Here is a 71,462-nt window from a genome sequence, read left to right on the forward strand (position 1 = left end):
AAACCCTAGCCAGCCTTCCCCAACAGCTGAGGTATTGCTTTTGAGAACCCCCCATTTAGGATGGCTCTGAACATTTGCAAGAGTCAAGACAAACCTTAGCTTAAGGCACCATCTACTGCAACAACAACAAAAAAAGGCAGTAATCCAGGATTATGGGAACTCATGGTAACTGCAAAGAACCTTTAAACAAACAAACCCTAGAAAAGCCCAAAATAAGCCAGACAGAGAAGACTGGAATAAATGAGAAGACAGGAATAAATGACTACTCCTTCAGTGTGAAGCCATAGATATATATTTACAAGAAACAATAGGAAAAAAGGAAACGTAACCTTCCCAAATGGACAAAGCAAGAAGCCAGTGACTGACCCTAACAAGACAACGATGTGTGCATTCTTAGATCAAAAATTCAAAATAACATTTCTAAGGAGACTGAACAAACTCCAAGATAACACAGAAGAGCAATTAAGAAATTTGTCAGAGAAATTTAACAAAGAGACTTATTTATTTATTTAAGAGTTAGAGTTTGTTATTTGGAGTCTTACTGAGGATTACAACCTGGGAGAGTCTTTCCGAGAGTTTGAGCCAAAAATTTTGTATTCTGCTAAACTGAGCTTTTTAAATGAAGGAAAAATAGAATACTTTCCAGACAAGCAAACCCTAAGGAAATTCACTACCACTTGACCAGCCCTACAAGAAATGCTCAAAGGAGTTCTAAATATGGAAATGAAAAGGTAATACTCTCCATCATAAAAGTACACAAAAGTATAAAACTCACAGATCCTATAAAACAATTACATAATTGAAAATACAAAGCAACTAGGTAACAATTAACATTATCACAGAAACAAATCCTCACATATCAATATTAACCTTGCGCATAATGATTTAAATGCTCCATTTAAAATATATAGACTGGCAGAATGTATTTAAAAAAAAAAAAAACACAAGATCTAACCATATGCTGCTTAAAAGAAGCCCACTTAACAAGTAAAGACATTTACAGACTCAAAATAAAGGGGTGGAAAGAGATACTTCACACAAATAGAAGCCAAAGGCAAGCAATGTGACTATACTTATATCAAGTAAAACAGACTTTAGATCACCAAAGGTAAAAAAAGGTAAAGAAAGTCATTATATAATAATAAAGAAATCAATTCGACAAGAAGATGTAACAATCCTAAATACATATATGCACCCAACACTGGAGTACCCAGATTCATAAAACAAATACTATGACCTAGAAAATAAGATAGGCAGCAACAACACAATAATGCAGGGGACTTCAACACCCCATTGACAGCACATAGATCACTGAGGCAGAAAATCAATTAAAAAAAAAACCTCTGCACTTAAACTAACCTCTAGATCAAATGGACCTAATAGACATATACAGAACATTCTACCCAAAAAATTGCAGAATATACATTTTTCTCATTGGCACATGGAAGATTCTCCAAAAGAGATCATAAGCTTGGCCATAAAGCAAGTCTCAAATACAAAAAAAAATAAAAATCATATTAAGTATCTTCTTGGACCACAATGGAATAAAACTAGAAATCAATACCAAGGAACTCTCAAAACTACACAAATACATAGAAATCAAACAGTCCACCCCTGAATGATTTTGGGGTAAATAATGAAATTAAGACAAAAATTTAAATTTTTGTTTGTTTGTTTGAGATGGATTTTTGCTCTTGTTGCCCAGGCTAGAGTGCAATGGCACAGTCTTGGCTCACTGCAACCTCTGACTCACGGGTTCAAGCGATTCTCCTGCCTTAGCCTCCCTAGCAGCTGGGATTACAGGTGCCTGCCACCACACCCAGCTAACTTTTTGTATATTTAGTAGAGACGGGGTTTCACCATGTTAGCCAGGCTGGTCTCTAACTCCCGACCTCAGGTGATCCACCCACATGGGCCTCCCAAAGTTCTGGGATTACAGGCGTGAGCCAACGCGCCCAGCCTAAAAATGTTTTAATGAATGAAAATAGAGGCCATGTGCAGTGGCTCACACCTCTAATCCCAGCATTCTGGGAGACTGACGTGGGCAGATTGCTTGAGCCCGGGAGTGAGACCGGCCTGGGCAACACAGCAAAACCCCATCTCTATTAAAAATACAAAAAATCTCCACTGGGAGGGTTTAACTGCCTGGAAACGGAAGTCTCGTTCTTTTTCGTCCTTTTCCCCGGTTGCTGTTCGCCGTCCCAGTCCGCGCCAGCGCCCAGCGCGCCTCGTCGCCATGCCTCGGAAAATTGAGGAAATCAAGGACTTTCTGCTCACAGCCCGACGAAAGGATGCCAAATCTGTCAAGATCAAGAAAAATAAGGACAACGTGAAGTTTAAAGTTCGATGTAGCCCATACCTTTACACCCTGGTCATCACTGACAAAGAGAAGGCAGAGAAACTGAAGCAGTCCCTGCCCCCTAGTTTGGCAGTGAAGGAACTGAAATGAACCAGACACACTGATTGGAACTGTATTAAAATACTAAAAATCCAAAAAAAAATACAAATACAAATACAAAAAATCAGCCGGGCATGGTGGCACATGCCTGTAGTCTTGGCTACTCAGGAGGCTGAGGAGGGAGAATTACCTGAGCCCAGGAGGTTGAGGCTGCAGTGAGCCAAGATCGCACCACTAGCACTCCAGCCTGGGAAACCAGAGTGAGACCCTGTTGAGAGGGAAAGAGAGAGACAGAGACAGAGAGACAGAGATAAAATAGAGATGTGGCATACCAAACCTCTGAGATACAACAAAAGCAGTACTAAGAGGAAAATATAAAGCATTAAATACCTGCCTGAAAAAGATAGATCTCAAATTAACAACCTAACATCTCACCTCTAGCAACTAGAAAAGCAAGAACAAACCAAACCCAAAGGTAGCAGAAGAAAATAAATAAAGATTAGAGCAGAACTAAATGATATTGAGACTAAAAAACAATACAAAGGATAGATGAAACAAAAAGCTGGTTTTTTGAAAGATAAACAAAATTGATAGGCCACTAGCTAGATTAACCAAGGGGAAAAAAAAGAATATTCAAATAAACACAATCCGAAATGATAAAGGTGGTGTCACAACTGATATCACAGAAATACAAAAGTTCATCAGAGACTACTGAGCATCTCTATGTGCACAAACTAGAAAACCTAGAAGAAGTAGGTAAATTTCTGGAAATATGCAACTTCCTAAGACTGAACCAGGAAGAAGTAGAAATCTTGAACTGACCGATAATGGGTAGTAAAGTTAAGTCAATAATTTTAAAAATCTCCAAACAAAAACAAAAACCCAGGACTAGATGGCTTCACAGCCAAATTTTACCAATGTACAAAGAACTGCTACCAATCCTACTAAAACTATTCTAAAAAATCAAGGAGGAAGGAATCCTCCCTAACTCATGGTATGATGCTAATATTACCCTGATACCAAAGCCAGGTGAGGACACAACATAAAAAGAAAACTACAGGCCAATACCCCTAATTAACATAGATGCAGAAATCCTTGCCAAAATAACTAGCAAACTGAATCCAAGAGCACATGGAAAAGATAATACACCACAATCAAGTGAGTTTTATTCTAAGGATGTGAAGACAGTTCAACATACACAAATACATAAATGTTATTCACCACATAAAGAGAATTTAAAACTATGTGATCATCCCAGTAGATGGAGAAAAAGCATTCCATAAAAGCCAGCATCCCTTTAAGATAGGAAAAAAAAAAAAAACTCAACAAACTAGGCATCAAAAGAACACACTTCAAAATAATAAAAGTCATATACAACAAATTCATAGGCAACCTCATACTGAACGGGAAAAAGTTGAAGTCATTCCCACTAAGAACTGGAACAAGGCAAAGATGCCTACTTGCACCACTCCTATCCAACATAGTACTGGAAGTCCTAGCCAGAGCAATCAGTCAAGAGAAAGAAATAAGAAGCATTCAAACTGGAAAATAGGAAGTCAGATTATCTCTCTTCGCTGACACGATCTTATCCCTAGAAAACCCTAAAGACTCCTCCACAAGACTCCTAGATGTCATAAAGTTTCAGGATACAAAACAATGTGCAAAAATCACTAGCATTTCTATATACATCAATAACAATCAAGCTGAGAACCAAATTAAGAATTCAATCCCATTTACAATAGCTACAAAAATATATATAGGCCGGGCGCAGTGGCTCACACCTGTAATCCCAGCATTTTGGGAGGCCGAGGCGGGCAGATCACGAGGTTAGGAGATCGAGACCATCCTGGCTAACACGGTGAAACCCCGTCTCTACTAAAAATACAAAAAAATTAGCCAGATGTGGTGGTGGGCACCTGTAGTCCCAGCTACTTGGGAGGCTGAGGCAGGAAAATGGCATGAACCTGGGAGGCATAGCTTGCAGTGAGCCGAGATCACGCCACTGCACTTCAGCCTGGGTGACAGAATGAGAATCGTGTCTAAAAAAAAAAAAAGAAAAAGAAAAAAATATATATATATAGCAAGGAAATAAAATCAACCAAGGAAATAAAAGATCTCTACAAAGAGATCTTTGTAGAGAACTCTACAAAGTTCTCTAAAGAGAACTACAAAATATTGATAAAAGGAATTGTAGATGACACAAATGGAAAAACAGCCCATACTCATGGAATGGAAGAATCAATATCATTAAAATGACCATACTGCCCAAAGCAATCTACAGATTCACACTATTCCTATCAAGTTATCAATGTCATTTTGCATAGAATTTAAAAAATTTTTTAAATTTATATGGAACCAAAAAAAGAGCCTGATAGCTAAGGCAATCCTAAGCAAACAGAGCTGGAGGCATCACATCACCTGACTTCAAATTATACTGCAAGGCTACAGTAACCAAAACAGCATGGTATTGGTATAAAAACAGACACATGGGTCAATAAAATAGACAAGACACCCCAGAAATAAGACCACATACCTACAAACAACTGATCTTCAGCAAAGTCAACAAAAATATACAGTAGAGAAGGAACACCATAGTCAATAAATGGTGCTGGGAAAATTGGATAGCCATATGCAGAAGAATGAAGCTAGGCCCATATCTCTTACCATATACAATAATTAACTTAAGATACATTAAAGATTTAAATGTAAGACCTGAAACTATAAAAATCCTAGAAGAAAATTTGAGAAAAACTATTCTGGATATTGTCCTAGGCAAAGAATTTATGACTAAGTCCTCAAAAACAAACTCAACAAAAACGAAAATAGACAAATGGCACTTAATTAAACTAAAAAGTTCTGCACAACAAAAGAAATAACAACAGACTAAATGGACAACCTACAGAATGGGAAAAAATATTTGTAAGTGATGCACCCAACAAAGGGAAAATAGCCAGAATCTACAAGGAACTCAATCAACTCAACAAGAAAAAAACAAATAACCCCATTAAAAAGTGGGCAAAAGACACGAACAGACATTTTTCAAAAGAAGACACGTAAGGCCAAGAAACATGAAAAAAATGCTCAACACCACCTATCATCAGAATAAGACAAATTAAAGCCACAATGAGACACCATCTTACACCAGTCAGAATGGCTATTATTTAAAAGTCAAAAATCCACAGATATTGGCAAGGATGCAGAGAAAAGGGAACACTTGCACACTATTGGTCAGACTGTAACTTAATACAAGCTCTACAGAAAACAGTACGGAGATTTCTCAGAGAACTAACAATAAAACTACCATTCAATCCAGCAATCCCACTACTAGGTATCTAACCAGAGGAAAAGAAGTCATTATACCAAAAACATACATGCACTTTTATGTTTATTGCAGCATTATTCTCAATAGCTAAGTCATAGAATCAAACTAAGCATCCATCTACAGATCATGAAATGAAGAAAATGAGATATTTTTATATATTTATCACTAAAAAATATATTGTTTAGTTATCACAAAAACATATATATTTAAACACATATATGTTTTTGTTGAGTTTGTTTTTGAGGACTTAATCATAAATTCTTTGCATATATATTTACTGTATGCATATACAAAAAACAGAACACTACTTCTCCATTAAAGAGAATGAAATGTTGCCAGCGCGGTGGCTCACGCCTTGGGAGTCCGAGGCGGGAGGATCACAAGATCAAGAGATCAAGACCATCCTGGCCAACATGGTAAAACCCCGTCTCCATGAAAAATACAAAAATTAGCTGAGCGTGGCAGCATGTGTCTGGAGTCCCAGCTACTTGGGAGGCTGAGGCAGGAGAATCGCTTGAACCCGGGAGGCGGGGGTTGCAGTGAGCCGAGATCTCACCACTGCACTCCAGCCTGGCAACACAGTGAGACTCCGTCTCAAAAAAGAAAAAAAAGAATGAAATATTTTTTACAGCAACACAGATGGAACTGGAGTCTGTTAACTTAGTGGAATAACTCAGAAACAGAAAGTCAAATACTGAGTGTTCTTACTTGTAAGTGGGAGCTAAACAATAGGTACACATCGACATACACAGTGGAATAATGAACATTCGCAGCTCCAAAAGGTGGGAGGGTGGAATGGGGTGAGGGATGAAAAATTACCTATTGAGTACAATGTACACTGTTAGGGTGATCAGTACACTAAAAGCCCAGACTTTCCCACTCCATGATACATCCATGTAACTAAATTGCACTTGGACCCCTTTATCTATAAAAAGAAAAAAGTATTTCCCAGACAAACAAAGGCATCACCACTAGACCCATCTTACTAGAAATGCTAAAGGGAGTTCTTCAATCTGAAAGAAAAGAATGCTAATGTGCAAAACATAAACACTTGAAGGTATAAAACTCACTGGCAAAAGTTAGTACACAAACAAATTCAGAATACTCTACTATTATAATTGTGGTATACAATCCACTCATATCTCTGGTGTAAATACTAAAAGAAAAATCTATCAAAAATAAAAACTACAGCAACCTGTTAAAAGGTAGACAATACAAAAAGATGTAAATTGAGAAAACAAAAACGAAAATGTGGGAAGATGGAGTTAAAGTGTTAAAGATGGAGTGTTTTAGTTTTCCTTTGTTTCTTTTCTTTGTGATCAAAGTTAGATTGTCATCTGTTTAAAATAACTTGTTATATCTATAGGATGTGTTTTGTAAGCCTCATAATAACCACAAGCAAAAATCTATAATAAGTACACTAAAAATAAAAGGCAACAAATTAAAACATACCTCCAGAGAAAATGATTTAACCCCAAAGCACAACAGTAGGAAAGAAACAGAGGAGTTACAAAACAGAAAATAAGTAACAAAATGGCAGTATTACGTTCTTACCTGTTAGTAATAAAATTCAATGTAAATTAACTGAATTCTCCAATTAAAAGACATGGAAGCCAGGTGCTGTGATATGTACCTGTAGCCCCAGCTACTTAGAAGGCTGAGGTAGGAAGATTGCTTGAGCCCAGGAGTTCAAGACCAGCCTGGACAACCTAGAGAGACCTCAGCTCTAAAAACAAAAAAAGACATAGAGCTGGGGGCAGTGGCTCACATCTGTAATCCCAGCCTTTTGGGAGGCCGAGGCCAGCAGATTGCTTGAGCCCAGGAGTTCAAGAACAGCCTGGGCAACAGAGTGAGACCCTGCCTCTAAAAAAATTTTTTTAATTTAAATTTAAAAAGATATAGAGAGGGGCCAGGCACAGTGGCTCACACCTATAATCCCAGCACTTTGGGAGGCCAAGGCAGCTGGATCATCTGAGGTCAGGAGTTCAAGACTAACCTGGCCAACATGATGAAACCCTATCTCTACTAAAAATACAAAAATTAGCCGGGCATGGTGGCGGGCACCTGTAACCCCAGCTACTTGGGAGGCTGAGGCAGGAGAATCGCTGGAACCCGGGAGGCGGAGGTTGCAGTGAGCCGAGATCGTGCCACTGCACTCCAGCCTGGGTAACAAGAATAAAACTCCGTCTCAAATAAATAAATAAATATAAAAAGATATAGAGTGGCTAAATGGATTAAGAAAACAAGACCCAACTACTATATACTGCCCACAAGAAACTCACTTCACCATTAAAGACACATGTAGACTGAAAGTGAAGGAATGGAAAAAGATATGCCACACAAAGGAAAAACAAAAAAGAGCAGGAGTCGCTATACTTATAGCAGATAAAATGGATTTCAAATCAAAGAATGTAAAAAGAGACAAAGAAGGTCACTAGAGGGCCGGGTGTAGTGGCTCACACCTCTATCCCAGCACTTTGGGAGTCTGAGGTGGGCAAATCACTTGAGGCCAGGAGTTCGAGACCAGCCTGGCCAACATAACATATCAAAACCCCATCTTTACTAAAAATACAAAAATTAGCTGGGCATGGTGGCAGGTACCTGTAATCCCACCTACTCAGGAGGCTGAGGCACGAGAATCACTTGAGCCTGGGAGGCAGAGGTTTCAGCAAGCCGAGATCACACCACTGCACTCCAACCTAGGCAGCAGAGTGAGACCCTGCCACACACACACGCACACAAAGATACACACAGACTGAGAGTGAAGGAGTGGAAAAAGACATTCCATCCTAATGGCAACCAAAGGAGTGCAGGAAAAGTCATACTTGTGTCAGATAAAATAGACTTTAAGTCAAAAACTGTAAAAAGAGACAAAGAAGGTCATTATAAAATGATAGAGAAGTCAATTCATCAAGAGGATATAACAATCATATATGCACGCAACATCAGAAAACACACACACACACACGCGCGCGCGCGCGCGCGCGCGCGCACACACACAGGCTTAGGAGTCCAGCTGCATGACTCCTAAACCATAATTTCTAATCTTGTAGCTAATTTGTTAGTCCTGCAAAGGCAATCTAGTCCTCATGCAAGAATGGGGTTTATTTTGGGAAAGGGTTGTTACCGTCTTTGTTCAAAGTTAAACTATAAATTCAGTTCCTCCCAAAATCAGTTTGGCCTATGCCCAGGAATGAACAAGGACAGTTTGAAGGTTAGAAGCAAGATGGAGTCAGTTAGGTCAGATTTATTTCCTTGTCATAATTTTATCAGTTACAATGTTTGCAAAGGTAGTTTCAATAACATAATACAATATGTACAACATGGTGACTGTAATTAACAGCAGTGTATTATATACTTGAAAATTGCTAAGAGAGTAGATTTTCAGTGTTCTTACCACAAAAAATAAGTATGTGAGGTAATGAATATGTAAATTAGCTTGATTTAGCCATTCCACAATGCGTATACATATTTCAAAACACCTGATTGTCCATGATAAATATATACTATCGTTATTTTTAATTATAAATAAATAAGTTACATATTTTTAAAGTATAAAAATAGGAAGAATACAAAATAGCATTTTAATACTACCTATGAGGAATCAAATTTCTGACTATCAGCAAAACAGAATATAATGTGACAAGTGGATGCATTTTAATAGACAAAAAAACTTTATGTACATAGGGTATGGTAAACCAAATATTTAAAAAAAACACCAAGAACTTAATTTCAATCCAATCACAAGAAAACAGCAGACAAATTCAAATTGAAAGACATTTACAAAACACCTAACCAGTACTCTTCAAAGTATCATGGTCATAAAAGACAAAGAAAGACTGAAGAACTATACTATTTCATGTCGACAGGACAACTAACTACATGCAACGTGAGATCCTGAATTCAATCCTAAACCAGGAAAAGAACATTAGTGGGAAAACAAGCAAAACTCAATATGCAGAAAAATGTTAACTCAGCAATATTTCAAACTCTGCATAGTCCAAAGAAAGGACTGGCGCTTGACAGCTCCTGGGAGGTAACGTCTATGCCCTTGGAATATCCTGCCTGGAAACAGTATCTTTGTATACTTGGGGCCTTGGGCCATGCCAGGCAGTTTATACTAATAATGTGATTCCGAGTGGGTCCTTAGGCCACACTCTATCAGTTTCACATCTGGAGTCGATGGAGACTGAGTAGCTAAGGTCAGCCACACAAGCATCCCATGGTTCTGTGATGACTGCAATAACTCTGGACACCAAGGTGTTGCCAGATGGTGCCATGCAGTTCCAGGCTCTTGGTGTCTCAAACGAAAAGCTGGACTGGGCCGGGTGCCGTGACTCACACCGATAATCCCAGCACTTTGGGAGGCTGAGGCGGGCGGATCATTTGAGGTCAGGAGTTCGAGACCAGCCTGACCAACATGGTGAAACCCCGTCTCTACTAAAAACACAAAAATTAGCCGGGCATGGTGGCACATGCCTGTAATCCCAGCTACTCAGGAGGTTGAGGCAGGAGAATTGCTTGAACCCAGGAGGCAGAGGTTGCAGTGAGCAGGATTGCACCACTGCTCTCCAGCCTGGGCAATAGAGCAAGGCTCTGTCTCAAAAACAAAAAAAACAAATTAACCAAAAAACTGGACGTGACACACAGAAGTAGCAAAGCCAGCAGCAATAGTTTATTAAGCACAGCATTATACTCTCAAAGAGGGCAGAGTGGGCTGACCTCTGCGAGATGAGATCAGCATCAGTTTGCTGTGCTTATGGTCTTCTTATGTGTTCTTTTTTCCCTTTCTTTTCCCAAGGCTGCCTAATCTCTAGCTAGTGTCTGCCTTTTGATTGGTAGGTGTGTTGCTTACTTAGGCCCTTGTGCACTTGCACGTTGCCTCCATTCCATAATCTCAAGTACATGCATGATATGCAGTCCATATGCATGAGCTTTAATGAGCTGATTATCATACGGGGTCATGTTAAAGATCCCTTTTCGCTCTAATGAGCATGCCTATCTCGGAGGAGTTGCCCCTTACTGGTTTGGTCAGGATCTTGCCAGCCATGAGGTCTCTTTACTCTGTTTTTTATCTTACTTTTGTTTTGGCTGCTTAACTTCTGCTTCTTATCTTGCTTCTTGCTCACTCACCCCTTCACCTTACTTCTGCTTTTGCTCATTCCGCCCTTTATCCAACCTCCAATTCCTTCTGCTGTTCTCCTGCCTCAAAAGTGTGCTTCCCTGGTTGTCAATACTTCGTTCATATTGTAAACATTGTTATTGGGAGAATTAAATGCTGTCCATAAAACACCACTGGGAGAGGACACCTAGAAGCTCAGTCTATTCTCTCCTAGACTTCGCGCTACATACCTTTTTCTTCTACTGATTTTAATCTGTAATCTTTTGCTGTAATAAACTGTAACCATGAATATTACAGTTTCTTCTTGTTTGTTCTAGAGGCAAAGTCTCACTCTGTCACCCAGGCTAGAGTATAGTCGTTCCATTATAGCTCACTGCAGCTTCGAACTTCTGGGCCCAAGCAATCCTTCCACTGCATCCTCCCAAGGAGCTAGCACTATAGGCACACACCACCACACTGGGCTAATTTTTACATCTGTTTTGGTAGAGACAGGGTCTTGCTATGTTGTCCAGGCTGGTCTCAAACTCCTGGCCTCAGGTGATCCTCAAGCCTCAGCCTCCCAAAGCAATGGAATTATAGGCGTGAGCCATCGCACCTGGCTCAGTATAACCGTTTCTAAGTTCTATGAGTCTTCCTAGCAAATCACTGGACCTGAGGTTGATCTTGGAGAACCTCTGACACACTCAAATAAGTTCCGAAGATCAGCTGACAATATTGCAGCAGTGTTAATGTCTTGGTTTCATAATTGGACCTTAGAAGAAGCTGAGTGAAGGATATACAAGAACTTTTTGCAGCTTTCTGAAATTCTAAAGTTATTTCAAAATAAAAAGTTAAAAACAAAGAACAAGGAGACAAGTGTGATCATTGTTAGTGCTGGGTGTTAGGTACATTCGGGTTCATTATATTTTTCTCTCCACTTTTGTACAAGTTTGAAATATTTTGTAATTTTAAAAGCCTTTTTAAGCTAGAGAATTCAAGAGTTCAGTGCAACAAATCAAAATGATCACATCTAAAACATACAGAACAGGGCCAGCTTCAAAGTGAATGAGAAAACAATTTAAACATGGAGAGTTTATTTAAAAACCTTGCTCCAAGGGCCCCTCAGCAAGGCTTTCTTCACTGGCCACTTCCTGCAGTCCAAGCCTTTCTCTATGGCAGAGAGGAACTAAGTCATTGCCCATGGTCAGTGATAGCATAAATCCTTGGCAGAGATGAGTCCAGTTGTAAGTAAGAACTTTCACCTCCAAACAGTGTGGCCAAGACCACCTTCCCTGAAACCACTGCCCACAGCAATGAGGACTGCCAGGAGTCTGAGCCCCACAGCTCCAGAAGGACCTGCTAGGTGATAAGTCGCAAAGCTTGGGCCACAGGTCCTGCCTCTTCCTACAGACACAAGCTAGACACTACCTTGGGGATATGATGGGGTGCTGTGAGGCTCCTTACTGAGCAAATACCTTGCATTACAGGGGAGGCCAAGGCCCAGAAAGGAGTACACCTGCTCAGAGTCAACATAGCTCAGAAGTCCTGCCAGAACAGGAGCCTTGATCTCCTACTGGCCCCTCGATTTCTTTCCCAATCTTACACAAATGTGTTACGTAATCTACTTATTGTGCAAACCCAAACAAAGTGACATCCTCTCCCTGAGCTTGTTTCCTTACCTGCAAAATGGGGAGCCGCATCTGACTTCCAAGGTGGTTATGCAGGGATGGAACCTTTAAGCCTCTCATTTCTCTCACTAAGACCCAGCTCCCATCTGGATCCCACACACTACAGATGGATGCTCCACAAATATTTTTCCAGGGAATGTCAGGGGATGCTAAGCATAAGACAAGCCATATTTTAGAGCAGAAACATGGGGAGAGAGGAAAAACATACACCTTACAGAGCAATCCTTTCACATGAGGACCATCTGAGGGGAGCCTATTAAGCTCATGTGATATTAACAGCTTGAGTCCCTGAAGGGCACACAGTGAAAGATCAGCGAAGACCAGGATATCACTTTGGAAACACTGCTGGGGTACACAGCTTTTTGGTACAAGTAGTGTCAAAGGAATCGCTGGCTTTGAGATGTAAGGGCTCCAACCTCCCAGCAGTCCTCCCAGGGCAGCCCCAGCGACAGGCACAAAGGTCACACCCATGCAGGAAGAGAGGAAGCCCGGACAAGGGCTTGAGAGCAGACAAGGGCTTGAGAGGTGGCCAAGCAGGGCTCTCAGCTTCTGTATTCCCGCCCCTCTGTGGGAGGAGAGAAGGGCAGGACCACAAGCCTGCGAAAGGCTGGGGCCTACAGCCAGGGAGAGGCCAGCCCAGCCTACAGTGCGGACACAGGACAGAGGGGAGCCAGGTGAGCCAGGTTTTTGGGCAGGGAGGGACTGGGAGACCCCAGAGGACAGGGCCGCCCCCGTGATGACCCTGTCTGCAGCTCTGAGAGACCCTGAGCAAGGCTTTCTTCACTGGGCACCTCCGGGTCACAGCGTGACAGTGACAAAGATCCTGGCCCTCTTGCAGTTTCTGTGTTAGTGGCAGGGAGATGGAAGTAAACAAAAACATATGAAATGAGTAAATGATCTCAAATGTCAGAAGAGGATAAGTGAAAAGAGAAAAAGGAGAGCAGAGTGAGGAGGACAGGGAATGCTGGGGGAGGGGGCTTGGGATTGTAAAGAGGGTGGCCTCTTAAGGTTAAATGAGGTTCAATGCAAAGAGCCCTAGTGACATTTGAAGAAAGGGTGTTCTGGGCAGACGGAGATGCCCCAGCAAAAGCTGGCAGTGGCAGCGAGGCCTGGAACATTCAGAACAGCAAGGAGGCAGTGGCAGCAGAGCAAGGAAAAGAGGTAAGGCAGGACAAGAGGAGCCGCACTAGGTGCACTTGCAGGACTCCAGGGGGCAGAGGATGGGGCCCCTTGCCAGCATCCCCACAGCCCTGCTAGGTGTATTGGTTTGAAAGCCTCGTATGAATCACTTGCTACATGTGGCTGCATGGCCCTTAGAAGGTCTCCTGCCATTCCAAGGCCCACATCCTCTCCATAAAATGGTAATAACAGCAGTACCTCTGTCAGGTTGAGGTCAGGAAGGAAGGGGATCAAAAGCATGGCAGCCTGCAGGAAAGATTTACAACATACCTGCTGCAAGCTAGGAAACGCAGAGCTGGCCTCCCAGGCCTTGTGGGAGGAACACGTAAGCAAATAAGAACTTGTCCCTAACCCTAGAGCACCCAGGGGACCAGGGAGCTGAACTTTGTTCAGAGAGAACAGCAGGGGCAAAGGGTAGGAAGAGAGTGAGTGGAGGCCACGGATGAGGGCAGTAAGTTGACATAGGAGAGAGGCGAGTGGAGTGGGAGGTGGGTAGACACAGCAAGGACTCCATTCCACAAACAGTGGGCCCCAAGGAGCAGATTCCAAGCAGGAGAGGAAAACAATATGATATGCAGTTCAAGAGTTCACCTGGCAGCTGGAAGAACAAATAAGAGGAACACTGAGTCCAAGTAAGAGATGACAGTGGCCTGGATGCTAGCCAAAGGGATAGCAAGGAGCAGATGGACTCAAGAGACTTGTGAAATGGGATGGACTGCACCTCATGGTTGCCTCACTGTGGAGGAATAGGGGCTTCTCAGAGGCCAAGCATTTGCTGTGAAGGAGACAGGGCCCAACCTGGGTATGAAAGACACTCAGGGGCTCCAGGGGAACACTTCACAGGCAGGAAGCAGGCTTCCTCCCTTCAGTTCCACAATACACCTGCAGGGCTCATAGAAATGGGGCTGAATGATCCTAGAACTTATGAGCAGCTGAATGAGACCAAGGTGCCCCCAGTAATCCTCCACAGTGGAGCTGTAGTATGGACAAGTCATGTGCTTTGTGGTCAGACCCCATCCAACTCCTGGCCATTTCCAGCTGTGTGGCTAGGGGCCACTCAACCTCTCCAGGATTATTTTCTTCAGGTGTAACCTTCACTGACTTTTTTGTGAAGATTTCCCTAGGCAATTCATGTAACTCAAACTGCAGTGGATAGAGCCCAATCTTTGGGATCAGGCCCTGTCCAATCTTGGCTAACAAGTATTGAGCAAACATGTACCAAGCAATGGCTGCATACCATGCCTACCATGCACACAGTGCCTGGTCCACAGCCAGCGTCCACAGGGAGAGTGTGGAGGTGGAGTGGCATTCAGGTACTTAGGGATGTCTTTCTTCTACCAACCAGCCCTGGCTGACACCCAGCCCTAGGCAGTTCTTCTTGCACACAGGTTCTTTGCACTGACCAATGCTGAGAGCAGACCCTCGGAGCAGCCGGGTCGGAAGTGTCTCTCCTCAGTCACCAGACAGATCCAGGATAGGATGGGCAGCCCAGTGCACCGAGTGTCACTGGGGGATACCTGGAGCAGGCAAATGCACCCTGACATACAGAGCGAGAGGTATATGCAGTCCTTTGACGTGGAACAGCTCACCAACATCCTTGATGGAGGTGCCCAGAACACTGCACTCCGCAGGAAAGTTGGTAAGGGGAAGCTGGGGAATGGGACATCTGTTTTATGCCCCATGCTTCTCTTGTAAGAAGAGTCCTTCATTAGCAGTTCTGCTTCCAAATAACAAACTTTGCCCTTGAAATTCCACTGTTAGAGATTCATTCCTTTGAACTGTAAAGACAATCTTCACATGTCAATATTGCCTGAGCCCACCTGGGGGATAGAAGAGTTTAGGCAGCAGAAGACCTGGATTCTGGTCCTAAAATTCTGCCACTGCATAGCTTTGTAACCTTGGGCAATTCACTTTCCCACCTTGGTCCTCAGTTTTGTCATCTGTAAAATAACAGTAATGCCTGACTTCCTTTCCAGATCCATGAAGCAAGTGGGTGAGAAGATTTGAAGGTGCCAGAAACCTCACCCAGGTCCCTAAGACCTCTGTTCTCTGTCCTCTGCAGAGAGCATCATCCATAGTTACCCGGAGTTTAGCTGTAAGGACAATTATTTCATGACCCAGAATGAGCGTTATGAGGCTGCCATGCGGAGGGCATTCCACATCCGGTTGATAGCACGGCGCCTGGGTTGGTTAGAAGATGGTCGTGAATTAGGCTACGCTTACAGGTACTCACTCCTGGGGCAGCCCCACTGGAGAGGGATCTACCTGGGATCACCTGGAAACCCCCCAGCCCCATGAGCCATTTCCCCAACAAAGGGAAGACTCGTTGGGAAACCAGGATGCTAGGTGCCCTTTATCTCCTGTACTCTGCTCAGGCAGGGGACACCTGGGCCCCTGTCTCCATTAGGCTGCTCAACTACAGCATCTCTCCCCAACAGAGCCCTTTCTGGAGACGTGGCCTTAAGTATACACAGAGTCTTCCTGAGAGCCCTCAGGAGCCTGGGCTCAGAGGAGCAGATTGCCAAATGGGACCCACTCTGCAAAAACATCCAGATCATCGCAACGTATGCACAGACGGAGTTGGGACATGGTGAGCTAGGACTCTGCATGTGGTGTTTAGGCTGTGCACTGCAAAACTCCAGAGGGCCCATTTACATCTAGGTAGTCATAGGTTCATATGCTCCGAGGGACATAGGTTTAATATGAAAACATTCCAGCAGATGGCAGTCAAGGGTCTTGAGGAAGGGGTGCCGCCTTCTAATTTGCACGTATTGTATGAGCTCCCAGTGGGGCAAGCCATTCCTTCTGGAAACATCAGCAGCCACCCCTTGTCACAGACTGGCTATAGGGGACTGTGTGTCCCCCACACAGCCCACAGATGAAAGGGGAGAACGGCCTGCAAGTACAGCTGGGAGCTGAGCCCCACTCCGTACTGCGCTGATGCCTAAGAGTTCAGGCCCACCTAGAAGCAGCTTCCCAGGTAAGAACCCCACCTCAGGCCAATGTCTAACACCCCTCCTTGATCCTAAGGGACATATCTTCAGGGCCTGGAGACTGAAGCCACCTATGACGCAGCCACCCAGGAGTTTGTGATACACAGCCCCACGCTGACTGCCACCAAATGGTGGCCTGGAGACCGTGAGTATCCATCCACCCCGCTTCCTTATCTCTCTCGAAGTAGAAGAATGTTGGAGGGCAGAGTAGCACTGGCTTTGAGGTCCAACAGACCTCAGATTGATTTTCTGTTCTAGGCTGCTGCCCTTGGGCAAGTCAGTTCACCTCCCTGAGCCTCCAGTTCTTACTCTGTAAAATAGGTGGGATATTAAACATTTCATTAGTGAGTGGCTGGAAAGTCCCCAAAGGAACTTTGAAGTAGAGGAGACAATCAATCCGTGAAAGACAAGGCCTCACACTCACACTCACACACACACACAAACACACACACTTGGTCTAGTCCCAGGTACTCCTCACAACCCCGGTTCCTCTCATCTCCCGAGTTAGTGGCAGAGCTTGCCACCAGCCAGAGCACAGGCCCTGTGATCACATAGTGGAAAGAACACGCCTGCCTGCCCCTGCTGCAGACACCCAGGAAGGCTCACGGCCACCACCAGCCCCCATCAGGACACCAATGCCATACCTCCCGCCGTGGTCACCAGGTGGTGGCCACATCAAGCGTCCCTGAGGCTTGGTGATTTACCAAGCCCCAAGGAGGGATTTCCCCTTCCTCAAACTTGAGAATTTCACCTCCAAGGACACATCTGTGGCACTTGGGGACCCACACCTTATATGGAAAAAATTAAAACAAATATGCTGAGTCCAACTAAAGCAGGAGAGTGACAGAGATGAGAGACACACAGAGAGAGGGAGACAGACAAGAGAGAGACATGAGCTGGGCGCGGTGGTTCATGCCTATAATCCCAGCACTTTTGGAGGCCGAGGTGAGTGCATCACCTGAGGTCAGGAGTTTGAGACCAGCCTGACCAATATGGTGAAACCTCATCTCTACTAAAAATACAAAAATTAGTCGTGTATGGTGGCGGGCGTCTGTAGTCTCACCTACTCAGGAGGCTGAGACAGGAGAATTGCTTGAACTTGGGAGGCAGAGGTTGCAGTGAGCCGAGCTCACGCCATTGCACTCCAGCCTGGCGAAAGAGCAAGACTCTGTCTCAAAAAAAAGAAAAAAAAAAGAAAGAAGAAAGAAAAAAAAAGAGAGATGAGAGAGTGATGACAGAAAGAGAGAGAGAAAATAAATGACCACTGTCAAAAATGAAGACAAAAGAAACCAGCCTTTAAGATCAGACAGACCAGGGTAAAGATGAATCCTAGCTCTGCTCCTCCAGGCCAGTGACCTTCAGTGTGTCACTCTACTCTCTGAGGCTGTTTCCTTATCTGGAAAATGGGACTCATCATCCTCTGTCCCCTGCAAGAACTGGAAAGCATCTATCACAGGGTCTAGCGCCACTTGTATTTTGATAAACCATAATTATCTGTATTCATTATTATAAGGTTGATGACAGAGTAATTCATTAATAGTTGGGGGGGGAGGGGGCAAAAAAAAAAGCTGGATCATTTCACAGTGCCTTTGCCAAGTTGCTGCTAGGTTTGCTTGGTTCTTTGGGGGCAATCCCCTCTCTCTTTGATCAGTGACTTTTCAGGGCTCCAGAGGTACCCATCCAAAACCCCAGCCCCAGGAGGCTGGGTTGGGAAAAGCAATGCACAGGTCTTCCTGTGACGGGCCTCTACTCTCTCTGCCCTCAGTGGGACGGTCAGCCACCCACGCCCTGGTCCAGGCCCAGCTGATCTGCTCGGGAGCCCGGCGGGGCATGCATGCTTTTATTGTGCCAATCCGGAGTCTTCAGGACCACACCCCACTGCCAGGTAAGCCCACAATGCTCCCTCAAGGAACTCTGCCAGGAGGAGAGCCCAGGTGGCCTCCCTGACCTGGGGCCCCAGAGGGCCACAAGAGTAGCAAAGACATGTCTCCCTTGGGCAGGGAGGGGTCCAGTTGGACAGACTTGGTGCTAACTGGCTAGGTGAACTTGAGGAAGATTTAGCATCTTTCTCACCTCAGCTTGTTCACCTGCAAAATAGATACAATAATCCCAGTGTCACAGGCTGCTGTGACCCGGAATGTGTGTGTGATACCTGCCACATAGCAAGCACTCTCTCAACTGATAGGTGTCCTCATCTCCATCTCCTTCAAGGAATCATCGTTGGGGACATCGGACCCAAGATGGACTTTGATCAAACAGACAATGGCTTCCTGCAGCTGAACCATGTGCGGGTCCCCAGGGAGAACATGCTGAGTCGCTTTGCACAGGTTACAGGTCTGGGGAGGCTGGAGACTTGTACTTCCTGGAGAGGGGACCTGCGCTTTGTGCAGGCTGGGCCTGGGTCCTCCATAGAGCTTAGTTTGGGCCACATAACCTCTTCCCACAAGAGAGGCTCTGATATCCCACAGACTGGGGTGAAACCCCTGCTTAGGAGCAGTATGATCTTGGGCACAGAGCCTCAGACTTCTCATGCAGAAATGCTCATCACATAGGCTGACGGAGCAATTGTGGGGTGGGGTGGCAGCCCCAGGAGAGGATAGGGCTGAGGTGATCTGCATATTTACCCACAGTGAGGCCTGACACAACCAATTGCCCAACAGATACCAGCCAGAATGCCAGCAGGAGTTCTGAAGGTCCCAATTCTGCCAGGCATCACCCCTTTAGTTATGGGTCGTGGGGAGGTCTGGGGTGTCCCAGGAGAGTCACTGTGAAGCAGGGCACTTGGGGAAATGGCCTGGTATTTTAACATTCCAACTCCAGATGCGCCGGTTGAGGGGCGAGGTGCCCTCCCTGTGTGGAGCCCCACAGCTCTGGGGAAGCAGGGGCATCCTGGGGAGCCGTGGCCCAGACCTTGTGCCCATCCTTGTTCCACACAGGTCTTGCCAGATGGCACCTACGTCAAACTCGGGACAACACAGAGCAACTACCTTCCCATGGTGGTGGTGCGAGTGGAGCTGCTGTCAGGGGAGATCCTCCCTATATTGCAGAAGGCCTGTGTCATCGCCATGCGCTACTCGGTCATCCGCCGCCAATCCCGGCTCCGGCCCAGGCAAGGGGTGCCCAGTGACTGACTACCGCAGATATGCTGCCTCTTGGTCCCACAGTGCCTCCCCCTAACACCACCCTTCTGCCAGAGCCAGAGAGCTGGGAGCAGACAATGCCCCCCACCACATACACACACACACACACACACAAAATCTACCCAGCCTGGCCCCATCTGGGCATGTCAGAGGGGTCTCTCTGGCTCCCTCTAACAGGGCTGACCAGCCAGCCTAACCTGCATCCTCAGTGCCTGGCCCCCATCGGGCTCTATGTGATAGTGTCTTTGGCCCTGTAGCACCAGGTCTGTCTGACTCTGTGTCTGTCCGAGTCCAGCTGTATTCTGTGCGGCTGTGACGGGTTGGACGGGTCTGGGTCAGCCAGTTGCCAGCTGCATCAGACTATGGCTGGCTGAGTTGATTCTGTCAGGCCGAGCCTAGCAAAATCCAATGTCATATCGACCGTGTGTGGCTGAGCTCGTTCTCTCCAGCTGTGCTGTCAGCATCCGAGTGGTATGTCCAGTCTGGATCCCTTTTGTTGTAATTGGTTGTGTTGCTACCACTCCCTCCACCCCGCAGCACAGAATAGCAAGGGCTGACTGAACCCTCTGTGAACACTCAGCTCGGCCATTTCACTTCATCCCTCAGCTTCCTCAGCTACAAAATGGGTGTGGCAGAAGTGGCCTTTCAGTGTGGTGTGGAGGGTGAAATGCAGTAAGGCACATTAGGCCCTCAGCCCAGGGTCCTTTCCTCTGGCAAGCTCACAGCACCCTGGCCTGGGCTGGGCTTCAGAATCCAGGCTGCAAGCGTTCTCTGGAGGACAGGGCCACTGAGAAGAAGGGGCTTCTGCTGCTGTCCTGCCCGAGCCCATTTATCTGGGCTGCAGAAGTGTCCCCAGGGTGGTTATAAGAAAGATGCGCCAGGTAAGCAGCTGCTGACCGGAGAGGAGGCTTCTTGTAATCACACCCTCTTTCAATCCAGTTACTGCGAGCTCCTGAGTGCTGGACATAGTCTCGGGCACTAAGGACATAGCAGCAGATAAGGCAGACACAGTCCCTTCCTTGGGGTTCCATCGGACCCGAGTTTATATCCTAAGAGTTATTGTTTAGGCTTGACATATTCCTCAGCACGTGGCAAGTGCACACGGGCAGTAGAAGGTCACAGGTTTAAATCATCACAGGTGCAGGGCCACAACCCTTCACCTGAAATCTTGGGACCAGACGTGTTGGAATCTCAGAACTTTTCAGGTTTTAGGATAATACCTTGTATATGCTGGAATTCTACAAGCCTCCCTTAACAAGGGGCAGTACCCACCAACAAATGTGTCCATATTCCCGCAGTGAAATGTATATGTTCATGTTAGATGGGATTTTTAAAGGATTATCAATGGCCTCGTGTCAGTTCAAGTTTTGCAATGAGTTCTAACGAACTGTCTGTTTTTAAGGTTTTTATGGTGTCGGGGATAGGGGAAGGTGGACACGGCACGTAGTGATCTAAATCTTCTAGTTCTTTTCCCTTCAGTGACCCAGAGGCAAAGGTCCTGGACTACCAGACGCAACAGCAGAAACTCTTTCCTCAGCTGGCCATCAGTTACGCCTTCCATTTTCTGGCAGTCAGCCTCTTGGAGTTCTTCCAGCACTCCTACACTGCCATTCTGAACAGAGACTTCAGCTTCCTGCCTGAGGTACCTGCTGTCTGCGGAGGGACAGGTGCTGGGAGGGCAGCTAAGATTGTTCCACTCACTGGGGAGCAGCCACAGCCTCATCCCCACGGGCACTCCCCACCCCCACCTCTCCCAGCTTTCAGCATCCCAGGGCATCTGGGTGAACGGCACCCTGGTATATAAATTTACCCACAACCGGCCCCCAGAGAGCTACAAACATGCTAAGAGAAAACAATCACACCTAGCGTAGAGAACACAGGTCCACAACCCCTGATGTGTATTTGAAACCCAAAAAGCTCTGAAAAACAGTTGTTTGGAACTCATTTGGTGGCATAGTTTGACCTGAACTGACCTGATTTATCCCTCTGAGTGTGAATACATTTTGCAGTAAAATTATTAATGTATTTAATCACTAAAGCTGCCCCAAACCCCACTGGGGCTATTATATAAAATGTACCTTAGGCTGAGGCAGGAGAATGGCATGAACCCGGGAGGCGGAGCTTGCAGTGAGCCGAGATCGCGCCACTGCACTCCAGCCTGGGAGACAGAGCGAGACTCGGTCTCAAAAGAAAAAAAATGTACCTTAAATGCCACTTGGCCTCTCTACAATCCAAAAGTTACTCTGATTCCTAAACACATCTGGCTCACAGGTCTCGGGTAAAGCATTGTGGACTTACATATATAGTAAAATTCAGTCTGTCCAGGCACCATGCTTTATAAGCACTGCTCATTAACCCTTCCTTTTTTTTTTTTCTTTTTTTTTTTTGTTTTTTGAGACGGAGTCTCGCTCTGTCGCCCAGGCTGGAGTGCAGTGGTGCGATCTCGGCTCACTGCAAGCTCTGCCTCCCGGGTTCACGCCATTCTCCTGCCTCAGCCCCTCCCAGTAGCTGGGACTACAGGCACCCGCCACCACGCCCGGATAATTTTTTTGTATTTTTAGTACAGACGGAGTTTCACTGTGGTCTTGATCTCCTGATCTCGTGATCTGCCCGCCTCGGCCTCCCAAAGTGCTGGGATTACAAGTGTGAGCCACCACGCCCGGCCTAACCCTTCCAACTGCAATTGAGGCACAGAGAGATCAAGGGACACAACTTTCCTCCCAAGGACTTGAAAGCTCCAAAGATAGGCAGGGGCTTCAAGAATCAAAATCTCAAACCAGGCCTGCTGCCCGGCAGCCTCTATCTCTGTTGGGGCTGCTGTAACAAAATACCATAAAGCGGTGGTTTATAAACAACAGAAATTGGCCTGGCATGGTGACTTACACCTGTAATCTCAGCACTTTGGGAGGCCAGGGCAGGAGGATTGCTTGAGCCCAGGAGTTCAAGACCAGCCTGAGCAAGATGGTGAGACCCCCATCTCCACAAAAAAAAATTGAAAAATTAGTCAGGTGTGGTAGCACACACCTGTAGTCCCAACTACTACTTTGGAGGCTGAGGTGGGAGGATTCCTTGAGCCCAGGAGTTCAAGGATGCAGTGAGCTGTGATTGTGCCACTGCACTCCACTCCAGCCTGAGCAGCAGAGTGAAACTCTGTCTCAAAAAAGAAAAACAAACAAACAAATTTATTTCTTACACTTCTGGAGGCTGGGAAGTCCAAGGTCAAGGCACTAGTGCATTTGATGTCAGGTGAGAGCCTGCTTCCTGGATGGCTGTCTTTTTGCTGTGTCCTCATATGGTAGAAGCGGCCTCTTTCTTTCTTTTTTTTTTTTTCCTGAGACAGAGTCTCACTCTGTCACCCAGGCTGGACTGCAGTGGTACGATCTCGGCTCACTGCAACCTCTGCCTCCTAGGTTCAAGAGATTCTCCTGCCTCAGCCTCCTGTGTAGCTGGGACTACAAGTGCATGCCACCACGCTCGGCTAATTTTTGTATTTTTAGTAGAGAGGGGGTTTCACTATGTTGACCAGGATGGCCTCGATCTCCTGACCTTGTGATCCACCTGCCTTAGCCTCCCAAAGTGCTGGGATTGCAGGCATGAGCCACCACACCTGGCCAGAAGCAGGCTCTTTCATGAGGGCACTGATCCCATTCATGAAGTCTCCACCCTCATGACCTAATCACCTCCTGAAGGCCCCACCTCCTACTACCATCATAATACCTCCTAATCCTAGTCCTAATCATCAATACCTCCTAATTCTAGCCCTAATCCTTGGGGGTTAGGATTTCTACATAAGACTTTTAGGTGGACACATTCAGACCCTACCACCCTCCTACAACCCAGTAAGTGGGCTTACAGTGGACACCCATCCTCATAGACCAGCTTTCTAAAACCGATGCCAGCAAAATCCGTAACTCCTGGAGGCCTGTGGGCCCAATTCAGGCAGCACCCTCTTCCCTATCCTGGAGACACTGGCCAGACCAGGTTTTCCTTCACTCTTATGCCCCTACACTGCCTAATTGTGTGCCTCTGGGTGAGTCACATAAGCTGAGTACCCGCCTTCTCATTCATGAAGTTGTGAGCAGAGGAAAGACTTCTTACCTCAGCGCTGAGCTGGGCATGCAGTAGATGCTCAGTAAGTGGTGCACAGGGTTGGTCCCTATGGTGGAGGCCCCCTAACACCGCCCAACTGCCCTCCGTCTTCTCACAGCTCCATGCACTGAGCACGGGCATGAAGGCCATGATGTCAGAATTCTGCATCCAGGGAGCTGAGATGTGCCGCAGGGCCTGTGGCGGACACGGCTACTCAAAGCTGAGTGGCCTGCCATCACTGGTCACCAAATTGTCGGCCTCCTGCACCTATGAGGGTGAGAACACAGTGCTCTACCTGCAGGTGGCCAGGTAAGGTCCAGGCTGACCCAGGCCTTTGCCCAAGCCCTTGGGGACCCACCAAGCTTCTGTTGGGTGGAGGGTTCCGTCTGATGCCCATAAAGGGAGCAGGCTTTGGGAAGTGCCATTTGGGAGCTGTCCAATTCCCCAGTATGACTAATCTATCCACTTCTAGGCCACCATCCTCTCTCACCTCCACCACAGCCTCAGACCCCTCCCTGGTCTCTTGCTTCTATCCTTTCCTGCTTCTCCACAGGCAGCCGGAGGGATCTTTTCAGAGCCTAGGGAAGATCACATCTTTCTCTGGTTTGAAATTCTTCAATGGCTTCCCAGTGCTCGTAGGAAAATGACATGTTCTATGCTGTGGCCTGCAAGGTCCATGTGACCTGACCCCTGCCTTCCTGCCCATCCTCCTCTCACCACCTCCTGCCTCCGCTCACTTCTTCTTCTTCTTCTTTTTTTTTTTTTTTTTTTTTTTTGAGATGGAGTCTCACTCTGTCACCCAGGCTGGAATGCAGTGGTGCAATCTCGGCTCACTGCAACCTCCGCCTCCTGGGTTCAAGCAATTCTCCTGCCTCAGCCTCCACAGTAGCTGGGATTACACACCATCATGCCCGTCTAATTTTTGTATTTTTAGTAGAGATGGGGCTTCACCATGTTGGCCAGGCTGCTCTCCAACTCCTGACCTCAGGTGATCCACCTGCCTTAGTCTCCCAAAGTGCTGGGATTACAGGTGCAAGCCACTGCACCCAGCCACCTCTGCTCACTTCTGCCAGCCACACACTTCTTTCTGTCCAGGAGGCCTTTGCCTTTGATCCCCTCCCACCCAACATGGCCTTGTTTCTTTTGGAGCAGTTTCACAATCTATCATTGTCTCATTTTTTTGTTCACCTTTTTAGCTCTACTCTCCAACTAGATTAGGAGCTCCCTGAGGGCAGGGACTACCCCTACCTTGCTCACTTTAGCATCGCCTAGGCTTCGTGCAGAGCCTGCACACAGAGGCTCCAAGCAATGGCCAAGTCAGCCTCCTCCACACAGGCGATTTCTTTTCATCCCTCTTAGGTCTGTGGGCCCTGGAGGCCAACAGAGCCTCATCCTCACCTATTCTCAGGTGACCAAACAGGGCAAAAGCTTCCCTATGCAAGGAGAAAGAAGTTCACTGGCAAATATGAAAAACAACATTTATTATATTTTTAAAAATATATAACATCCGTTAGTTTTTTCCCAAATTAGAAAAGGAATACAATAGCACATATTATATACTCTGCACTGTGCCAAGCACTCTACAAATATCATCTCATTCCATTTCACAAACCCTCAATCAGATGAGAACTGTCCTCCCCACCTAGAGCTGGAGAAACCGAGACTTCGGAGGTGAAGCTTCTTTCATCACACAGGTCTCGGAGAGGCTGTATGGGAATCCAGGGCTGTCTAAGCCCAGAACCTGTAACCACTGGATTATCCTGAAGCAGCAGTTGAGAGTCACCTATAATCCTCCTACTCATGTTAGCATTCTTGCCTCTATCCTTCTTTTTTCAGCTAAGAAAATTTAATTTCCACCCAGTCACTGTACAAGTCATTATAAATCCCAAAATCGCAATGTTCTGATGGAAAATTCTGTTTGCTCAGATCACAGAAGGGTTTATGTTCAGGATCGGAGAGTGTCTGGCCCAGCTCCACAGGTCCCGGGGTATGCCTGACTGAGGGCCTCGAGGCAGGATGGCCCGAGGGGGAACCCTCAGGAGGGAGGCCAGGCGGAGGCCTGGTGACCTGGCTCTCCCACGGGAAGGCTGGAACCCAGCTTGAGCTCGCCTGTCTCTGGGAGTGAGGGGTGCTGGGCTGTCCCACAGAGTCTCTACCCTCTCACCTGCCTCCTCTTCCACCCCCCAGGTTTCTGGTGAAGAGCTACCTGCAGACTCAGATGTCCCCTGGCTCCACGCCACAGAGATCTCTCCCTCCATCTGTCGCGTATCTCACCGCACCTGACCTGGCCAGGTGTCCAGCCCAGAGGGCAGCTGACTTCCTCTGCCCGAAGCTCTATACCACGGCCTGGGCACATGTGGCAGCAAGGTAAGCCAGTGCTGAGAAATCAGCCATCCCACGTGGGCACAGGCCCCATGCCACACTAGGGCCTTTGGATTGGTTGGGTGGACATTTGTGGATTCAGTTCTAAAAACCACCCCGTGCCTAGCCTCCCCGCTCCTCTCAGTTCCTGCCACCATGGGCAGAGAGAGGGGATGTGCCTCCCATCAGCCATGGACCCCCATCACTTCCCCATCCTGATCACAGTACTAGAAGGACATCACACCTCTGGCCAGTGAGATATTTTTAAAATCTCTAGGGTCCTATGGTGATTTGCAATACAACGAATGTACCCATATGTAAATACTACAAATGTATTGATATGCAAATACCAATAAATAAAGCAATACTCACTTGTATGTTTGAAATATCCCATAATCTAAAAATAATTTTTGAAAATATGACTACACCACGGGATAGAATTCATTTATTTCCAGGGTCTAGTAGGCTCCAGGGAACATGGACAAAACCAAGGACTCATCCATTCTGTCATTCAACAAATATTGTTCAGTACCTACTATGTGTTAGGAATGAACAAATATGCCAGGGGCTGGGAATAGAGAGGTCTTGACCAAACACAGATACCACCATGGAAAAGATGGAGGTTTAACTACCTAAAAAGGAAACCTTCTGAACCCTGCCCCCAAATTAAAAAACCGAAAACAGGCTGGGCATGGTGGCTCACACCAGTAATTCCAGCACTTTGGGAGGTCGAGGTGGGCGGATTGCTTGAGCTCAGGAGTTTGAGACCAGCTTGGGCAACATGGTGAAACCCCACCTCTACCAAAAATACAAAAAATTTTAATTAAAAAAAATAAAAATGAAACACCAAAAACAAACTGGAAAAACATATTTTCAGTATATAATAAGAGGCCTCATATCCCAACCTGTGGTCCCAGGGATGGTTAATAGTTATTTCAAGATCATAAGCAACTTGGAACATTCATTTATTTATTCCAAAATTATTTATTAACTGCCTATAATATGGCAGGCACTGTTCTAGGCATTAGGAACCTATCAGTAAATAGGCCTGATAAACACCCCAGACCTCACAGAGCTAACATTTCAATTGGGAGATTTGAGGAGGGGAAAATAAGGCTGCTCGAGGTGATTAAAGTGTAATGGTATTTCTCCTTGCTTGAAACTCAATATGACATCTGCTTATCTATTCCCTGAGAAAGCAAAAAACATATTGCTTAATAAACAGTTTGCTTTACACACAAATTCTAAGGGTCATGGATGGACGGGCAGGGAATAGAAAATAAGAAGGGATTAAAGGTTAATAAAATGGCAAATGACTAATTTAGTGGTTTGCAGGACAAAGGTTGGTTTTCTCTTTTTGTTTTTAGGTCCCTTGGGTAGAACCCGCAGCACGCTAGGTGACCGACGGGCCTCTCTAGCCTTTACAGAAAAACCATTCTCCTTGCTCAGGCCATAGGACATCAGTCAACAAAAAGGCCTGAACATACTGGTGTCAGGCTGGAATCTGCATTAGAAATAGGGGACAGCTCCTGGCCTATGGCCCTGAGGCTTTATAACATGGCGATTAACAACAAGTCAAAATCCTGGCTCCACTCCTTACTAGCTGTGTGACCCTGGACAAATTAGTTAACCTCTCTGGGACTCAGTTTTCCCCATTGCAAACTGGGGGGTGCCTGCCCTTAAAAGAGTTAAAGAGATAATGAATATCAATCATTTAGCTTTATGGCACATAAGTGGTCAATAAACAGGCATTATTTCTACTTCTGAGGGACCACAGGAAGCCCATCAGTTGTCTTTTCCACTCAGTCAGGAAGCTAAACCTTTTTTGCTTTGGCCTTCAGGCTCATAAAGGACTCAGTGCAGCATTTACAGACCCTGACGCAATCCGGAGCTGACCAGCACGAGGCCTGGAACCAGACCACTGTCATACACCTTCAGGCTGCTAAGGTGAGCGCCTGCCAGCTGAGGCTGAAAGGGATCCATTTTGTTTCCCAGGCAGGCTACCCTGCTGGGAAAATCCGGGCTCTGCCATTATTCCCCACCCTGCTTCAGTGGTGGCTGCCCTCGTTTCACTTCCAAGGCTTTAGTCCAGGGTATTTTAATTAAAGGACTTAACTCCAAAGCAATCTTGCTGGCAGCTCTTAGGGGAAAAGGTAATGAGGCAGTGTTATTGGATTTGCTTCAGGTTGTTCAAATATTTCCTCCCAGATAGAAAAGCAGGTCAAGTCTCCCCTTAGCCCCACAGGCAATCCTTGGATGTCTGATTCAATTTCCACTCGTTTTGTGTTTGTGCATAATTCACGGTCGGCAAATATTTGAGCACCCAACTCTGCGCTGGGCACTGAGCTGGGTGCTCAACAGTGAAGCCACTGCCCATGCACAGCTATAATCAAGGAAGCACCATGACAGGGAAATACAGGCTGCTATGGAATCCCAGAGCAGGTACATTTCTGCCCACCTGGAGGAGTCAGAAAGACTTCCCAAAAGAAGTGGCATATAGGCTAAGACTTCAAGGATAAGCTGAAATTAGCCAGCTAAAGGGTGGGGTGGCAACTTTCGAGAGAAAAGTTTCCAGGCAAAGGGAGCTGCACGTGCAAAAGGAGGCAGCAAGAAGAATCCTGGTGTGCTTGGGAAGTGTAAATCTCCCAAGGAGGACCTAAGGAGGAGGACTGAGACAAGGGGAGAAGGAGAGACAGGTAAGGCCTCTGACCTTTTGCACCATTGTGAAAAGTTGGGGTTTTGTTTTCATTGCAACGCCTTTGCTGAGTTTGTTTGGAGGTGGGGTAAAGTGATCAGTTTCATTCTAGAAGAATCATGCAGGTTGCCCGGGATGGAATGAAAGGGAGCAAGTTAGAAAGGAGCAAGTCTGGACCAGGACTGAGGGTGGTCCTGACCATGAGCGTGGCAGAAGGCCTGGAGACAAGTGCGTAGATCAGAGATGCTAAGGGGGAAGACGGCAGGGACAGGCCTCAGAGTGCTGGGGTGGGAAAGAGGTAAGAACAACTCCTGAGTTCTAGCTTAGGCAGCTGGGACTCTGGCACTGCCAATAACTGGAAAACTAAAGTGATCACGCCAATCCTCAGGCCCAGACCCAGAAAATGGCAGCCTTGGAACAGGAGAGCCCTGAAGGGCTGCAGAGGCCCTCGTGGGACAGGGCGGGTCAGGCAGGCTGGACATTGAGCACCACCACCTCCACCACACCGCAGGTGCTGGGATTACCTCTGCAGCCCTCAGTTCTGCTCAGCCTACAGCAGGGGCACCCCCTGCTGTGCTAACTGTCCTGTCAACACAGAGGGTGAGCCAAGGCTTCCTGCTTTCACTGGATCACCAAAACAGGAACACAGCCGCCCATTATCCACTCATCCATTTTCCAAACCTATGGCCTGCCTTCAAATGGACCAGATGCCGCTTGCCAGGGTTACTTCATTTAATCCACACAGCCCTGGGAGGGAGACTGACATTATCTCCACTTCAAGGGTGAGGAAAGAGAACTCAGGAGTTGGGTCCCAGAGGTAGGAAATAGCTGAGTCCAGATGCTTTTCCTTCCCACACCACTGAGGGTGTGATGAGTGACTGAGGTGAGCAACAAACTCTGGGGGGATGGAGGGTGAGAGCCAGCCAGACTGCAGGGGAAGAACATGTCCCTGACAGCTTCCCGGGGAGGTGGTGCCCCAGCTGAGTCTCCAAGGTCTTAATGGATAGGGCTTTCTGTACTCTCTGTGCTTTGTGGGGTTATTTAGTCTACAGAAAGCTTCAGCACCCAACTGGGCCCCATCTGGAAACCATAAATGTGCAGGTAGATATAACTGCAACTGGGGGGAAGGGGGGATGATACTGACAGAAGAGTAGACAAGGGGGAGCCACGGGCTAAATTCTGGTCCCAGCTCTGTGTGACCTCAAGCGGCCCCTTCCCTCTCTGGGCTTTAATTTCCCTGTCTGTAGACAAAGGGGCATGGAAGAGCCCTTTAGGCTCTGTCAGGCTGTGGTCCTATAATTCAGACTCTGACCAGAAGAGACCACGGGAACAAATGCTGGCCTCGTTATAATCCAGCCTCAGTCTCCTGTGGCTTTGGCCACACAGAGTTAGGAAGATAGCCCTGGTGTGGATCTCACTGCTACCACTTCCTAGCCATGACCTTGGGCAAAAAACTTAATCTTTCAGAGCCTCAGTCTCTTCATCTGCGAGACAGAGCTAATAACAGTACCTACTCTGTAGGATTCTAATAAAGATCAAATGAGTAAAACTTAGAGAGGCAGCTAGCACCTAAGTGCTATATATCCCACCCCCACCCCCAAATTAGACAGGAGGCAAGATTTAAACCAACACACACAATGTAAATAACGTTCACTGTGCTCAGAGCATGGGGCCAAGGTTCAGCTCAGCCCTTCCGCAAAGTGTAGAGGTCACCTCTGTCTCTGATCCTCATCCTGCTTTTTAAGGCCCAGGCCCTTGGGCAGCTCTCCATCACTCCACTCCTCAACTCAGAGCCTTGAGCATCTGAGAATGTGGCTCTCGGGTTAGGACAGGAAAAGGAATGTGGGTCTGCAGTTCTGCCAAGCTGGACCCAGTCGGAGTAACAAAGGCTACTGGAGCCAGCAGAGGCAACACAGCACATCTGCTCACCTTCCACAGCCAAATGCTGCAAGCCCAGCATGGCTGTGAGCACACCATGTCTGAATGGCAACGTGGAGTTGTCAGCACCTGTGTGAGGGCCTGGGGAGGAAACACAAGTTCTTTCCAAGTGAGAAAGTGGATCAGGTCACTGCCCAGCTGAAGACTCCCGGTCCCACAGAACAAATTCTGACCACGTTATTCACAGCCCTTCACTGACCTGGGCCCCAGGTATGAGTCCACCCTAACCTCCATGGTTCCCCATCATCACCTCATTATACCACCACACTTCAGCCTCATTAAATTGCCTGCAGCTTCCTGAAAGTACAGCCTTTTGCACATAAAGATCCCCCTGCCTGGAATGACCTTTCCCCCAACTCATGTCCGCCTGGGTGAACTCCTTTGAACCCCCAAGACACTCTTTTTTTTTTAAGATTGGAGTCTCACTCCATCACCCAGGCTGGAGTGCAGTGGCACGGTCTCAGCTCACTGCAACCTCCATCTCCCAGGTTCAAGCGATTCTTGTGCCTCAGCCTCCCAAGTAGCCAGAATTACAGGTGTGCACCACCACACCTGGCTAATTTTTGTGTTTTTTGTAGAGACAGGGTTTTGCCATGTTGGCCAGGCTGGTCTCGAACTCCTTTGTAGAGACAGGGTTTTGCCATGCTGGCCAGGCTGGTCTCGAACTCCTGACCTCAAGTGGTCCGCCCACCTCAGCTTCCCAAAGTGCTGGGATAATAGGTGTGAGCCACCGCGCCCGGCCAAACCCCCAAGACACTCTAAGTCTTGCTACTGAAAATCACTACAGCAGCATGGGCATCACAGGGGACCTTGTTAGAAATGCACAGTCTCAGGTCCTGCCCTAGAATCTGCATTTTGACAAGATCCCCAGGTGATCTATATGCACATAAAAAACTGAGAAGCAGGGCCGGGCCCAGAGGCTCACACCTGTAATCCCGGCACTTTGGGAAGCCAAGGAAGGAGGATCACTTGAGCTCAGGAGTTCAAGACCAGTGTGGGCAACATAGCAAGACCCTCGTCTCTACTAAAAATACAAAAAAAAAGCCAGGCATGGTGGTGTGTGCCTGTGGTCCCAACTACTCAGGAGGCTGAGGTGGGAGAATCACTTACGCCCAGTGGGACAGAGGTTGCAGCAAGGCAAGATCACAACACTGCACTTCAGCCTGGGTGACAGTGTGAGATTCTATCTCAAAAAAAAACAATTGAGAAGCACTGCTTTATACTTTCTCTCTTCCTCGCTCTCCCTTATAGAACTCATATATCCTACCTGGCAAAATAATTATGTGTGCTTGTCTTGACGAGATGGGGACTGTTCAAAATATGTTACAACCAGTACGACAAGGCACCAACCAACCAAAATGGACTTCAGCCCTAGGGGAAGCAAGGTCCTGAAGGCCTCCTGCTGGGTCAAGCATTAATCCTTTAGTTGCTGGGCTGTGGAGAGAAGGAGGGGGTCTTCAGGAAGGAGTCCATCTGGCAGGAGGGGTTCTCACAGGGTTGATGGCGGTGGACACTTGCCAGCTGGTATTAAAGTATTATTTTAACAACTGCCACAGCCAGACCATTACATATGGGCTAAATAACAGCACTGCTTACCTTAAGGAGTTTATACTCTAGCTGGAATAAATTTCATATATATCTTGAAACTTTATTTTCTCACCCCATGGTGCACACACGTACGCACACACACACACACACACACACACGCAACCGACTTGAACACAGCAGACAACAAATACCTATTTTCTTTTCTTTTTTTCGAGATGGAGTTTTGCTCTTATCGCCCAGGCTGGAGTGCAATGGCATGATTTTGGTCCACTGCAACCTCTGCCTCCTGGGTTCAAGTGATTCTCCTGCCTCAGCCTCCCAAGGAGCTGGGATTATAGGCATGCACCACCATGCCTGGCTAATTTTTGCATTTTTAGTAGAGACAGGGTTTCACCATGTTAGTCAGACTGGTCTCAAACTCCTGACCTCAGGTGATCCACCCACCTTGGCCTCCCAAAGTGCTGGGATTACAGGCGTGAGCCACCGCGCCCAGCCTTAAAATAGCTATTTTCTTAAGAACAGTGGTGCTGTCCTCCACTTCCCCAGGCCAGCCTCCAATATGCCTGTATTCTTTCTCTCCACTTCCCAACCTACTTGAAACCGCTCCAAGCAAAAGAAAACAAGGGCCATGTTTCAAAGCCCACCAGTCCCCAACACACACACACACACACACACACACACACACACACATACACATACACATACACAACATCAAAAAGCCTTGATCAGACCCAGAGTGAGCTAGGAGAAATGGCGGCTGCTCATCAGCCTGCTGGGAAGCACATCCTGCCTCAAGATTATTCCAGCCATCTTGCCACACTTCCAGGGTGACATCTGGAGTAGAAAACCAGAAATCAGGAGAGCATGTATTTGTGTCTTTGTAGGCGCACTGCTACTACGTCACTGTGAAGGGTTTTACAGAAGCTCTGGAGAAACTAGAAAATGAACCAGCGATTCAGCAGGTGCTCCAGCGCCTCTGTGACCTCCATGCCATACACGGAATCTTGACTAACTCGGGTGACTTTCTCCATGATGCCTTCCTGTCTGGTGCCCAAGTGGACATGGCAAGAACAGCCTACCTGGACCTGCTTCGCCAGATCCGGTGAGTGGCAGAGACTTCAAACCATGTTACCCTTCAGAGAATAACCCTACCTCCTTGTTCACAGGTCACTTCCAACTCCAAAACCTTGCTAATGGGCAGAGCAGCAACAGCTCTGGGGAGGTTTACACCCTATTATCATTACATCAGCATAAAGCATTATGAACTAATGAAAGAAAAAAATGGGAAAAATACTTAAGAATAAATTAGCTACCTCAGTTGAACTCTTCACATTGTCAAGGAAATAGGAATAGTATCTAAGGAAAATCAGTAAAATGAAGCATGCTACATATGAATGATATGTGCTAATGTGCTAATAATAGTCTCAACCCTAGCTGTTTTTTCTTTTTTTTTCTTTTTTTTTTTTTAGACAGGGACTTGCTGTGTCGCCCAGGCTAAAGTGCAGTAGTACAATCTTGTCTCACTGCAACCTCTGCCTCCGGGTTCAAGTGATTCTCCTGCTTCAGCCTCCCAAGTAGCTGGGATTACAGGTGCCCACCACCATGCCCAGCTAATTTTTGTATTTTTAGTAGAGACAGGGTTTCACCATGTTGACCAGGCTGGTCTCGAACTCCTGACCTCAAGTGATCCACCTGCCTCGGCCTCCCAAACTGCTGGGATTACAGGCATGAACCAACGTGCCCAGGCATAGCTACCTTTAAAGAGCACTTATGTGACAGGCCCTGTGCCAAAGGCTTTTACATACATCTCATTTAATCCTTACAGCCCTTTGAAATGGGTACTATTAATCTCCTCATTTTATTGGAAAGGAAATTTGGGCTGATGGGAATTGCCCAGTGTCACACAATCAGCCAGAGGAGGGGCCGGGTACAATCTCAGGTCTGGCCCCTGGGCATGAGCTCTTAACCTGTATGTTAAGGTTAAGGTTGAGGTATTATATACTTCAAACACATCCTTGTCTTTGTTGAATGTGCTTAAGCAAATTCTTACCAAGTTTAGTAAACTTACCTTAATCCTCCCTCAGCTTCGAGATGAAAAATTTTTTTAAACTCTGTAATTCATATATTGATTTATAAAATAATAACACAAAGTTTTTAAATGCAGCATTAATGCAGTGCCATGTATGGTCAATGAAATACTAATGCAGTGCTTTCACACTATTATTCTATAATCTAAATGACTGGTTTAAAAACATAGCAAAACCAAAGCCCAACCTGATCAGAGTCCTAGAAAAAAATAGAAATAAAAACAATAAAGGAAAAAAAAAGCCTGGGCAACAAGGCAAAACCCCACCTCTACAAAAAATATAAAAAATGAATCAGGCACACACCTGTAGTCCCAGCTACTTGGGAGGCTGAGGTAGGAGGATTGATTGATCCCAGGAGATTGAGGTTGCAGTAAGCTATGGTCACACCACGGCACTCCAGCCTGGGCAACAAAGTGAGACCTTGTCTCAAAAAAAGGAAAGAAAAGGAAACATTGCAAATTATTTACCATTGTCCATAAGAGAAAAAAAATGGACTAATTTGAGAATACAATCTTTTTGAGACCTCACTGGGCAGAAAATATGATACCTATTGTATGGGGTTAGAGGCGACTCCTAGAATCTCCAACAATTCTCATATCAACAAGACTAATACAAAGAGAAAAAGAGGCTGGGAGCAGTGGCTCACACCTGTAATCCCAGCACTTTGGGAGGCCAAGGTGGGAGGATCACTTGAGGCAAAGAGTTTAAGACTAGCTTGGGCAACGTAGTGAGACCCTGTCTCTAAAAGATTTGTAATTTTTAAAAAATAAGATTTTTAAGACAGGTTTTTTAAAAACTAGACCAAATTCCTTTTATTTCTAACAATATGCAATATGTTACATGCCCTTTATGACTACTCATAGCATGTAACAGATAGCTGGTGGTCAAAAAAATGTTTGTTCAGGCCAGGCGTGGTGGCTAATCAGTTTGTAATCAGCTAGTTAATCCCAGCACTTTGGGAAGCCAAGGTGGGTGGATCACCTGAGGTCAGGAGTTCGAGGCCAACCTGGCCAACATGGTGAAACCTGGTCTCTACTAAAAATACAAAAATTAGCTGGGTGTGATGGCACATGCCTGTAATCCCAGCTACTTGGGAGGCTGAGGCAGGAGAATCGCTTGAACCCGGGAGGCGGAGGTTGCAGTGAGCCAAGATCGCACCACTGCACTCCAGCCTTGGCGACAAGAGTAAGACTCTGTCTCAAGAAAAAAAAAAAAAAAGTTTGTTCAGTTAAATCATCAAAAACTGTCAAAAATACATTTGACACAATTATGTCCCAGGTATAAAACTTTCCCTAATACAGGGAATCCAGTGGTGAAAACTATTAAGAGCATAATTAAGTACTGCACAGTTCAAGCCCAAGGTGTCTATCTTTTTGAAACTCTCAGAATTTAAAAGCACTTGAAAATAATGTTCTAGCCCCGGTTGTCGGTGATGATAAAATACAAGATTACCTTAACACCCTGTAAGCATGTTTTTTAAATTTGCAAACAGCATTTCTAAGTGCTTGCCTTGGATCCAGAAACTTACAATTCAAGACAAGACAGACAGCCCAGCTGCAATCTGCCAACTTACTCATGCGTCAAACCCAGAAATTGATTTACTTCCATGATGGTTCCTAAGTAGCCTTACTACTGCAGGGTAATTAGGCACATAACAGATTCTATGCATATCACGGTTTGGTGTCACAGTTCCCTGCCTTGATTAGTCACTATCTCCCTAAGATTTCTGAGATGAAAACTGAAGGGTGGCATTGTATGCTAAAGATGCCAAGAACAAGCTCTCTGTTGATGTTAACTGACCCAAACAGTTTTTAGTTGTTTAAGCGGTCATAAGACCTCAGCTGGGGGGACTTCCAGGTAAAGATGACAGATTAAACATATGCGTTTACTTTTGTTCTTTCCTGAAACCCTACTAAAACATCAGTGAATGGACTGAAATTTTTTAAAAGGCATAAACCCACAAAGAGAAAGAGATGTTGTCTCTATGTTGTCCAGGCTGGTCTTGAACTCCTGCGCTCAAGGGCTCCTCCTACCTCAGCCTCCCAAAGTGCTGGGATTACATGCATGAGCTAACACACCTAGCCTCTGTGAGTAATTTTAAGACTTTCCTTGACTCTGCCCTGGCAGAAGAATAAATAGAGGGTCTGTGGACTAGGGAGCATCAGGTATAGGTGATAATAAGGCTACCCTTCAGAAAACAGGGTTCTTTATGGGCCAAATGCTGACACCTCCCTCCCCCAGACCTTTTTTCCCACTGGTTCCTAAAAAACTGGCAGCCAGACTAGTAGCCTGCAAGAAGATGATAAGATGATCCTTCTCTGGAGAATCTGACCAGCCCAAGGAGAAGGAGCTAAAGACACTGACATCAGAGTCCCCCAATGGTCCACCCAATTCACGCCATAGTGAACCCCATATTAGCAAGCATAGCCACAAGTTTGTAATCAGCTAGTTAATGCTTTGCTCTTAGCTATGATCAGACACTCAGGGATCACCAAACATCTGAAGAATGCCCCTAACATAAAAGATGGAGACCAAAACAAGCAAGAACAAGGCAATTCAGAGGACATAAGAGAATCTGCAGGGAGAAGAAAACTTGAAAAAAAAAAAAAAAAAACAGCGATCTCTCAGAGTTAAGAGAAGGTATTGCAACCACAAAATAAAAACCTGAATGCCATTATTTAAAACTAATATTCAGAGGACCTAAAAAAAGAGCTCCTTGAAGTTAAAAAATGATAGTGGAAATGAAAAACTCAGTGTAAGGACCGGAAGATAAAGTTGCAGAAATCTCACAGCAAGAAAGCAAAAAGATTAAAAAAAGGAGGACTTTTAAAAAGTAAGAGGACCAGTCTTAGCTGTTCATCATCTGAAGAACAGGTCTAGAAAGAAGACAGAGAAAACAGAAGGAAGCGAATCATTAATAATTCAAGAAAACATTCCTCAAATGAAGGATACGAGTTTCAGATGAAAAAGGGTCACAGATGCCTACAGACTAGAGGAGAGGAGACAGGCACACACATGCACAAAATAAATCACACTGTATACCATGTGAAATGGTAATACCTACCATGAAAGAAAGGATAGCAGGAAGTGGGGGAAAGAATGCTGGGGGTCAGTAGGGAGGAGGGGGAGCTACAATTTTGAGTAGGCCAGAGAAGGCCTCCCTGGGAGGGTGACATTTAAGGAAAGACCTGGGGAGAAGGTAGGGAGAAGCTGTTGTGGCTGCTAGGGAAAGAGCATTACAGGCAGAACATAAGTACAGTCATGCATCACTTAATGACCGGAGGATCCGTTCTGAGAAATGTGTCTTCAGGTGAGTCTGTCATCATGTGAACATCACAGAGTGTACTTACACAAGCCTAAATGGTATAGCCTATTGCTCGTAGGGTCACACCTGCAAAGCATGTTGCTGTTCTGAATACTGTAGGCAATTCTAACATCAATCACTAAGCAATAGGAATTTTTCAGCTCTATCATAATGTCATGGGACCGCCATCATATACATGGTCCATCATTGACCAAAACATCATTATGCAGTGCATGACAGTACGAATGTTGGAGACCAGAGTGTGCTTGGCATATCCATCCAGAGAACACAGAAGAGGCCACAGGGGCAGGAATGGCATGACTGTGGTGGAAAATGAGGGCAGAGGGCAGAGAGTTAAGGGAGTACAGTAGGGGGTGGGAAGAGACAGTAAGGTAGATCATTGCAAAGACTTAAGAGAATGTGAAGGTTTTCAGCATGGGATAGAATGGGAGGGTTTTGAGCATTGGATAGATACAACCTACAAGAATCTGATGTATATTTTTAAAGGCTCACTCCAGCTGCCATATTAAGAACTAAGAGTGAAAAGCAGGGAGATCAGCTGGATGGCTAATGCAATCATCCAAGTGAGTGATGATAGTGGATTGGAGCAGCGATAGTGCTGGAGGTGGTAGGAAGTGGTTGAAGTTTGAATATATCTTGAAGGCAGAATAGGATTTGCTGACAGATTAGATGTACGGTGAGAAAGAAGAGAAGAACCAAGGTTTTTGGTCAGAAGGACAGAGCTGCCATTTATCATAAATGGGGAAGACTACAGGAGGGCCAGGTTTGGGCAGGGTAGACAGGAAGGAGTTTGGGTTCAGACACATTACTTTTGAAGAGCCTGTCGGAAATCCAAGTACAGATGTTGGTAAGCAGGGGACACTGGAGGAATAAGTTTGGAAGTCATTGGCATATGGTTGATATTTAAAGCCTTGAGAAGAATATCACAAGGAGTGCAGGAAGAGAAGAGGTCCAAGTACTCAGTCTTGAGACCCTCGAAAGATAATAAGGAAGTAACCGTGGCAAGAGCTATTTCTGTGGCGTGGTGGCAGTAAAAACATGAACAGATCCAGTTCAGGAGAGAATGTGAAAATTGGAAATCATAAGCATAAACACACGTAGCACTTTCAGGGAGTTTTGTCCTGAAGGGGAGCCAAGATGATGGAGAAGGAAATAGAGTCAAAAGCTTGTGTTTAAGATGGGAGAAATGACTGTTTGTATACTGACGGAAATGATCCAGTAGAGAGGGGATTTTTTTTTTCTTGTACCTTTCTTTGAACTTATCTTGGCCTCCCATCAGGCCTTGTGTTTAAGAGCAATGTCTTTGAAGAGATCCTTGTTGATGACAGTTTGTCCAAGAGGATATCCACAGAGTACCTTGTGGGCATGAGGTGATTGTAGTTATAAGCTTTTGCAAAAGACTTGATCCTTGACCTCTTGGAGATCTTCTTGCCTCTGGCAGCTGTCACTTTGTGAGGATAGCAGTCAATTCCAGCTACCAAAGCATGACTGTAAGAATGGACTGAGGTGCCATCATCAATGTTCTTCATGATGATGGCTTTGCATCCAGAGTAGCATCCAGCCAGGACCAGCACCACTTTCCCACTTTTTCATGAACTTGCCCATTTTGACAGCAACCAGCCAGGCCTAAAGTAAAAAGAAAGAAGGGCATTTCCACTAACTTTTTACCCCTGAGAGGGGAATTTTGACGTTGTTGGAGAAAGGCAGGAGAATGTTGTTCTCCAGTATGCAAGAGGAAAAGACATCTAGTAGACAAGGAGGGACTGAGGCCTGAGCTGAGAGCCTGAAGAGAGAAGGCATTGTATGTATAAATGCAAGGGTGGGAACTTATACAGATCCTCTTACTGCTTCCACTTCATCAGTGAAATATGATGTAAAGCCATCCAGGCAAAAGAGATGGGAAAGGTGGATAGTGTCAATCTGAGGATCAAAGAGATGGTATGAAATAACTACCTAAGAAAAGGAAAGAGTAAATGAACAATGAGTAAATACAGCAATACGACTGCTGAGCTGCAATCAGGGCCCACTTGAGCCCTTATTACACCAGTTATGATTGTTTTTTCCAGCCATGTATAGCTACAAAGGTGGTGGCACAAAGTGGGTGGAAAACTAAAGACAAAGAGGTATGCATTTTGCTAAACAGGTATGACAAAGCAAGAAAAATTGTTGAATATGTGTGTGTGTATTTTTTTTTTTTTTTTTGAGCGGGAGTCTTGCTCTGTTGCCCAAGCTGGAGTAAAGCGGCACGATCTCAGCTCACTGCAACCTCTGATTCCCAGGTTCAAGCAATTCTCCCACCTCAGCCTTCCCAGTAGCTGAGACTACAGGCACACACCACCACACCTGGCTAATTTTTGTATTTTTAGTAGAGACAGGGTTCCGCCATGTTAGCCAGGCTGGTCTCGAACTCCTGACCTCAGCTGATCCATCAGCCTCCGTCTCCCAAATTGCTGGGATTACAGGCATGAGCCATCGCACCTGGCCTGTTGAATGTATTTTTGAGAGAGTAATAGAACAGGAATTTCAGCTGGATAAGGAATGAAGTGAGACCACAAGGGGGCAGGGGGACATTAAATTGGTGGTAGGGCTCATATGTTGTTGGGGATCATCAAGAAAGGATTACACTGGATACAGTATCCCAGTTACCTCCAATGCTTTAATGACACACAGTCATCATAATGTCAATACTAAATATTGGTCTGGCCAAAATTATAACTATATTGGGAGGCCCAAAGGCCAGGAGGAGGAAGAATGGGAACAAGGGGAGGTAGGAGTGAAGACAGGGGTGATAAATATAAATCTTTACCTTTTGAATGAAGAATCAACGGATAATATCTCAAACTGAACCATCAACAAGCAGCAATATAAACAAGATATTTTGACATTCAGATAAATACCGAAATATCAACTAAAAGATTGAAATTGCCAGCCGGGCATGGTGGCTCATGCCTGTAATCTCAGCACTTTGGGAGGCCGAGGTGGGTGGATCACCTGAGGTCAGGAGTTCGAGACCAACCTGGCCAACATGGTGAAACCCCCATCTCTACTAAAAATACAAAAATTAGCCAGGCATGGTGGCAGGCGCCTGTAATCCCAACTACTCGGGAGGTTGAGGCAGGAGAATGGCTTGAGCCTGGGAGGTAGAGGTTGCAGTGAGCCGAGATTGCGCCACTGCACTCCAGCCTGGGCAACTGAGTGAGATTCTGTCTCGAAAAAAAAAAAAAAAAAAAAGATTGAAATTGCTTCTGAGGAGAAAGAAGTGGAAATCAGACAGGTATATGCTGGTTATTTATTTCTTTCTTTATTTTGGGACAGAAGTCTCACTCTGTCGCCCAGGCTGGAGTGCAGTGGCATGATCTCCACTCACTGCAACCTCTGCCTCCTGGGTTCAAGTGATTCTCCTGCCTCAGCCTCCCAAGTAATTGGGACTACAGGCATGTGCCACCACGCCTGGCTAATTTTTTGTATTTTTAGTAGAGATGGGGTTTCACCGTGTTAGCCAAATGGTCTCAATCTCCTGACCTCATGATCCGCCTACTTCGGCATCCCAAAGTGCTGGGATTACAGGCATGAGCCACCACGCATGGCCGCATATGCTGTTTTTTAAACAAGCCTTAAGGAACCCTTTGACTCATTATACTATGCATATATAACTGATTAAAAAATGAAAACAAAAAAATGCTGAATTGTTTGAAAAGCGAATAATCATGCAAACTCTGATTAGGTATTGTTATTCACCATCCGAGACTAGTTTGATTCCTAAGAGCAATCTAAAATACTTACAAACTCTTGTTTCCTATCCCAGGAAGGATGCCATCCTGTTAACTGATGCTTTTGACTTCACTGATCAGTGTTTAAATTCAGCACTTGGCTGTTATGATGGAAACGTCTATGAACGCCTGTTCCAGTGGGCTCAGAAGTCACCAACCAATACTCAGGTAGTTGAGTGGAACACATTATAAATTATGTAAGAAAGCAGAGAACAGGTAGTGAATATACCTTCATGTTCTCCCATTTTAATTGATTCCCATTAGGTTGGCAATCACTTGGCGTACCATGTCTGTTTAAAATATTTTTAGAGAACACATAAAAGAAACAAGCAGTGGCAGTATGGCCTGGCAGGAACTCTGAGCCTGGACTGTAATCAGCAAAATGCACTGCTCAGAACTTAGTAAAGCGAATTAAGAGGAAGGTCCAAGCTCTAAATCATGGCTTGACAGACCCAAGGGCATACACACAGAGTGGTAAACTGGCTTTTAAGTAACAAAAAGAAGGAGATAAATCACTGCGGTGATTTAACCACCTTATTTTCAGCCTTTTAACTTTCAGTTTTGTGTAGATAAAAGTAGGTATTCAGAAGTGGTAGGAAGCTTGAGGGATGTCTCTCTCAGACCTGATTGCCTGCTAGAAATGATACCCTCTCCTCTTCACTCTAAGGAATACAATCCAAGGAGCAAAGAAAGCTGCTGCACTGCCATCAGTAGCCCAGGAAAGCCATGAGTGACAATTACAAGGGTCATGCCAAAAAAATCCCCAGCCATCCTAGGAGAGCATACCAGAACTCTACATCATTAACAGCGAGAAGACGGGGAGGACTCATAAGGTCCCAACACTCTAGGGCCAGGGTATGCTCGCAGCTCTCTGCTTATGAGCCTCTTTGGGAAAAGTTGTAAATGTCAATGAATATGTTAACAGGAGTGAGGAAATAAACCCTGTAGTTAGAATATGAGGAACCAATATTTAATAGCAGATTTTACATAGATGATCAAAACAAAAAGTCTATTCGTACAAAACAGATTATTTTAAATTTTATAGTGCAAAGACATTATTCAGGTGGTGAAGCTTTCTTTTTTACCTCTTTGGTCCAATTCCAGAAAAGGTGTCTTAACACCACATCAAATTGGCAACTCTCAGGCTTTCATTCACACCTAGCATGGTGTTAGACTTGCTCTTAACAATTTGCAGCCTGTCATACCACATGGCTTAATTTAACATGATTATCTAAAGTTACAACACAACAAACCCATCTTGGTCACTCCCTGTCCCCAGAAAGACATCCTTTTAACTCAAGGAAGTATAAACAATATATGTTCACTGCTTTAGTACAGTTAACCTACTTCCAGTGTGTTACTTTTTCTAATGATTAGATCTCTCTAACATTTAAATCTTGGCATAAAAATACAGCAGTCCTCCCACTCCAGACTAGCTTCCATGGACTAAAGATAAATGTATGCCCTTTGGTGCTCCAGAGAAAAACCCACCCTGCCGTTAACACCTGTCAGAAATGCTCACATATATAGCCCAAACCTGTTTTACTGGCAACACAGGAAACATTCTGGTTTCTATAGAGAGAATGGAGGGGGCTTTCTTGTGTTTTAGTTTGGTTTTAATATTTATTTTAAAAGGCTTTAATCTGGATACTACATGAGAACATGTTTATCTAAACAAGAGGAATGACTGACCCAGAGGGTCAACACATTTAGGAAAACATTGATGCACTTCATCCCATTCACTTCTATCTCCTTCTACTTGCTGTGAACAACAAAGGAGTCTTCACCTTCCCAACTCCAGAATCTATCACGGAGTAGACACCACGTTTATGGAATAAATGAACATGGTTTTACGACCTGCGTAGTGAGACAAAGGAATCTGCTGCGTACACAGTGCCAGACTCTTGTCATCCTAGCTTAATTACCTTCCTAAAAAGGTGACAGGTATAGCACTGTGGATCTTTCACGCATGATAATTTGGGAATGTGAAGTTACAAATGACCTTAGTGAACTGTTTCCAGTCAGTTAAAATGACATGAGGCTGCCTGCTAATATACATGATCTTACATTTCTGGCTCCTTTTAGAGATCACCAAAATAGCACTTTTAAAGTGTATTTTTTAATCTGCTGTGGATAATTTTTTAACCCTACTCTTAAGATATAATGCTATAATTTTGAAGCTGCAATAAGAGACATTTTCCTCATTTGCACTAATAGAAAAAGGCACACTACAGATATTTTATGTATTTTTATTATTATTTTTGAGACAGAGTCTCACTCTGTTGCCTAGGCTGAAGTGCAGTGGCACAACCACAGCTCACTGCAACCCTCTGCCTCCCAGGTTCAAGCAATTCTCCTGCCTCCCAAGTAGCTGGGATTACAGGCACAAGCCACCACACCCAAAATACAAATAATTTTTGTATTTTGTATTAGTAGAGACGGGGTTTCACCATGTTGGCCAGGCTGGTCTCAAACTCCTGGCCAACATGGCGAAACCCCGTCTCTATTAAAAATACAAAAATTAGTCAGGTGTGGTGGTGCACACCTGTAATCCTAGGTACTCAGGAGGCTGAGGCACGAGAATCGCTTGAACCCAGGGGGCGGAGGTAGCAGTGAGCCAAAATCACACCACTGCACTCCAGCCTGGTCAACAGAGCAATACTGTCTCCAGAAAAAAACAGTCAAAAGCCCAGTGTTCAAGGAGCTTACAGTTTTAGTGTAGACAGGCACACACACATACACAAAGTAAATATTATAAAAGATAAGACTAGAACTAAGAAACAAAGAATCAAGACACTGAATTACAGCATAATGAGGATAACCTAGTCGGACCTAGAATACTGCTTATATGATCCCTATCTGGTTCCTTGCTTTGTGATTAATGTTCAGTTTCAGAAAGGCTCAAAGAGTCAAGCCTTTTATTTGTATTAAATTCCAAAAGCAAGTGATAAGCTGTGTTTTTAATTGGCCACCTGCATCCACAATTTAAAATCTGCATGAGAAAAGGAAGGATGCCCTTTGGAAAAAATGTTTCTCCATATGTTCACACAAAATGAGTTTTAGAAATAATTTTTAAAATTAAGAATCTTACGTAATGTTACTTTTTGAAGCTAGAGACTTAATTTGAAAGTAAAAGTCATTAATCCTGGCAGAAATGTACTGTCTTAATAATGCGTTTCTTTCTACAAACAGGAGAACCCTGCCTATGAGGAATATATAAGACCACTATTACAAAGTTGGAGATCCAAGCTATAAAATAACCAACAGTATTCAAGAAGCAACCAGCACCATCATGTGATAATGGTACTATGGCATATATGCAACATTAACATTTTAAATTAGATATTTATGTTTTAGAGTCATCATCTTTTAGATACAGTCTGAAGTGATATATGTGAAATAATATCTGTGATTTACTTCAAAATAATCCATAGGAGAAAAAAGCCAAAGTGAATAGTTGTTGAAGTTGGTCAATGGGCAGGTACATGGGTGTTCATTACACTATCCTCTCTACTTCTGAATGTGTTTGAAATTTCCAGTGGGGCGTGGTGGATCATGCCTGTAATCCCAACACATTAGGAGGTCAAGATGAGAGGATCACTTGAGCCTAGAAGTTCGAGATCAGCCTGAGCAACATAGAGAGATGCCATCTCTACAAAAATAACCATCTCACCCCTGTAATCCCAGCACTTTGGGAGGCTGAGGCGGGTGGATCACAAGGTCAGGAGATCGAGACCATCCTGGCTAACACGGTGAAACCCTGTCTCTACTAAAAATACAAAAAAAGTAGCCGGGCGTGGAGGTGGGCGCCTGTAGTCCCAGCTACTCGGGAGGCTGAAGCAGGAGAATGGTGTGAACCCAGGAGGTGGAGCATGCAGTGAGCCGAGATCATGCCACTGCACTCCAACCTGGGTGACAGAGCAAGAGTCTGCCTCAAAAAAAAAAAAAAAAAAAAAAAATTGGCCAGGCGGTACATGCCTGTGGTCCCACCCAGCTATCAGGAGGCTGATTGCCTGAGCCCAGGACGTTGAGGCTGCAGTGAGCCGTGATCACACCACTGCATTCCAGCCTGAGCAACAGAGTAAGAACCTATCTCAAAAAAGAAAAAGAAAGAAATTTCCCACAGTAAAAAAAACCGCACCACTGTCCATTTATAGCATCTATTTGGCTAAATACCAGGATTTTGCTGTAGATCTAGCAAAAGCCAATAGGCTCATCAAACACAGTGTGTTTTTAGCACACATTTATCCTTGGGTTTAAAAGGACACACATACATGCACACACACAATCCTTCTGAGTGCTTATACTTGCTGTAATCTAAATAAAATACAGCTCTAAGAATGCAACTATCATTTTTTAAAAATCAACTCTTCCACAGTGAAGATGATTTAAAATTTCATTAAAAGACATAACTGTCTCAAGTTACCCAAATATAATGAAGCTACATTTTTCATATCATTTTAAATTGCCCAATTAGACAAAACACTCTAAATGTCACTAGACAAGTAAAATGGCAAAAAAAAAAAATTCAGCTGGCTACTTTTCCTAATTTACTCATATAAACAATCATTTCATTGTTAATAATTAGTAAATTCGAGAAAATTTACCAAAAGCAAACTTATCTCCAGTAAACAGAACAAGGAAGAGGCCTCGTAAGTTTTTAACTTTTAAAAATTGGGCCAGGCGCAGTGGCTCACATCTGTAATCCCAGCACTTCGGGAGGCCAGGGCAGGTGGATCACCTCAAGTCAGGAGTTCAAAGCCAGCCTGGTCAACATGGTGAAACCCTATCTCTACTAAAAATACAAAAATTAGCCGGGCATGATGGCACACACCTGTAATCCCAGCTACTCAGGAGGCTGAAGCAGGAGAATCACTTGAACCTGGGAGGCAGAAGTTGCAGTGAGCCAAGATCGTGCATTGCACTCCAGCCTGGGCGACAAGAGTGAGACTCCGTCTCAAAAATAAATACATAAAAATCATTTAAAAATAAAATAAAAATAAAAACTGGGAACTAGCATTATTCCTATTTCCACACCTGTTTTCAACCCAAATCATTTTATTTCATATTGATCTCAGCTAGCTCAACAACACATAACTGGTTGGGCCTTTTTTTTTTTTAAGGTAACTATCAAATCAATTTTAAATACAAGATAATTTTCCAAAATGATAACCTTGTACTCCTATATTGATTTACTGAAACCACAGCAACCTGTCAATAACATCAAAGGATCTTAGTTTCTGGATATTGGTCATTTGTCAAATTTTAAAATAAATTTTCAGAGACATAGGCAAAAATAGACATAAGGAAGTGTTGTCATCTTTCTTGCAGAGAGAGAACCTCAGAATATTCTCACAGAAGGAGAAGAGGAGTGGCCTGCTTGCCCCAGGGCACACAGCCTCAGCGCTCCACTCTTCCCTTAGAAAATAGGGAATAAATTACATGACTTCCTTTTATACGGTGGTCTAACAAAGTAGGAAGTCTCAGTATAATTAAAATAATCCTTCCTATGAGTTACTTTCAAGAAATAGAAGCACATGAACTATGCAAAATAAGACTACAGTGAAATAAATAAAAGTACGTGTATTTCTCCAAGTACGTGTATTTCTCCATTCTAGGTCATTCATTCACTGCAGTTTGTTTCTTCTCTTCAGAAATAAACTTAACTTTGTTAACAAAATACATTTGTGGATTACCACAAAACATGAGCATAAAGGGCTAAAGAGTCATTTTGTTCCTGTGCTTAGCACAAAACTGAAATAATGGTCATAGAACTGTGGGCAATTAAAGAAAAATCTGTAATCTTCAACATAAATTCTTTTGAAAAAATATGAAAAACTGTATGTTCACTGTTCAAATATGCACCCTTTTAGTCAAAATTAATAATTCCATCCATCTTTGCTTCAATGACACAACAGTTCTTATAAACTGCAACCTAAGATCCCACTGTGTCCTCTCAAATCAAATACAAATGTGCTATAGGCAGTAAACACTGGGACATAAACAATGCATATTTGGGACAAGGAATATGATTTTCTCCCCTTAAGTAATAATAATCAATAAATACAAACTAATTTTCATATTTCATTTTTTATTAGTTTTTTTTTTTTCTGGTAGACAGTACACTTGGGAATTATACTGCACCAGGCATAAAGAGTAAGATTTCTACCACAGGGACATTTTGTATTCAGAATTCAATATAAATATTTCTAGTCAGACATTTCCATGGCTACAGATATTTGGTTCGTTGATTTATATGCATAGAAAGAAACAGTTGTCATAACTGTAAAAAGCAGTACTTAATAAGTACTTTTAAATGATTGGAACAGTTTTCCTTTAATATTACAATACTACCTATTTATTGGTTTGGAAACTAGGTCACCCTACATGATGTTTTGATTTTTCTCAAAGGCATCATGAGTACTCTGCTTATTCTTTCATTCTTGTGTTTTTAGCCTTCTAGTTGAGTTAGGGACCATTTTATCAGAAATCATTTTAGCACTGTAATAAGAAAAGCTCTGTTAAGGGTAGATTATATACCATAATGATTTTCAGACTTCTTTTTATAAAAAAGGTATCTGGAGACTCTGAACAGGCACATGCATACTCAGGGGGAAGGGAACAAAACATGGAGGAGTCTGCCAAAGCACAAAACTTCCTTCTGGTCCTCACTGCCTTCAAATAAATACAAATATTTAAAAGAAAGAAAAATCTCACACTATGATTTAAAAAAAAAAAAATCAGTATCTTCCATTTCCTGGAGAGTCTGTTTCCAGGAACCTGTGGCCGGGTCGGAGATCAGTCGTCGGTCTTCCGGGCTAGCCTACAGAAAGTCCAGTTGTGCTCCACTGTGTTTTCATTGGCCCGCTCACTCATGTGATGCACCCGGGTGTTGCGGATCGTGAAACCTTGTTTTGTAATGTATTCCATCAGGTGAACCCTAAGAGAAACTTCCTGGTGATAATCACAGGGTCCAAAAGTAAAGGAAACCTGGCAGTCTCTGGTGTCCATCATGTGCTTATTCCACTTGGTAAAATAATTTGAGATGCCTTCTAGTAAGGAATGGACCTTGGTGGTGATGGTTAGTTGGGTTATGATGACAGCCACTGGGTTGGAGTACTTAGAAAGCTTCCGAGTACTAGACAGCTCCACAACTTCTTCAAAAGTATCCATGGGATACAAAGGCTTAGGATCATTGAGACACTGAATCAAGGGCTCAATCTGGTAAAAATCTGCTTCTTTCCGAAGCAGATCAAATTCCTTAAAATCCAAAGGTAAGGTCAATTCTGAAGTTCTTAAGAAGTTGAGGACATATCGGAAAAGAGGTCCATCTCGATCAATAAAGTAATTGCCTTGAGGGTCTCGAGCTGTGGGGAAGTCCCCCCCAAACATAGCTCCAAGCATGGAATCCGGGTAACGCGTCAATGTGGTGAGAGACGTTGTATACAAGTGTCCACCTACATTTAACGTGACTGGGTCAGTCATCTGAAATTTTTAAAGAAATGATCAGTCATCTGAAATTTTTAAATACTAACTTTGACAAATTAAGAAAATAAGTGATACTGAGCAAAGCCCAAGATTCTTTCAGGCTATAATATATTTAGTAATCCTCTAATGCAAAATGACTTTACTACCAGCAATAAACCCACCCAGACGAAGTGATCTAACAACATTTGTTTTCAATAGAAAAAAAAAGGAGAAATCCAATTCTTTACAGACTTATGCCAAGAATACAGGGCATTGACTTCCAGAGCCACATCATTTCGGGCCCATTATCTACAGAGTTTTCAGGCCAGAATATATTGTGGGAAGCGAAAAGCCACGCTAAAATACACTTATATTTTTCTGATTTTTTTTTGAAGGCTTGCACTTTTCTGAACTTAATTTAACATTAGATAGAATTAAAATGATCTGATAATATAGACATTTACTTTCAGTATTTCTTTGGTTTCTCCCCCTCAAACAAAAGGAACGAACTATGAAATTTGTCTTTAAAATAAAAATTTGGGCCAGGTACAGTGGCTCATGCCTGTAATCCTAGCACTTTGGGAGGCCAGGGCAGGTGGATTGCCTGAGCTCAGGAGTTCAAGACCAGCCTGGGCAACATGGCAAAACCCCATCTCTATTAAAAATACAAAAAAAAAAAAAAAAAAAATTCGCTGGGCGTGGTGGCCCGGGAGTAGTCCTAGCTACTTGGGAGGCTGAGGTATGAGAATCACTTGAACCCGGGAGGCGGAGGCTGTAGTGAGCCAAGATCAGACCACTTCACTTCAGCCTGGGAGACACAGAGATTCTGTCTCCAAAAAAAAAAAAAAAAAATTAATTAAATTAAAAACTGTGCAGACCTAATCTTGGTAACTTTTTCATGGAAGTGATACTTTCAAATACTAAGTTAAAATATACAGTTTAGTCAATACAACCAAGCCAGAAAAGTATCACATACCCAAAAGCTAATAGCAGCCATAAAATTTCATAATCTGATAGTGTATTCACTTTTGTAACATTAATGCTGCAATCTGGCCTTTAATTTTGAGAAGCAAGCTTCTCTTAAAAAACATACCTTCAGTTTTAGAAATACTATTTATGAAAAAAATAGGCCAGGTGTGGTGGCTCACACCTGTAATCCCAGCACTTTGGGAGGCCAAGGAGGGTGGATCACTTGAACCCAGGAGTTGCTGACCAGCCTGGGCAACATGGCAAAACCCCGTCTCTACAAAAAATACAAAATATTAGTCACACATGTTGGTGCCCACCTATCGTCTCAGCTACTCAGGAGGCTGAGGTGGGACAATCACCTGAGCTTGGAAAGTCATGAGCCAAGATCACGCCACTGCACTCCAGCCTAGGCAAAAGAGCAAGATCCTGTCTCAAAAAAAAAAAAAAAAGAAAAAAAAGAAAAAAGAAAGGCAGACAGAGACTTCAGGTACTAGGCAAGTAAAATATACCTTACACCAAAGGAATAGAAAAATAGGGAGACATGGCCGGGCGCGGTGGCTACGCTTGTAATCCCAGCACTTTGGGAGGCCGAGGCGGGCGGATAATGAGGTCAGGAGATCGAGACCACGGCGAAACCCCGTCTCTACCAAAAATACAAAAAAATTAGCCGGGCGTGGTGGCGGGCGCCTGTAGTCCCAGCTACTCGTAGAGGCTGAGGCAGGAGAATGGCGTGAACCCTGGAAGCGGAGCTTGCAGTGAGCCGAGATCGCGCCACTGCACTCCAGCCTGGGTGACAGAGCAAGACTCCGTCTCAAAAATAAAAAAAAAATAAAAAATAAAAAATAAAAAATAAAAAAAAAATAGGGAGACATATGCACACACAAAAAATGCAAGTGGGAGAAGAGGCACTTTCTCAACCATTAATCTCCCAAACCACAATAAAATATCCTCCATATCATTACTCACTAGATCCTTTTGTAGTCACTATTCATGAAGAAAGAGTCTTCAGAGCAACATACTTTAAAAAATAAAAAATCACGTTACCTCTCCAGTGATTATAAAAAGTATTTGGAAAATCCATTTTGAGTTTGATTCCATTAAAACACCAAACAAAGGCGGAGGATTGTTTGAAGTCAGGAGTTAGAGACCAGCCTGGCCAACGTGGTGAAACCCCATGTCTACTAAAAAGACAAAAATTAGCCAGATGTGGTGGTGCACGCTGATAATCCCAGCTACTCGGGAGGCTGAGGCAGGAGAATCTCTTGAACCTGGGAGGTGGAGGTTGCAGTGAGTCAAGATCGCGCCACTGCACTCCAGCCTGGGCAAGAAGGCAAGACTCCACATAAAAAAAAATTAAAAAATAAAATAAAAATTTAAAAAACACCACACAAGACAAAAACGCCTCCAAAATACACCTAAACTAAGTGAAAGGGGGAAGAGAGGTTACACAAATTCACAATTTTCTTTTCTTATAAGATATACCTAAAAATACGTAAGGATAAAAAGACACACAAAAGTAATTCCCCAGCCTTCAAAATGCATCTCCAAGAAGCACTCACCATATAGCCCCAGTCTCCATTATCCATCTGCTCCAGTGATGCGTCTTCAAGAGCCCAGGTTTCAGGGAAACTTCAAGAGGAGAAAAACAGACATATGATAGCATATGTAACTATGAAAATAGAGAAGAAAGGCTTTTTCCACCCAACAGAGGAGGCCCAACACCAGAAAAACTACTCATCCTTGCTCAGCTGAAACCTACTACAGGGCAACCATCTAGGGAAGAAAGCATTCCCCTAGGGCCTTCTACATGTCCTGTATTCTTACCATAGAGAACCCATCTGGAACTGAGAGATGGAAGATTTTCAGAGAAAGAACTATCCTGTACTTAAGAGAAGGAGGAAGAGTCTAGGAAGTAACCCAGTCATTCAAATTCTACCTCTCCTCTTAGAAAATCAATTTTTAGAATTTATATAAGAGAACATTATGATTAACTCTACAACCTTATCCTGGTACAAACCTATAATGGTCCTCACCAAAAAGGTCATTTAAGAAAAAGGGAGAGGCTGGGCGCGGTGGCTCACACCTATAATCCCAGCACTTTGGGAGGCTGAGGCAGGTGGATCACCAGGTCAGGAGTTCAAGACCAGCCTGCCCAACATAGTGAAACCCCATCTCTACTAAAAATACAAAAAATTAGCTGGGCGTGGTGGCGGGCACCTGTAATCCTAGCTACTCAGGAGGCTGAGGCAGGAGCATCACTTGAACCTGGGAGGCGGAGGTTGCAGTGAGCCGAGATTGTGCCACCGCACACCAGCCCCTGCAACAGTGCGAGACTCCATCTCAAAAAAAAAAAAAAAAGAAAGAAAAGAAAAACGGAGAAGGGGAAAACTCCTTTTCATTAGCATTTCAGCTATACAAGCCAATCACCTGAGTAAAAGCATCAAAAATCATAAACCTCCCAGGACACCAGCATCCCTTTCCAAGAGAAATACATCAGAATCGTATTTATCTTATAATATAAAAAATAATAATAATGATGCTTTTAAATAATGATGTATTTCTCTTTGTACAACAATTAAAACAAATAGAAAGCGATTTAAATGCCGAAGTGTTAAAAGAGCACGATTTGGGGCAAAAAGAACCTTACCAATATAGATGAGAGTCAATCAGCCAGCACTCATGGAGAGCCAGCCTTAAGACACTGAGAAATGCTCAGATACTAATGATGCCAATGTGAATTTATTTTTATCTACAATTCAAAAGCACTTAAACAAACAGTTTCCCAGCTACTGAACTGCCTTAGTCAGTTCCCTCTCACACACTTCAATCCCAAATCAACCTGCAAAGCAAACTGCAGAGCAAATTTCTAAAGCTCTGGCAAGACATGGTAAGAAACATGGACTTATTGGTATTCATCCAGGAAAAGCACTGGCTTTTTTACGTGGTCCTTTAACAGATCCACTTTTCCCACTTTTAGAGGAATCTGGCACAGAATTCCCAGAACAAGCCCTGGCTACAGAAGATCACAAAGGCTCTTTCTCAAAAGGTCACTCAGGCATGTAGAGAACATTTGCATAGCACAGCATGGGCTGAAATCAGAGCCTGAAGCATCTATTTCTCTACCTTGCAAATCCTTCAAAGCACACAAACTAAAATGTGGACCAGACTATGGGGCAGTCAGTTTTTATTCTTTACACTCAGCAGTTGGATATAGATAGGCCTCCACATGCTATGGGGTGAGAAATGGAACAAATGTCAAATTCAAGACTGTTATGACAGTCTTTCATTCCTCTGACTTGCTTCACAAATAGTATCCGAAGTAAACAGGACCAAGAAATGGGCTTTGCCAATTTGTCTTGCCAGGATCTGATTCAGTTGCTGATAACAACAGATTAGTAACTGAGCAATTTAAAAGGCCACTCATCCAAAAGTGCTGGTAAGATGCTCATCTTTGGCATTTTCCCATCACCCAAAGTATTCATTCCTGACAGCCTCAATAATCATTCATTCAGCCAACAATTATTGTGGGTCACCTATAGAGTGGAGGGGGTGCCTATGTGCAATGTGGATACACAGAAAGAGGAAAAGGACAATCTTTGCCCTCATGGAGCTTTCCATCTATAATGGAAGGCAACATGCAATGACTGAAGTACAGAACAGAATTCAAAGTGCTATATAACAGATGGACCAGCAGAGGCCCGCGAGAGGGGAAAAGCAAGATTCCAAAGGGGAAATGGAGGACTTCTGGGAAGAGCCCACTCAGTTGAATCCTTGAAAGAAAATTCGAACAACCTGAGAAGGGATTCTAGAAGGAAGAAACAATTTAGTAGACAGGGGTATGAAAGACTTTTTTCCCCCTACAACATTCCTGATACCAGTAGGCCGAGCAGGGATTACTATCCTCATCTTAAAGATGCAAAACAGAGAAACAAGGCAGATTAAGTGACTAGCTGAGGGCGCCACAGCTGGGAAGTAACTAGATAAGAACTTGCATGTTCTGACTCTTAGTCTAGATTTTTCCAAAAATCCCCTCCTAGGGTAGAAATTGAAAGAACAGAATCCAAGAGACAAGAAATTGAAAAAGATTAACTTTAAACTCTCTATAGCCATCTATTAACCCTATCCATCCAGTAGGGTTTTATTTACAAATTTTACAGTAACTCAGCCTAACTAAACAGTCATAGTGGGTTTGTAAAAATTCTCCTGAGGCCCCCCCACCAAAAAAAGGCAGGAACCCATTCAACTAGTGTGAATAATGGTTGCTGTCCTGTCTGTAGTGACATAAAGAACTCCAATCCATGAATATCCAAATGATTAAATGAGAAACAGAAGATCAAAGACAAGGAAAAAAGCAGACATCAGTGTTGCAGCCGTTAACAAAAAGTCTGTCCACTATTAACCCTTTTTTTCTTTTTTACTGCTAAATCAAAACAAGGTAACTTCTTAGGCAGTTATCTAAAAAAAAAAAAAAAAAAAAAAAAAAAAAAATTATAGATGATGTCCCTGAATCTGTTCCACAGCAAAAGCAAAAGTTCTGGTACAAAGATGTGATGAAAGCTCACGCTTAATAATTCAGGAAAGCAATTATGGGAATCTACAGCCCATGTTTCTTAAAAACCACCCAAAAGCCTTCCTATACTTGTATACAAGATACATCAAAATAAATTGAAGCAAAGTCACTATTAGTCACTTCCAATAACCATGACTAAACTGTCTAAAGAAATCAAATTGTTCATTAAAGAGTTCAAAGGGAAAAAACAGTATTGATTAGTTAAAATTTTATCTCTCCCTGCTTCTAAATATCTTCTGTGGAGATGCTTAAATACAGCAAGAAACAAACAAATAAAAAAAGCATGAAAAATTCCTTGTTATCCAATAGCTGGATAATGATCAGCTTCTGAATTCTGAATTGACGACCATTAGGAACATCTCTGAAACAATGCAGATGAATGAAATACAATCCCAAAGAATTTCCAGAATAGTTTCAATCTCTTCTACTGAATCATTTTCCAGAGCTACTAACAATTAGAAAATGATTCATTTGCTTTTCATCTTCTCTCCCTTCTGGCACAGTCTCCAGTGGAGGGCTTAATGAGAAGTTAAATGACCACAAGACAGGCAGCAGAAGGAAGATCTTGAAATGGGTATCAAATAGGCCTATTTTACTTGATGAAAGCAAAGAAATATCTAATATTTCAGAAAATCTACCAGGAATGGTAACAATAAAAAACGAAAAAAAATTTTTCCTTTATAGTGACTTTCCTTACTAAAACTAAAGATGGTTTTGAAAGACAGCAAATGCAACCAAGCACAAACAGCTATAAAGTTCAAAGAAGCCTCTGACCCTGTAAAATCAGTTCACCTGAAAAGATGTAACCTTTGATGCATATAAAATTCTTGTGAAAACACCGACCATTCCCCAAAGAATATAAAGCAGTGCTGAAAATTCAACCATGTTTAAGCTTCAAAGGTTATTGTGACTAATGTATAAATTCTGACAGTATCGCCGGGCGCGGTGGCTCACGCTTGTAATCCCAGCACTTTGGGAGGCCGAGGCGGGCGGATCACGAGGTCAGGAGATCGAGACCACGGTGAGACCCCGTCTCTACTAAAAATACAAAAAATTAGCCGGGCGTGGTGGCGGGCGCCTGTAGTCCCAGCTACTCGGAGAGGCTGAGGCAGGAGAATGGCGTGAACCCGGGAGGCGGAGCTTGCAGTGAGCCGAGATCGCGCCACTGCACTCCAGCCTGGGTGACAGAGTGAGACTCTGTCTCAAAAAAAAATAAAAATAAAAATAAAAATAAATTCTGACAGTATCATGTTAGCAGGTAATTAAGCTTAAGAAAACACATACTGAAGAATTTATAGAAGCCTTAAAAGGAAGTATTAATTTTCTAAAATAGCATATCTGAAGAAATGCATAATTCAGTAAGTTAATAACTTAAAAAAATAACCTAAGAACCCTTAAATGCCATTCTCCCTATCACTGCAGAATTGCAATTACAGGCCTAATGGTTATGATGAACTAACTTAACAAAAATATTCTGAGTTTATCATTCCTGCTACAGATTAAGAATTCTCCAGGGCAAAAGTCCTAATCCTATATAACTACCTATATGTTGCAATAAAAACCTCCAATGAATAATAAAAAACTCCAACTACTGACTTCCCAGAGTTTCCAGGCAGCCCTTTAAAAATGCTTTTTTACTGAAACCTTCGTGTCTGGTAGTCAGAAGAGAACAAACTCCCTTTTTCTATACTTACCTTCAAAATTGCCTTTGTACTGAGTTTTGCTCTTCTTGAAATGTGGGAGTTTGAAAGTGAAATACTTTTTATAGTAACTAGTTCAGCGATATCTAAAGGAGTCTTTGGGGTTAACATTCACATACAGGCCAGCACAACTAGCCAGGCATACAAAGAGAACGTGATGATGGTTAGATTATCCTTAACCACACCACTGCAGAAATGGATTTTTCTCTAAAAGTAATCATTTTCTCTTTCTCCTCTCCCAACCATGTGGTCTAGAAGAGAGAAGCTATAGGTTTAAAAGTGACCTAATATTAAAAAGCTGTCACAAATAATCACAAAATCGTAACACTCCTCTTAACCCTCAGTTTCCGCAAGATAAAACGGTATAATACCACCTTCCCACAACGGGGTAATTACACCATTTAGGCACAACACGAAGGCAAACATTGGCCTATAAGAGTAACACATCAGGACAAGGAAAGAGAACAGGTTCCCAGGGAGGTCCTGTAGTTGAATTCTGCTCTGTTACTGATTATGAGACCCTGAGAAAATCACTTTATGCCCAGCTTCTTCTTTGGGGAAATGGAGAAAATAAGGGAGATCATGAATATAAAACCATCTGTAAACTGGCAAGTATTAGACAAAGTGAAAACACTAGTGGCAGCAGCATAAACAAAATTTCTAGGTTAACATGAGAAACTCGAATGTGAACACAAGTAATTTAGAGCATTGGCCTGGAGATGGCAAATAGGGAGGAGGCAGCCTCTTAAATTGCTTCAAATCTCCCCAGGTCCTCCTTTTCCCAGAGCTCCAGAAGGGAGAACTACATACAGGTAAAGGGGAGTGTCTAGTTTTCCCAGTTTTCCCAGAGATCACCAAACATCTGAGCTCCTGATCTCAGAAGGAACTTCTTTAAAGCATGACTCAGGATTATCTCCAAGGTAAAGCTGAATCCAAATATATACATGTACTCCATTTTAAATGGACCCCAAATATCAAAATCCAAACGCACTGAAGGATTCATAGGGTTCACCCTAAGATTCCTTTAAGTAGTAATGCTTTGGTTAAAATATGATTTATGAAAATTCAAATCACAAAACTTTGGAATGGCATCCATGGCTATCCTGACCACTCCATCGTTCATATCTAAGGCATAGCACAAAATCAAGTATCAGTATGGACTGATGGTTTTCAGCCAAAGAGAAAATTCTCTCAACCTACCAACCGTGCTGACAAAAACATTTTCCTTTTCCTAGCTACATATTTGTTCATTTGAAAACATCTCAATCTTGGGCTCAGGACTGTGCTACATGCTGTCCCCAAGCTTCTCTCCTATCCCAGGATGATTCAAGTAATAGAGCATTTGTGACAGCGAAAAAAAGAACATGCCAGGGGGATATGGAAGAGATACTTAGGCTACTCCAAATATTCTTAGCCGAGCCGGGTCATCCCAGGTCACTTTGCCACCCAAACCTCTGCTATCACAAAGTCCTAAAATTGGATCCATCAACTTGTTCTAGAACTGGTATACTTGAACAGAAACATGGTAACTTCAGCAGAATATCCAAACAGGATCTCTGTCACGTTTCATTTCCCCGTCCCACCCCCAGACACAGCCTCCACCACTGTCAGCCCAGCAGGTGCTGCCAGGGCTCCCCATTACCATGGCCATTTATCACCTCTGACATCAAGCATTAAAAACGCCAGCACACACACAAATCTAGGCATAAGGAACTCAGCTGCGATCTGAGAGTCTCTTCAGGGCAGAAAATCCCAAAGGCAGGGTTTTGAGTTCTGCCTCACGCTTTAAACTAGGGCAATTGGTGGCTAATAAGCGCCATCCCCCAAAAACAATCATTTTCGAGCACACCCCAAATATCTCCGTCCGGGCCGCGCTTCGCTGCTGCCCCGCCAGCGAAGCCCCCGCAACCTGACCCGGCCAGGGGTAGGGCGGGCGATGCTCCGGGCCCGGAAGAGGGGCGCGCCGCGGAGCTCCGAACCCGGGCCCGCAGAAACCGCGCATCCCCGCCGGGCGGGCCCCGGAACCCCCGCCCAGGCCCCGCCGCGGGCACCTCCGCTGCTGGCTCGTGCCAGCCCCGGGACGCGCGGTCCCCTCAATGCGGCCCCGCCGCCGCCCGGTTCCAGAAGCCCCCGCCCAGATCCTCCTCAGCCCCGCTCCCCTGGCCGCTCGGCGCAGACGTCTCCTGAAATCCGGCCCTCCCAAGCCCCAGCCCCGCAAGCCCCGCGCCAGCCCCACTCACTGCGCGGCGGCGGCGGCTGCGGCCGGGCCGGGAGATGCCCGCGGCCGGAGAGCGCGAGCGCTGGGACAAGCGAGCCCGCGCCCGGCGACGGCGGCGGCGGCGGCGGCGGCGGCTGCGGCGGCAGAGGGGACGACTGAGCCCGCGCCCGGAGTTGCGGCTCCAGCTGCCCGGCGCGGGCGGCGCCTTCCCAGCAGAGCCGCGGCGCCACGAGCGCGGGCGCCCCCTAACGGCAGCGCGGGCGTGAGGCCAGAGAGCCGAGCGGCCTGAGGAACTCAGTGAGGGCAGTCGGAGCCGCGCGGTCAAGACCACACGACCGCAGCCCCGAAGCCCCGCCCCGAGGCTCCAGTCCTGCCCCTTAGGCTCCGCTCCGAAGCCCCGAAACCCCGCCCCTACGTCCCGCCTCCGCCCGCAGCCTGGGGTCCGCCCAACCCCAGGCCCACTGCGTCCTCAGGGCTGGTACCTCCACAGCTGTTTCTCCTTAGTCATTTCACGAACTTGTATGGGCCCCCCACTATATCTCAGGCCTGGGGGTTTAGGAGATACAGCGGCCACCAAGACGGAGGCGGGTCCTAATGAAAGGAGAAGACAGACAAGACTCAAGGAAACAGCTAATAGACAAAATAATGACAAGTTATGACCGTAAGTGTTGGGAGGGACATGATTAGAGGACTTAGATGGAGAAGAAGGGAAGAGAGCCCCTGCTTCAAACGCAGTGGCCGAGGAAGACCTGTACCCCGACCTGCGGCCAGAGCCCCTCCTGCCTGCCCTGCACTGGGGAGACAACCCTGCGATGAGGCCTGTGAAGAAGCCCCCGGGGCCACCGGGGCAAGACGGTCTGGTACGGCCTGGCGGTCAAGACAGCAAAGGGCAGCTGGGCCCAGAGGCTCAGCAACACGGGCAGCCAGGTGGAGTGAAGGGCAGAGCCACCTTCAGCAGACAAAACGAACCGTGCATAAGGCTCTAGGGCCTGGAGGAGCTCGGCCCTAGATGAGACTGGCGCTGGTATTGTCCCCACTTCACCAGGAAGGAAGCCAAGGCTGCAGAGGATGGGCAGCACCTAACGCCTCAGGGCTAATTGGTCTCCATCCGTCCACTCGTTCCAAGTCCATTCACTTCCTGCTAGCCAGGCCACTGTCCCCTTCCGGTGGGACCAGTTACCTGATGCTGGGTTTAACCTTCTCCACCAGAATAACCATTGGCCTTAGAAACTCACTTGGGTTTGGCCGGGCGTGGTGGCTCACGCTTGTAATCCCAGCACTTTGGGAGGCCGAGGCGGGTGGATCACGAGGTCAGGAGATCGAGACCACAGTGAAACCCCGTCTCTACTAAAAATACAAAAAAATTAGCTGGGCGTGGTGGCGGGCGCCTGTAGTCCCAGCTACTTGGAGAGGCTGAGGCAGGAGAATGGCGTGAACCCGGAAGGCGGAGCTTGCAGTGAGCCGAGATCGCGCCACTGCACTCCAGACTGGGCGACAGAGCGAGACTCCGTCTCAAAAAAAAAACAAAACAAAACAAAAACTCACTTGGGTTTCACGTCTGCATGTGTGTGAGCTAGCTCTGGGGTTAAAATTATATCAGCATGATCATCACAGTTATATCTGATACTTTATTTGTCTCCAAAAGCTCAAATTGATAGGTTAAATAAATGACATATGCTTTATCAACATAACTGAGTGCTACATTATCAAATTCACAAAGACTAGGTGAGAATACAGGGAAATGTGTGTGAAAATGATCAATACACAAACTAGTATACATGATATCCTGATTTTATTTTTAAAAACATAAATATATACAGACAAAAATTTTCAAGGAAATACATCAAACCATTGACCATTGTGTTCAAGATAACTGTATGGGAATGTTAATGGCATTACTTCATAACGTTCTTCTGAATTTTCATGAATATTGAATTTATAATCAGAACACATGAATATTGAATTTATAATCAGAAAAATACAATGAGTTTTGGTTTGGTTTTTCTTTTTTTTTTTTTTGCCCCCCACCCTGCCCCACCCCACTGGGTTTTGTTGTTTTTTAATAGAAGGACAATATCAAAATTACCCAATACTCAGATCTCCAGAATTTGGTGCCACTGAAAACCCAGAATTGCTTCTGACTTACTGGGTGTCCTTGAAAGAGTCATTTCCCCTCTCAGGGCTTCTATTTCCCCATATAAAAACTGATGGATTAATTTTGTTGGTGATTTTGTCAGACCTAGTCCTTCCTATCTTAAAATTTTTATAACTAGTGCTAATTGTACTTTCACTTTTGTATTTTATAATTGATAAATGGTTATTGAAATGCAGTTGGGCTTTATATAATCCTATATTCAGCAAAAGTGAACTCTTTCAGTTCTAATAAGTTTGTAGGTTCTCTTGAATTTGCTATGCAAATAATCATAGAGTCTGCAAGTCGTAACAGTGTGGTATCTTCCTGTGCTTTTTTTCCTTTTTCTTGCTGTACTGTGCTGACTAAATTCTCTCACACAATGTTGAAGAGCAGTGATGGTAATGGGCATTTCTATCTTGTTCTTGACTGCTTCTAACATATCACCATTAACCATAGTGTTTGTCGTGGATTTTTTGATAGATATTCTTTATCAGGGTAAGGAAGCACTATTCTTTACTATGAATGGGTGCTGAATTTTATCAATGTGAGATTCCCCCCATTGCAATGTAATAAAGTACAACCATGGATCTTACTATATTAAACCATCCATATATTCCCGGGATAAACTCGCCTTGATGATGTATTTTTTTAAGTCAATACATTTTTATTCAAGGAATTTCACAAGTCATGATGTATTATTTTTTCAATATACCGCTAGATTCCATTTGCTAATATTTCATTTAGGGTTCCATTTGCTAATATTTCATTTAGGGTTCCATTTGCTAATATTTCATTTAGGGTTTTTGTATCCACGTGGATGACTGAGATATGCTACTATTTTCCATTCTTATTCTCTCCTCATCTGGCTTTGCTATCAAAGTTACATGAGCCTCATAACATACCTTAAGGAATGAGTGTCTATTCACTAGACTGGGATTTTCTGTAGTTTGAATGTTCTATAGGATTCTCCCGCATACCATCTGGATCTGTTGGTTTGGGGGGTTGGCGGTGGAAAGGGTTTATATTGGAAGCTGTTTGCCTCCATAGAGCTCAGGGTTGCAAGCCTGCTGGGGAAGGCTGGCTTCTGGTTTACAGCTGCCCCTGACCCTCTGCACCTCTCTTTTCCAGGTGGCCACCAAGTATCCAGGCTCCTGTGGTAAAGATACTGATCCTGGTCTGCCCTGAGGCCAGGCTGACCTGGAGGGGGCTGTTTATTATTGCAGCTACACCTGTTACAGGAAGGAACCAAGCCCAGCACGGTGCTGGAAGGGCAAAGGGGGACCAGCAGTTGACAAAACTGAATGAAGCGTGGAGATCTGAGTCCCCTCCCTCTCTCCCTTCTTCTCCCAACTCTCACTGCCTAGCCGACCTCACCTCCTACTTGTCAGGAAAACCTTTCCCCTTCAGTGGGAGCCCCCTGGACCCCTCCTCTGCCCTCTTTTGGATTGACCCGCATTGCACTGTCCTCCCCTCATGAGATGGCTGGGGGATCCTACCTCCTGTCCAGGTGATCCCCTCCCTGGGCCCTAGTCCATTCCTTCTCCCACCCTTTAGCCTCTCCAGGCTCAGATCTTCCATCCCTCCCTCTCTCCAGTCCATCTCCCTTGCCCATCAGCAGATAAACAGCCTCAGGTCTCTGTCTGACTCAAGAATTTCCAGACTTCTCCTTCGACACAGTGTCCCCCTCCCTCTCTTCCTTTGCTGTGTCCCCCACTTTCCCTAAGACCCCAACCCGTAACATTCAATCTGGCCTCAGGGCCCACCTCTCCATCTAAATGGGTCACCAGAATCCTCCTTGATACTAAATCCCAAAGAACCTCCTCCGACCTGCATGGCTCAGGCCTCTCCGCAGCAAGGCCTCTGCAGTGACGTCTGCCAGCGGACAGCCTCTTCCCTTGGCTTCTAGGATGCGTGTTCTCCTCGTTCTCCTCCTTCTTCTGTAGCTCCTCCTCTTAGACTTACAAAGATGCTCCTCTTGCTTTACCCCGACACTTATGCTCAAGTTCCTGTTCAACACCATCGCCCCCTCTCCATGTAACCCTCTCCACGGAATGGCTCAGCCACCTGCATGGATTCCTTCACTGTGTCTGAGCCAAAGGCTTCCAAATCCCTGTCTCCGGCCCAGCCCTCTGTCCTGAATCCAGAGCTATAGATCTTGTCTGTTCTATAGCCCCAATTCTGTACAAGGTACTGTGCTAGGTGCTTTTACCCACTGTATCAGTTACCTTTTGCCACGTAACAAATAATCCCAAAAGGTAGGGTCTTAAAACAGCTTCCAAGTGCTTTCCCCTCCGTTTCTGTGGGTCAGGAACTTAGAAGCAGCTCAGGGTCCCGCAGGAGCTTACAGTCTAATTGGCGGCAGGGGCTGCAGTCATTTGAAGCCTGGAGACTTCCCTTCCAAACTCACTCACATGGCGTTCAGCACAAGGCATTCATTCCTTGTCATTAGAGTCTCTCCTGACAACATGGCAGCTGACGTCCCCCAGAGCAAGTGACCCAAGAGAGAGCAAGATAGAAGCCACAATGTCTTTTATAACCCAGCCTCAAAAGCAACACACATATGATTATGGTCCCACAGATCAACCCTACTACAGTGTTGGAGGGCACCACAAGGTGTGAACAAGGAGGCTGCCACCACACCCTCACGACAGCTCTGAGGGCAGAATACCCCCACCTCCCACGGGATATGTGAGAAGGCGAAGGCACAGAGAGGTGAAGTTATTGATCCAGGCCACATGACTAAGTGTGGCAGGAGAGACTGGAACATGGTTCTGCCGGCTCCCTGCAGTTTCCTCCTCCTCACAGCCCATCGAACCAGGGTCCACTGCCAGCCTCCTCACCCTCAGCATGTGCAAACCTGAACTCTCCTCACCACCCCCAAACCTCCCAAGTCCCCAGCTCAGCTCGGCAAATGGCGCCTCCATCCTCCCATCTGCCCAGACCAGAAGCTTTGAGTCATGCCTGCTCCTCCCTCCCCCTCACTTCCCAGTGCCAGAGAACCCAGCCCTGCCAAGTCTTCCCCCTCAGTGCAGCCTGGATCCATTTCTCCTTCTCCCTCTTCATCTCCACCACCAGGCCAGCAACATGTCCATCTCGGACCTCTGCAGTAGCCCCCTCCTGGTGTCCCCCGTTCCCTCCGCGCCGACCCTACGCTGCCCATCCGTCCTCCTCTCTCCAGCATGAGTCAGCTCTAAGAGCACGAAGCTGTGTGTCACCCTGCCTGCTTTATACTCCTTCAGTGGCACCCATTGCCTTCAGGGTCCAGTTCAAACTCCCTGCAGTGTGGTCTGGTCCCTGACCACTGGTCCTTCCTCCTCCCCTCTCCTCTCTCTCTGGGCCCAGCCTCTCTGGCCACATTTTAGGTCCTGGGACCCACTGCCCATTTTCTCACTTCAGGGCCTTCCATTATGCGGTTCCCTTGACCAAGATCTCTCTTTCCCCACCCTTAGCATACCTGTCTCCTCATCCTTCAGCATATTGTCACTTCCTCAGGGAGGTCTTCCCTGACCTCCCAGCGAGGCTGAGTTCCCCCAGCTATAACTTCCACAGTGCCTGTCCTTCCCTCTCTCCACCTCCCTGCTTCTCAGCTGGACTGTGAGCTTCTTGAGGGCAGAGGCTGTGTCCCATTAGCTCATAACTGCACTCTAGAACTTCGCCTGGTACTCGGCACTTAGCACGTTCTCAACAGCTGTGTGATGGTTTGGTGCATTCTCTGCACTGCCTCCTGCCCTCTGGCACTCCATACTCCAGCATGTGGACAATGTTCATTTCCTTAGATGAATTACAGGATCTCTGACCTCCAGATGTTCACTCATGCTGTTCCCTCTCAGGCATGCCCTTCCCTTTCTTCCCCCAATTCACTCAGCTAACTCCAGTTTATTCATCAGCAACTTGGTTTGCCAGACTTAGCAAATGAAAATACAGGATGCTCTGTTAAATTTGAATTTCAGATAAACAATGAATATTTTTTCATATAAGTATGTCCCAAATATTGCAGTAGATACAAGCATCCAGTATTTTACCTGGCCACCCTATCAGGAACCAGCACCACTCCCCTTTCCTTTGAGAGGTCTCCCTGGCCTTCACCTCTACTTTAGGTCTGCTCGCCCCCTAAGCCAGAGGTCCCAAACCAGCCCCCTGCTGGCTCCTGCTGAGCACATAAACACTCCCTCTGTTTTGAAATAGTCCGAACCAACTGGACTGTGATCTCCTGACACAGAGAATTGTGTCTCAGACTCCATTCAGAATCTCTCTTCACCTGGGACAATCTTGGCCCTCAGGAGATGGTCAGTCAGGTTTAGAGAGAAGAGAAATGAAAGAGCAATGAAGAGAAAAAAGTAAACAAGTGGGGAAAAGGAACTACGAAATGTAACACAGCCCAAGGAGCAAGAGCAGGCTGAAGCTCTTGACTGCGTGCAATGTGGAGTTCCCCTTCCCACCTCCTTCCATGCCTTGCCTTGCCTCTGTCAAGTAGAGTCCCTCTTCCCCCAGTTCCAGCCTCAGGGAGCTTTCAGATTATTCTGGAGCAGGAATGCAAAAAGAAACCAGTCTGGGTCCCTTTAGAAGGTTTTCCAAAACAACCTCTTGAGCTTTAAAATGGGAGGCCCTAGGCAGGTGCAGTGGCTCACACCTGTAATCCCAGTACTTTGGGAGGCCAAAGCAGAAGAATGGATCACTTAAGCCCATGAGTTCGAGACCAGCCTGAGCAACATAATAAGACCCACCCCCATCCCTACAAAAAAATACAAAAATTAGCAGGGCATGGTGATGTGCGCCTATAGTCCCAGCTACTTAGGAGGACGAGGTGGGAGGATTGCTTGAGGTGGTTGATGCTGCAGTGAGCTGCGATTGCGCCAGTGCATTCCAGCCTGGGAAACAGAGCAAGACCCCATCTCAAAAAATAAAATAATTAACCAATTCGTTAATTAAAGTAAAATGGGAGGCCCTGTGAGGGAGCAAGGTGGGAGTTCATGCTTCAGCCCCAGATGGAGGAGAGCTGTGAGGGTGCACCGGGCAGGGAGGCACCCTCAAAGCAGGGGGCTGCTCAACTGCTCTCAGAGTCCAAGCAGGTCACCTGAGGGCCAAACCCGCACTCAGCCCACACATGGCCATTCAAATTACCTCCCACAAGCCCTGCCACGCTGGGGGTGGTCCCTAGGGACTGCAGGGGGTGAGGAACCCTAAAGCAGTGAGTTGCATCGATTATCTGAACCCTCATCTCTGCTGATCTCCTTCCAACTACCTGTTGTGGCATATTCTGAGCAGTCGAGGAACTGGCCAGTGGGGAAATGCACTCCACTCTGCCTCTCTTGGTGGTGGGCTCTGTCTCTTCTGTGTATGGGTGTGTGTGTGTGTGTGTGTGTCCCTTTCTTTTCCTTTGGTCCTTGTGCCACCAGTTTCACCAGCTGTGGTTTTCTTAGGACTTGTAAATGGCCTTCTTTCACTTTCTACTCACTGGGTGCATCAACTCGGAAATAAATTCCTAAACAGTCCCCTTGCACTCTCTGTCCCTGGGAACTGGCCCTGGTCCCTCTCCACACTTGCCTCAGCTTCCAGGCCACCCTCTGGCACAACTGACCCTTGCAGCCAGCAGTTTCCAACGCCTCCTCCACATCCAGCCATTAAGACGCTTTGGCAAGTTTGATGAGAGTGTTTTTCCTTTTTTTAATAAGGTTTCTAATTGCCAGTTATTTCCAACCTTCTCTTTAATCAGCTTCCAAAACTCTGCTGGGAGCTACAGAACCAGGGAAAGGAATCTGGTTCTCACCAGTGTCAGGAGAGAGGCCCTGTGGTTGTCCTTGGATGTCACCATCCTCTTCACCATTATGACTCTGTAATTATAGACAACGGATCTTAAATTAGCCCAGGAATCAGAAGCTCTGGCTCCTGTCTTCAGCCCCAGGAGTGTCTCAGCGTGCCACCTCTGAAAAGTTTACTGGCTTTGAGACCCCTTTTATGTCAAATGGGAATAAAGCCGCCTAGCCATAGCATCACCGGCTGGTGTGAAAAAGGCTCGTAAAACAACTCCAGATTCTGAAGTCTCACCCTTTCAACTCCGTGCCCCCAAACACTTGTCTGTAACACATTCCAGGCCTTGGTTTATCCTCCCGCCCTGTTCCTAATCCAAGCCATTTCCTCTGCATGTGTTTAGTTGTTTAGCAAGCGTGTAATCACTTGCAAAGCCTTGCTTCTGCCTTTTCTGTCCAGTCCCTCCAAGGCTGGGTCTCTCTGGGTCCTAGGGCCTCTCTTTCCACACTTTTTCCTACCTGGATGCCTACCCTCAACCTCAACCCAACGAGGGGGCACCGACTCACTGTCCCTGCCCCCACCTCAAATATATTGCTTTGTCAAGGAGTTCTGCATGACTGTCTGAAATATGGTTATGACAGGGATCAGGACATGCTCCCCCAAAATATGGCAACTTGGTATACTGGATATTTTTAAGCTGAAAGAATTTGAGATGCAGGAAGGATTCTTTGACCTTCCCCTGAAACTAGTCATAAGCCCTTATTTAGTTCCTTATGAAGTCCTCCACATCACACAAAACTTATATTACATAAACGTGTAAGTTTTTCTCTTGTTAATCTGTCTTTTGCTACAGAAGGAAAAAGGTATTTTTTCCTCCATATAGTTACCTTTATAGAGCTCCTATGTTTTATACAACATGCAATATAATATTTGTAAAGTTGCCATAATACTGGATCTGTTAAAGGAGCTTCTGAAATGTAAAGTATGATTACAAGGCAAGAATGCTATCTTAACCCTAGTAAAATGTCCCTAGGGTTTTGGGGCGATACGGGGTTTGGAGGGCTCAACACCTCAATGGCTAACAGTGGATCCATTGTCATCTCAGCAAAAAAAAAAAAAAAAAAAAGAAGAGAGATAGACAGAGCATCATGTCGAGCAGTAACTATAGCAACTGCATGAAGAGCCATGTTTTGGGATTCAGAATTGCCTTACACATGTCACTTATTTCCTGTTACTGACATCAGGTCCCAAGATGACTGGGTGGGACCCCAGCTTGCTCTCTGGCTCTGTCACTTACCAGCAACCAGGGCTCGGACCCACTCAAAAGCCTCTCAGCCTCAGTTTCCTCAACTGTAAAATGGAATAAACAACTCCTATGCAGGGTTGTTATGACACTAAAACGAAACAATTAAAGTATGAAAAATTCTGATAATGCAGTGCCTGGCATGAAGTCGGCACACAATAAATTGGTAGCTCTTATTGTAATAACTAATTGCTGTACTGCTGATTTGAAGAGATAAATATAGAAGTGAAACCCTGGCAGGCAGCAGGAGAACTGGGCTGAGAGATAGGGGACTTTTTTGAGACTGATGATTTGATTTTTCCAACAAGACCTCTTAAAACATCCATTTATTTTGGTTGCAAGTTGAGATATTGTCCACCTTGATAATTCCTGTGAATAATTAAGGAACAATGACTTCCATTGATGTTCTTATAGCACTTGTGTGATTAATTAAATATACCTTTTTATAATCCTTTCTGAATTAAGACACACAAAACCTAAACTCCTAACATTGTAAAACTAAGGTGGCAGAGTCATGTAATTATACACAGTAATAAACAGAAAAATAACAACTTTATCATTAAATACTTAAGTAATAATGAGGAAGAAACAGCATCCCCATTTTGACCGAATTTTTTTTTTTAGGTATAATTTTGTTACTGGGATATAACGTCCATATGGAAATATGCACAGAGCAAAAACAGCTCAATGAATTTTCACAAAGTAAACATACCCTTGTAACCAACATGCAGATAAAGACAAAGAACAGCACCAGTACTCCAGGAGCCCCCTCATATCCCGTCTTGGCTAATCTTTCCATTACTTTCTTTATTTTGTTTTCTTTTCTCCTCTTCCTCCTTCTTCCTCTTTGAGATATAATTTGCAAGCCATACAATGTATTCATTATAAATACAGTTTGATGATTTCTTCTAAATTTATGCAGTTGTGCAACCATCACCACCATTCACTTATTTGTTTGTTTGTTTGTTTTTTGAGATGGAGTTTCGCTCTTGTTGCCCAGGCTGGAGTGCAAGGTCACGTTCTCGGCTCACTATAACCTCTGATTCCTGGGTTCAAGGGATTCTCCTGCCTCAGCCTCCTGAGTAGCTAGAATTACAGGCACCCACCACCGTGCCTGGCTAATTTTTGTATTTTTAGTAGAGACAGGGCTTCACCATGTTGGCCAGGCTGGTCTCCAACTCCTGACCTCAGGTGATCCACCCGCCTCAGCCTCCTAAAGTGCTGGGATGACAGGCATGAGCCAACACGACTGACCACCATCCAGTTTTAGAATTCTTCCTTTGCTCCAAAAACTTCTCTTGTTCAAAGTCAGTCTCTTTTGATGGTCAATCCTTACTCCCATCCTCAGCCCCAGACAACCATTGATCTGCTTTCTGTCCCTAGAGTTTAGAGTTTTGCCTTTACCAAAATTTTTAAATAAGTGGAAGCATACAACAGGAGACAAACAACAATAGTTTTTTGTGTTATAACTGGTTTTTGTTTTTGTTTTTGTTTTGAGACGGAATCTCACTCTGTCACCCAGGCTGGAGTGCAGTGGCACGATCTCAGCTCACTGCAACTTACGCCTTGGGGGTTCAAGCGATTCTTCTGCATCAGCCTCCCCAGTAGCTGGGAGTACAGGCGCATGCCACCACGCCTGGCTAATTTTTCTATTTTTAGTAGACACGGGGTTTCACCATACTGGCCAGGCTAGTCTTGAACTCCTGACCTCGTGATCTGCCTGCCTCGGCCATAACTGGTTTTTTAATCATAAAACATATAAATATGAACATTGCCAGATTAGAGTTTTCCAAGGGTGGCACATGAAACAACTTTAGTTCCTCAACAAAATACTAGCAAACAGAATTCAACAACACATTAAAAAGATTATTCACCATAGTCAAAGGGGATTCACCCCAGGTATGCAAGGATGGTTCAGCATATGCAAATCAATAAACATGATACATACATCAGCAGAATCAAGGACAAAAACCATATTAGCATTTCCATAGATGCTGAAAAAAACAGACAAAATCAATATTCCTTCATGATAAAAACCCTCAACAAATTGCATATAGAAGGAACATACCTTAATGCAATAAAGGGCATATATGACAAGCCTACAGCTAAACAGGGAAAAATTAAAAGCCTTTCCACTAAGATTTGGAAAAAGACAAGGATGCCCACTTTCGCCACTTTTATTCAACATAGTACTAGAAGGTAGAGAAATATATCAAGGACATTCAAACTGAAAAGGAAAAAGTCAAATAATCCTTGTTTGCAAATAACATGATCTTATATTTACAAAAGCCTAAAGATTCCAAGAAAAAACTCTTAGAACTGATCAATGAATTTAGTAAAGTTGCAGAATACGAAATCAACATGCAAAAATCAGTAATGCTTCTATATGCTAACAGTGATCAATCTAAAAAGAAATCAAGAAAGCAATTTTATTTATTTATTTTTTATTTTTTTATTTTTTTGAGACGGAGTCTGGCTCTGTTGCCCAGGCTGGAGTGCAGTGGCACATCTTGGCTCACTGCAAGCTCTGCCTCCCGGGTTCAAGCCATTCTCTTGCCTCAGCCTCCGGAGTAGCTGGGACTACAGGTGCACACCACCATGCCTGGCTAATTTTTTTTGTATTTTTAGTAGAGACGGGGTTTCACCACGTTAGCCAGGATGCTCTCGATCTCCTGACCTCGTGATCCGCCCAACTCGGCCTCCCAAAGTGCTGGGATTACAGGCGTGAGCCACCGCGCCCAGCCTATTTATAATAGCTACGAAAAAAAATAAAATACCTAGGAGTAAATTTAACCAAAGAAACAGGGCCAGGCATGGCAGCTCATACCTATAGTCACAGCACTTTGGGAGGCCAAGGTGGGCATACTGCTTGTGTTCAGGAGTTTGAGACCAGCCTGAGCAACATGGTGAAATCCCATCTCTACAAAAAGTAGAAAAAATTAGCTAGGCATGGTGGCATGCACCTGAAGTCCCAGCTACTTGGGAGGCTGAGATAGGAGGATCACCTGTGCCCAGGAGGTTGAGGTTGCAGTGAGTCAGGATCACACCACTGCACTCCAGCCTGGGCACTGGAATGAAACCCTGTCTCAAAAGAAAAAGGAAGATCTGTACAAAGAAAACTATAAAACAGTGATGAAAGAAATTTAAGAGGACACAAAAAATGGAAAGATATCCCATGTTCATGGATTGGAAAAATTAATATTATTAAAATGTCTATACTACCCAAAGTGATCTACAGATTCAATGCAATGTATATCAAAATAACAATGACATTCTTCACAGAATTAGAAAAAAGAATCCTGGCTGGGCACAGTGGCTCAAGCCTATAATCCCAACACTTTGGGAGGCCAAGGCGAGAGGATCACTTGAGTTCAGGAGTTCGAGACCAGCCTGACCAACATGGAAAAACCCTGTCTCTACTAAAAATACAAAATTAGCCAGGTGTGGTGGCACATGCCTGTAATCCCAGCTACTCAGGAGGCTGAGGCAGGAGAATTGCTTGAACCTGGGAGGCGGAGGTTGTGGTGAGCTGAGATTGTGCCATTGCACTTCAGCCAGGGCAACAATAGCAAAACTCCGTCTCAAAAAAAAAAAAAAGAAAGAAAGAAAAAAGAATCCTAAAAGAATGTGGAACCACAAAATACCCCAAATAGCTAAAGCAATCCTAAGCAAAAAGAACAAAGTTGGAAGCATCACACTACTTGATTTCAAATTATACT

The 71,462-nt window shown here is 44.8% G+C and overlaps 3 protein-coding genes across 4 annotated transcripts; 2 read left to right on the forward strand and 1 right to left on the reverse strand.

The window, feature by feature from the left end:
- Positions 1–2,142: 2,142 nt before the first annotated feature.
- Positions 2,143–2,490, forward strand: LOC116469170 (large ribosomal subunit protein eL38-like). The gene has a single exon (XM_032755490.2). It carries the CDS (start codon positions 2,237–2,239, stop codon positions 2,447–2,449), a length of 213 nt encoding a protein of 70 aa, XP_032611381.1. The 5' UTR covers positions 2,143–2,236; the 3' UTR covers positions 2,450–2,490.
- A 10,612-nt stretch (positions 2,491–13,102) lies between these two features.
- On the forward strand, positions 13,103–44,977 carry ACOX2 (acyl-CoA oxidase 2). Its single transcript, XM_032153874.2, has 15 exons — positions 13,103–13,183; positions 15,077–15,327; positions 15,751–15,913; positions 16,127–16,278; positions 16,719–16,826; positions 18,447–18,566; positions 18,893–19,008; positions 19,618–19,790; positions 21,301–21,463; positions 24,029–24,219; positions 26,098–26,277; positions 28,113–28,218; positions 33,337–33,554; positions 41,670–41,802; positions 44,827–44,977. The coding sequence occupies exons 2-15, from the start codon at positions 15,168–15,170 to the stop codon at positions 44,887–44,889; spliced, it is 2,046 nt and encodes a 681-aa protein (XP_032009765.1). The 5' UTR covers positions 13,103–13,183; positions 15,077–15,167; the 3' UTR covers positions 44,890–44,977.
- Positions 44,978–47,704: 2,727 nt separating this feature from the next.
- KCTD6 (potassium channel tetramerization domain containing 6) lies at positions 47,705–58,656 on the reverse strand. Of its 2 annotated transcripts, none has more exons than XM_032153876.2 (3): positions 58,581–58,656; positions 51,630–51,699; positions 47,705–49,119 (listed from the first exon to the last, which is right to left on the reverse strand). In XM_032153876.2, exons 2-3 carry the CDS (start codon positions 51,654–51,656, stop codon positions 48,433–48,435), a joined length of 714 nt encoding a protein of 237 aa, XP_032009767.1. In that variant the 5' UTR covers positions 51,657–51,699; positions 58,581–58,656; the 3' UTR covers positions 47,705–48,432. The 2 variants fall into 2 exon arrangements, with proteins under 2 accessions (XP_032009767.1, XP_032009766.1); XM_032153875.2 differs by lacking the exon at positions 58,581–58,656 and adding an exon at positions 56,335–58,546.
- Between the last annotated feature and the right edge of the window lie 12,806 nt (positions 58,657–71,462).

This window comes from Hylobates moloch, unplaced genomic scaffold (genome assembly GCF_009828535.3).
Source record: "Hylobates moloch isolate HMO894 unplaced genomic scaffold, HMol_V3 SCAFFOLD_5, whole genome shotgun sequence".
NCBI lineage: Eukaryota > Metazoa > Chordata > Mammalia > Primates > Hylobatidae > Hylobates > Hylobates moloch.

Bases quoted from the DNA above. Each gene is read 5' to 3' on its own strand.
- LOC116469170 (XM_032755490.2), top strand. From the start codon at position 2,237: ATGCCTCGGAAAATTGAGGAAATCAAGGACTTTCTGCTCACAGCCCGA.
- ACOX2 (XM_032153874.2), top strand. From the start codon at position 15,168: ATGGGCAGCCCAGTGCACCGAGTGTCACTGGGGGATACCTGGAGCAGG. The intron at 18,567-18,892 runs GTAAGCCCACAA...ATCTCCTTCAAG, and splicing joins GGACCACACCCCACTGCCAG to GAATCATCGTTGGGGACATC. The intron at 41,803-44,826 runs GTAGTTGAGTGG...TTCTACAAACAG, and splicing joins AGTCACCAACCAATACTCAG to GAGAACCCTGCCTATGAGGA.
- KCTD6 (XM_032153876.2), bottom strand. From the start codon at position 51,656: ATGGATAATGGAGACTGGGGCTATATG. The intron at 49,120-51,629 runs GTGAGTGCTTCT...TAAAAATTTCAG, and splicing joins ATGGAGACTGGGGCTATATG to ATGACTGACCCAGTCACGTT.